Source organism: Labeo rohita, unplaced genomic scaffold, assembly GCF_022985175.1.
Source record: "Labeo rohita strain BAU-BD-2019 unplaced genomic scaffold, IGBB_LRoh.1.0 scaffold_261, whole genome shotgun sequence".
Lineage (NCBI taxonomy): Eukaryota > Metazoa > Chordata > Actinopteri > Cypriniformes > Cyprinidae > Labeo > Labeo rohita.
In genome coordinates, this window is record NW_026128891.1 from 21,653 (window position 1) to 93,741 (window position 72,089).

The 72,089-nt window shown below is 35.1% G+C and overlaps 2 protein-coding genes across 6 annotated transcripts in view; both read left to right on the forward strand.

Annotated features, from left to right (window-relative positions):
- The first annotated feature begins 47,639 nt into the window (after positions 1-47,639).
- LOC127159898 (uncharacterized) lies at positions 47,640-52,181 on the forward strand. Its single transcript, XM_051102601.1, has 10 exons — positions 47,640-47,717; positions 48,074-48,207; positions 48,799-48,927; positions 49,355-49,459; positions 49,599-49,703; positions 49,842-49,946; positions 50,638-50,739; positions 50,896-50,952; positions 51,598-51,698; positions 52,111-52,181. The coding sequence occupies exons 2-10, from the start codon at positions 48,149-48,151 to the stop codon at positions 52,113-52,115; spliced, it is 768 nt and encodes a 255-aa protein (XP_050958558.1). The 5' UTR covers positions 47,640-47,717; positions 48,074-48,148; the 3' UTR covers positions 52,116-52,181.
- Positions 52,182-55,117: 2,936 nt separating this feature from the next.
- Positions 55,118-72,089, forward strand: part of LOC127159897 (NLR family CARD domain-containing protein 3-like) — a 19,559-nt gene continuing 2,587 nt past the window's right edge. Inside the window, exons 1-18 of one of the 5 annotated variants that reach the window (XM_051102597.1) lie at positions 55,118-55,125; positions 58,139-58,334; positions 58,429-60,271; positions 60,908-61,078; positions 61,185-61,355; positions 61,459-61,629; positions 61,727-61,897; positions 62,100-62,273; positions 63,427-63,600; positions 63,740-63,913; positions 64,102-64,272; positions 64,464-64,637; positions 64,940-65,110; positions 68,922-69,095; positions 69,243-69,413; positions 69,525-69,698; positions 70,570-70,743; positions 70,897-71,067. In XM_051102597.1, coding sequence (XP_050958554.1) covers positions 58,247-58,334; positions 58,429-60,271; positions 60,908-61,078; positions 61,185-61,355; positions 61,459-61,629; positions 61,727-61,897; positions 62,100-62,273; positions 63,427-63,600; positions 63,740-63,913; positions 64,102-64,272; positions 64,464-64,637; positions 64,940-65,110; positions 68,922-69,095; positions 69,243-69,413; positions 69,525-69,698; positions 70,570-70,743; positions 70,897-71,067 — 4,517 coding nt within the window. In that variant the 5' untranslated portion in view covers positions 55,118-55,125; positions 58,139-58,246. The other 4 variants (XM_051102599.1, XR_007826586.1, XM_051102598.1 and 1 more) reach the window with 4 other exon arrangements.

Below are 72,089 nucleotides of genomic sequence, written 5' to 3' on the forward strand. Positions count from 1 at the left end.
TGACCTGGATACTGGATTATCTAACAAATCGACCACAGTATGTGAGGGTTCGGGATTGTGAGTCTGACATAGTTGTTTGTAGCACGGGAGCTCGGCAGGGGATGGTCTTGGCTCTGTTCCTCTTCACTGTCTACACTGCAGACTTTATGTTCAGCTCAGCAACCTGTCATCTGCAGAAGTTCTCAGATGACTCTGCCATCATCGGTTTGATCATGAATGATGATGACATGGAGTATCAAGAACGGATCCAGGACTTTGTGGATAAATGCAGGAAAAGAGCTGGTGGTGGATTTCCGCAGGCACAAACAGAAGAAGAAGGACTCCTATCCACTGTATCAAATAGTATCATCCCTGAGAAGCTCCTTCAGTGACAGGTTGTTACATCCTAAATGTCTGAAGAAGCGATACCAAAGGTCTTTTCTTCCTACTGCTGTGAGACTTTACAATCAGAGCTGCTTCCAGTGATTCATTTATTATAATATATATTGTCAGTTACTAAAATTTGCACTGTTGGCATTGGTATTTAAACTGAGTAATTAGGACTTAACTTAAATTGGTGTAATAGTAATTTATGAAATGGTGCAATAATGAAATTTAAGCTGTGTAACTTGTAATTTGTTTGTATTGGAATGGTATTTGTTTGTATATTTTTTGTTTATGGCCTTTATATTTGCACTTCTTTGCTGCTGTAACACGGAAATTTCCCCTTTGTGGGACGAATAAAGGTTTATCTTATCTTATCTTATCTTTACTATCTACTTACATTATGAGTTGCTACACACTCCCCTCAAACTGTTAGCTTGCTGAGTGAGAGATGGAGCGGAGGAGTGCTAAAATAAAACCCTGCTAATATTGTATGTGTTCAGCTTGAAGCAGTGCTGCACAGACCGATCTGTGTTTGACATCAAAGTACTACAAGAGCGATTTGAAAGCATATGGAGTCATCTGCTGTCTATAGTACTCAGTGCTTTGTTGTGATGTCCAGTTTGTGAGCAAATTGTTTTATTTAAAATTTATTTAAATTCTATTTAAAGTTTGTCTATGAATTTTTACGATCTAGTTACGTTATGAGTTGTTATACACTCCCCTCAAACTGTTAGTTTGCTGAGTGAGAGATGGAGAGGAGGACTGCTAAAACCCCGCTGCAAGAGCGATTGGAAAGCATATGGAGTCATCTTCTGTCTATAGTACTCGCAGTGCTTTGTCATACATCGATCAGTCAGGTTGAACACACCCATTCGGTTTCAGTTGGAAATACGTCACTATACTGAAATAAAGTCAGTGGAAACTTCCGGTTCATATGGAATTTAAACATTTCTGGCCTCGCCCCTTCATTTCAGTGTCAACAGCATTTTTTTTTTTTTTTTTTTTTTTTTTTTTGGAGTGTTTAAACTTGCTTTCAACTGAAGATAGTGATAATATTCTTTGGTAATTTAAATTTTTTTTGCTCACTTTCTGTATATCATTTATCCACTGTTTGAATAGCAGTGGGGATGAAAGCATTATAATTAGTTATTTGAAAAAGGTAGCATACTGAAAAAATGAAAACCATATTCATAGTTGGTGAAAAGCAGTAAAGTTTCAAACCATATCTTAAGTAAATAACAGAAGGGCCATGGCAGAGCAGTAGTGGCACAGACTTGATCTGTATTCTTCAATTTATAAAAAACACGTTGAGCGCACTTCAGTAGCATATTGACAAAAGACTGTGATACTGTAAATTTACTGTAAGATTAAACTTTTTTTTTTTTTCTTTTTTCCACCAGGTGTAAAAGAAGTAATTATGACTGCAGGGGATACTGTCACTCAATGTGATTTTTCTACCAACTCAGGTACCTTAGCAATCACATAGCAACATCATAGCAACCACCTAACAACACCTTAGGAACCACACCGGGTACCCTAGCAACACCTTAGCAACAACCACGGGTACCATTGCAACCACCTAGCAACACCTTAGCAACCACCCGGGGTACCTTAGCAACCGCATAGCAACACTCTAGCAATCACCCTGAGTATCATAGCAACCACATAGCAACTCCCTAGCAGCCATCAAGAATACCCTAGATCTGGGACTAATGAGTGACCAGTTATCACTCCTATTACACTCTTACAGTGCTCCGCGAAGCCAGTGAATAACCTTTTTTTTCTAAATGGTTCCATAAAGAACCTTAAACATCTGAAGATCCTTCCTGTTTCACTAATAGTTCTTTGTGGAACCAAAAATGTTTTTTCTATGGCATCGCTTGAAGAACTTGAAGAAGCTTATGAATGCAATGGCCAATCAGATGCCTTCAGATTAGTCTTTGCTGAAACACCAGTTTTGTTCAGTGTGTGCGCTCCCTGACTGAATTTTGCTCTTTGTGAATTCTCTCATCATACAACGAAGTGCAGATGTATGTATGATGTTAGGATATTAATTTCACAGTGTAGACAGCTTTTTTAGAGTGTTTAAACTCACACTAGACTGAATATAGTTATAATATTCTTTGATAATGTAAATTTTCTTTGCTCACTTTCTGTTTATTATTTATCCTTTGTTTGAATAGCAGGGGAATGAAAGCGTTATAATTAGTTATTTGAAAAAAGGTAGCGTACTGAAAAAATGAAAACCATGTTCATAGTTGGTGAAAAACAGTACAGTTTCAAACCATATCTTAAGTAAATAACAGTAGGGCCATGGCAGAGCAGTAGTGGCATAGACTTGATCTGGATTCTTCAATTTATATATATAAAAAAAAAAAAAAAAAACTGAGCGCACTTCAGTAGCATACTGAAAAAAGACTCTGATACTGTAAATTTACTGTAAGATTTAACCTTTTTTTTTTTTTCTTCTTCTTTTTTTTTCACCAGGTGTACAAGAAAAAAGTGTGACTGTGGAGGATAATGTCACTCTATGTGGTTTTTCTGAATTAAAGGGGGATTATGCAATACGTTGGAAGTTTAACAACTCTGTCATATTTAGAGTAGAGGAAGCCCTTAACATCAATGACATGCACCCAAGTGAGATATTCGGAAACAAGCTGGAACTGGACAAACAGACTGGATCTCTAAGCATAAAAGAAGTTGAATTTAAACATGCCGGAACTTATCATCTAGAGATCAGTGGGAACGACTATACAAAAACCAAACAATTCAGTGTTATTGTTAATGGTGAGTGACTCAAATCATACAGTGTGATAAGTGAATTAAAATCTGAATTAATTGTCTTAGAACAATTTAGATGATAAAGAAAGATCACGTTTTACCTTGAAAACCTATTGTTTGTCTGTAAACATATTGTTACAAAGTTACAAGCTACACAGAACGGTGTCTCATGAACCCTCAAAAAAAAAAAAAAAAAAATGTTTGAGTAGGATGAGAGAGAAACATTGAAAAGGATCAATAGCTAGAGAAGCTGATCATCCTCAGTTTGGCGCATTTTTAAATAAAAATAACCATATATGTATTAAAACAGTTGTTAATATCTTACATTTAATCCAGACATACAGTATTGATGATAAATGGTGAGTATCTTTGTTGCTTTAATGACAGCAGCTGTAGCCAAGTGAACTAAACCTAAAATTAATGTTCTCCAGCATGATTTGAGATGATCATAAAAAAGAGCTTCAGTGACTTTGTAAAAAGACATTGAAACTCAGTGGCACTCATGTACTATACATTTGATATAGGTTTACATTTAGATTTGTTTAGATTTACAGAATCTGAAATATTCATTATTCATTATGCATTTTACATATACAAATAAAACAGTTTATTTCCAGGCTTAAATCAGATTTTAAGTTTTCAGTGTGATCTCTGACAGCATTATAAGATTACTGTTTTAAACTATTTGTTCTCCTCATGTTTGTTGTTGATACAGAGGTGGAGTCAAAGTCAATGATAAAGGGAGCTTCTTTCTCTTTATCGTTTAATAACATACAACAGGGTGTTCAGTGGAAGGTTGGAAATGAATTCATCTCTACTGGTTGCTTAACCTGTTAACAGTCACCCCCACTAGTTAAGCTCAAACCCAAATACGACATAAACACATTAAAACAGTTGCAGCTTATGAACCCTCTGGACTACAGATATAACTGAGGGCTCTTTAGAAAGATGATAGTTGTGGGTTTGCAATTCAAATATGAAAATCGTTTATGTTAATATATACAAAAAGTGAGAGATGCTTAAATATGTTGAAAAAGTAATAATTAATTTATTTGAATATTTTTGTATTAAAAACAAATAAATGAAATCATGTCAGAGCAACTCAAAAAACAATGAAGTCAAAGCTATAAGTCATAACAAGTTATCATTTAAATTTGAGGATAGGGCTACTAAAATTAAGGTTTCTGTAAAACTTTTTTCCATAACAGATAAACAGCAAGCTGCCTCTACTGCCACATTTCTGTCTCTGCTGCCCATTGTCCCATAATCTGCCTATAATTTTGAAGTATACCCCCATTAATATAGCAGCCTCCTACCTTTGGTCTGTATACATTCACACCTGTGCATCACTTTTCCCCAAGCAATATATTTGATATATTCTGCCTGCAGACATTTACATCTTTGCCTCTGTATCAAACATCAATGTTCAAAAGAGAACAAATCCCTTCTATATGTGCTAATAATGATTGTTGCAAAAAGCATTAACTCTCTTGGCTGACAGCATGTGCATATAGGGCATGTAGCCTAGCATTAGAAGTGCACAACTCTCACTTCCATGTGTAGCCTTCTCAGCTTTTTATCAAATAACTGTCTTGCCTGATTTGTTTTGAATGACCATCCAGACAAGTCTGACATAATGACATTTGTCCAACCAACAGCGTGAGTTTGTGCTGGGACAGTTTAGCAAGAGGGGCAAGACAGTCCGTGTGTCCAAATATTACCGTATGTAGTATGTGAAAAAGAATACGGTAAATGAGTAAAATGTCCAAATTCACAATGTTGATCAAACATTAGCCAATATTGATCCAAAATGTCAGTATAACCTCCTAATACTGCTATGATTGTGAAGTGGACATCCAAAGGATATTTTTACAATCCCAAGAAACCATAGAAAATAATTTTTACATGGCGGGGAACAGTGACGCATATACCATCATAGGTCACATGATAATCCCAATATGGTGGGTGTAGTATGTCCAGATTGTATTCATACTACACACATTCACACTTTCTAGAAGATATGTTTTACCACTCAAGAAGCAAATTGTTTCTTAAAATGTAGCATCTACTTTGACAGGTGCTCTATTTTGGATGCTTCTAGTCTAGTCTAGTCTAGTCTAGTCTAGACTTCTTTATTATTTATAATTTTGTTTGGTGATGCTAGTGGTGCATAAATTACACAATGCAAGTTTAGTAGGAGTACAAATATTAAAATATACAAACTTAATACTAAGATAATATTAAGGTAAACAAACCTGTTCTAAATACGTGTATGCTTGAAGACCTGCACAAGTGCAATACAAACTATTTATTTAATCTCTGTAATCTCTTGGCTATATTTGTCTTCCATCAAAACTTTACATTGAGTGCGTGCAGTGGAGATTATAGTTTGTGGATATTTAGGCACCACAAAAGCTGGTGGCACTGTTAGAATGTTCTGAATTATTGTTTAATCAACACTGCAGAAAGAGTGCTGGGGCAGAGCTATTCTGTTTAAAGGATCTAGAAAATGTAATATTACTGTGTTTTATTACAGACACAACTTCAGACTGCATAATTTATAGCAAGAAGGGAAGAAATATAATTCTGTTTGAAAAATATTGTTTGAACAAAGCAGTATTCCTCTTAATTTCTCTTAAATTATAACGGTTTAGACTGAAAAACAAAAACAAATAACAGATATGTTCATGAATATTGCCATAAGAATTATGCCTGTGTGTGCATTATTAAATTCAAAATCTCTCATCGTCACTCAACAAAACCAGTTTGCAACTTACCGTTTCAGTGTCGCATGTACTGATGCGACCTATTGTTACCAATAAAACCGTGTCATCGCTGTGACATTGTGATCGTAAATTTCAATGCTTAAGCCTTTGAACTTTTGAATGACGTATCCTTCATCAATGTTAATTAAAACTATGATAGTGAAACCATGTTGTAATTGTAAACAAACAAACGCATGAACCAGCGATGGCCTCGTGCAAGTTAAAGGATTAAATGGCAATATTTGTGTGAATGACGAAACCGGAGAACTCCGCTTTGAAAAGATCAAAATCGAACAGGGTGGAATTTATGAAGTGTGGATCAACACCAGCAGTTTGATCTTACACAGGAAATTCATTATTAAAGTTGGTGAGTAGCTCAATCTTTCTATAATGTTATAAGATTTTGTAATTATAATGTATAGACTCTGTGATAACTCTAGTGAACCGTTTAAATGCTTAAAATAAACAAATACGTTTACGTTAATTTAAACAATATTAAAGTTAAAGATACAGGACACGGGGCATTTTATTAAATTTTATTTTATACACTGACTAATACAGTGGCGTGCACATACCTCTGCAGAAATCCCTTGGTAGAAACACTTTTTTTGGGTGCACCTCAAAAGGAAAGAAAGGGCACTGTTGCATTCCCCAAAAACGTATACAAGTTTTCTAACTGCATTCTAAGAAACGTGTTTTTTTTTTTTGTTTGTTTTTTTTTACAAATTTCCCTTCCAAGATTTCCCTACAAAGGGCCAAGCAGCATCTGGTCTTTGCCTTGCACCATGCTCATGCTTGTTGTAGCATGTGGGGGCCTGACACCCTAGGCAAGAATTAGGGGGGAAAAAAAAAAAACAACTTAATTCTATATTAGTACTCAATTCAGGTTTGTTTTACTTTAAATTATGCTTACAAGGATTATTTGAGTATGTATCAAAGTAGTAAAAAAAAATAAATACATATATTTATATATTTATTTTTTATTTTTCCCCAAAGTGTATTTTAATACATTTTTCATTGTTACTTAATACAGACTTCCGTCACCACAGCGGAAGGCCTGCTTCTCCATTAATTTAATCGGACAATGCAAAAAAAAAAAAAAAAAAAAAAAAAAAAAAGAAGTGAATGACTTTGGCTGCTCAGAGGTGATTTTTTTTTTTTTTTTTTTTTTCCCAACTTCAGGCACTCAGAGTGCTCCTACAAAAATGCAAAGCATGCAGTTTTCTAACGTATTTACTTTAAATTCTTAGGTAATATCAGTGGTATGCCATATTTCAGATGCGTCTGAAATTACAACAACATACAGGACTATATGTATTTAATTGTTTGATCAAAATTAATGCTAGGGACAATTTTGTAGTTGCTGGATATTGGTAGGGACATGTCCTTAGCATCCCTACTAAATTCTATGCCCTTGGTTCACCAAAATTTGGTTCACCCACTCACCCTGGTGGTGTTCTAATGGTGTATACCTAGCTTTCTTTTTTAGAATTTTTATGTTTTCACAATCAGCCTAAAGTTTACAGAACAGTGCATAAAAAAAAAAAAAATGAATGAGGTAGAAAATGAATATAAGCAGCTTCACAGTGGATTCCAAGTGACCAAGGCCATAGGGTGTTCCATTTAAACCTATTACACAGGTTCTGAGAACTCATGGATGTAATTAATGACATACACCTGAGTCAACGTGAAGGAGGGAAGTTAGTGTGGGAAAAGCATGAAAATTTGAACTGGAATGCAGCCCAGCTATTAGGCCTGTAGTATGAATGTGGTGAGATTGGAGGTTTGTTAATAGTTCTGACAACTTGTAGACAACTTGTAACTTAATAGTTCTGACAACTTCTGACAACTTGTATGAGCCATATTACTGACAATGGATTTTTCAAAAAGTCAACTGCCTGAGGCAGTGATTCATAGTAGTGTTTGTCAGTTAAACTTATTTGATTAAAATATATATTTGAAGTCCCACCTGAGATTTTAAGTTAATATTTCAATAATTTAACAACACATTTGCATGTCTACAGTTCTCTGATATCTGTTAATTGTCACATGACATGTAGGTAAACAAATACAATATTGCTCAGAGAAGACACTCACTTACATTCACACTAATGACTGTCTTTACTCTTCATTGACTCTTTATTTTTACAGAACCACCTTCTTCAGGTGCTGGATCAGGGTTATGTGGTGCTGGTGTAAGTCTGGTGGTTTGGATTGTAGCAGTTTTTTTGCTACAAGAAGTATAAGCAACCAAGGCGAAGGTGTAAGTATTTCATGCAAGGTTGTAATGAACAATGTTTCAGTTTTTAATGTTTAAAGAATAACAAAAGATTGTTAGACACTGAACTATTTGACAAGTATCTGAGAACCCATTTTTGGATAATATTTCCCCTAAATGACACATAAAAACAAGCAAAAAAACATTCCTGGGTGCTTGACGTGTCAGTCAGATGGCTCTTCCTGTGCAAATGGGTCTTGTCTGTAAAAATCTATGAAATATTTACAATAGAAGATATGTTGTGTGATATAATTAATTTATCTTGTTAATTCAGACATAATTATAGCAACTTCAGTACAAATATAAAGACATAGTCTGCTTTTTATCTGTTTTTTTTTTTTCCAGCTTCATCACAGATATCATCACAAATATTCTCTTTGATACATTGGCATTCATTCAGATATTAACCTTGTAACATTTTAGAATTTAATTCAGAGACACTCTTGGTTCTCTTACAATGTAAAAGAGGACAACTGACCAAAACCTTCATGTGCAGTCATCACATACAGACTCCTGACTCTGTGTTGATAACACTCAGCATGTCAATGTTAATTTGGCTCCATTGATTAATTCATTAAACTCTATTATACCATAATTTGAAAAAAAAAAAAAATGCTTTTCAATGCAAGATTGACATCCTTATTTCCATATTTTCTCACAGATTCTAATGCTGCGCAAACAACTGAGAGCATGTTATGAAACTGGCAACTATACCAACAGCAGTAGTTTATAGTCACCACAACAGTATACACATTAACAGTGTTTGAAGTCAACCAATGTGTGCTTTTGAGATGTGAAACTAATAAGTAAGAATTTCATTTGTTTTGCCATAATTAGAGAAACATACCCTCATTTATTAGGAGGTTGATGTAACAGTCTGCTGTTCACATATTTGATGTAACAGTTTGCTGTTCACAGTATTTGGCTTATTTTTTGTAATTAAGGATATTATACTCGCTTGATTATTGTTACACTTTTACAGAATTTAGTAGAAATGTTCTGATACTTAATGTGTTAATGCTTTTATTCTTTTTGTTTTTTTTGTTTTTTTTTTGCTTAAATGTTTTTAAATGATTGACTTAATGAAAACCTTTTAAGAATATAGACACCACATTTTTTTTTAAATGAATCAATTGTGAATGTGTAAAATTACTGTTGTAAAGTTGCATGAATAATGCAGTGTTAAATGTGGCACTCTGTGCTTACACAAGTTACAGATGAATTTTCTGTCTGAACATTTCATTCATTCAGCTTTTGCCTTTTTACAATGATCCTAACATAAAATGCATCACAGCTTTCGTTGTGCATATGTTTAATGAAAATAAAAGGTTGTTTTGCCCATAATTTTGTTGTACGTTTGTGTTGAAGTTAGATGCATATTCACGGATTTACACAAGTCAGTATATGACTCTGAGATGTATTGATTTGATTTTATCGATCATGCCAAGATAATTTAAATTCAGTGAAAAGCATGCTACACATTCCATGTTTGCATAAGTTTCTCATTACTTAATGAAAAGACCAAATTGAGGTCATATGTGAAGATCAGTATCAGTCAAAAGGAAACCAAAATAAAGGATTAATTTCAAATGTAAATTTTATGATTTGAAACACTAATACAGTATAAAAACAATTGCCAATACAAATGTCAGTAAATCATAAACAGAATCAGAGAAAGGTTGATCACTGTTCTCTGGTGAAATGTGTAAATCAATTCCATCATTTCAGATTTCTGTAAGAAACAAACAAATAGTCAAGCAGAAAAATAAACTTAATGTTTCAAATGCAAAAGCATCTGCAAATGAATAAAAGACAGATATCTGATGCAAATTCATCAAGATATTACTGGCTGTTTCTCTCACTGAATGATGGTCTTGTGTATAACGGAGGGTCTACGTGTCTTATGTTCATAGGACTTTTATTATGACATTAAGTATGCAAGAGCAACTAAGCAGACTGTGGAAACAAGTCAAGACATTTAGCACAGGAAGCATTAAATATGTATGATGGAATAACAGCTCACAACAACCATTTTGAACATATTTGGCAGTATGTGGTATTTAATGTGCATTGCAGTCGATAAACATGAACATTTACGAAATAAAAATAATTTTAGCAAAATAAAAGTAGGTAGGTTAAATGAATAAATAACACCAATAAATTAATATTGCAGCAGCGCATGTATACGTTTTTTTTTTTTTTTTTCAGTAGATGCTCAAGTATCAGTATCCTGATGTTTTAATAGTTTTATTTTAAAAACTATTTAACTATTTAATTTAGAAAACTAAACTTATATAATTTAAAAACAACGGTTTCATTTAGGAAAAAAATATCATGCAATATCCTATGTCAGACATTCTCATTTCTTGCTCTTTTGTCACTGCTTGTTTCACACAGAAGCAACATCCTGTAGAGCAGTTTGACAGCGTCTATTTCCGTAGAGAAGAGCCTGAATATGCTGGCCTTATTTGGAAGTTATATAGGCCCTGGAAATCAATTAAGTCTTGTTCCACATATCCCAGATCTGGTCTCAGCTCACCCTCAGTGGAGGTGCAGTGGGCAGGGTCTTCCTTGGCATCCTTACGCTCCACTGTAACTTCCTCTCTTGCGTGCATTGTAGCCGGCTCTCGCACCTGGTCGGACGTGACGGGCTCTGGCTCCGGGGCAATCCTCAGCTCTGTCGTTCCTTTAGGCTCTGGCTCTTCGGTCACGCTGGGCTCTGGCTTTCCGTCTGCGGTGGGCTCGGGCTCATGCTCCACAAATCGAGGTGATGGTTGGCTGGGCTCTGGGTCAAGAGTGGGGCTGGTGTCGTCATCCGCGAAGTCTACGGTCAACGAAGAGTTGCAGGACACCAGAACCCACTCAACCTAGGTGGCGATGCTCTCTCGAGGACCCTCCCCAGACAACTGCGCTCATGTGGTGGTGTTCAGTCCAGCAAAATAAAAAGAGCAGAGGCAGTTGTCTGGGTAGTGCATGTAGTTTGCCATAAACACGAAATCCTCAGTGTGGTTCTCAAGAAAGCGGTCTCCCTGCTCCAGCAGGAGAACGAGGACGGCTGGGTCATCCATGACAAAAAAGAAATACAAATAAAACACTGAATAAGATGAAAAAACAAAATGTGGGGTAAACACGCCGCTTAACTTCTTATAGGTCCGGTCTTCCGTCACGTAACGTGGAAGGAATGGGCGAACAAAGATGACGGTTCAAGATAAAGTCTTTATTATAATCCACAGATAGTTTTCAAACAGGTAAATCCACATGCTGGGTAGCATAGACATTGATATTAACATTCACATAGACAAGACCAGACAACAAACACAGAACTGAATGCAACTTATAAAGACAGGTGATAACGATGAACAATTAAGGCACAGGTGATACAAGGTTAACTAATGATGACTAAACGAGGACAGGAAACAGGAACGACCAAACATGGGCACACAAGGGAGAAACCAACATAAACAGTCCACAGGGGTGTGACAGTATGCATATGATTTACATGCTTATGCAGCCAAAACAGAGCCTCGATCCTGAAGAGTCAGAAATCTACTTCTTAAAAGACAACCATGAGGCACTTTCCACAAATTGCAGTTATTGCAAATTAGCTACAGTTACAAATGACAGAATACAGTCTAAAGTTGAGAATGTAAGACCCTGATACAATAAGGACATATAAATGATAATGAATCATAACAGTAATACATGAAGTTACTATGGTCAGTCACAGAGAGTTTGATCACTGTTCTGTAGTGAAACGTTTACAGGTATAGAAAAATATCAATGAACTTTACAAAAAGATATATAAATTTACTCTTACAAACATTTGTAAAACCAAATTGTAGATTTTTTTTTTTTTTTTTTTTTTGTAAAACTTCTAAAAAAGCTTCAATAGACATTTACAGCAGAAACACTAACATCCTTGAATGTTTTATGACCATGAAACAGAGCATGGGTGTTCCTGACAGGAAACTGATTTTGACACAGCCGATCGCACGCAGACAAAATGGCTGAGGATGTGGTAATACACGGTGTCAGTCAATAGCGGTGGGTGGGGCTACTGAAAATATGGCCTCATTTTGTGGACAGGCTCCAAAGTGCTTGTTTTTTGAGCCTGGTTTGATTTTATAAAGAAAAAAAAAAAAAAAAAAAAAAAAAGACTGGATGTATTTTTGATCATTCTAAGATTTCTGTGTACACACAATTCTAACACACATTTCTGTCCAAATACCTTCTATAAGACGATTTCGCATAATAGCTGCCCTTTATATTTGAGAAGCTGCTGATATGTGCTGCACTGAAATGTGTTAAAAATGTAGGTGGTACACTAAATCTGGAGACTCTCTTTGTGCCTAGATTTTAAGATGGAAAACTATAATAATTTCAAATGAATAATTTAAAACATGTTAAAATCACTACTGTGAGAAACAATTACATTGATAAGAAAATGCAATGTTATAATGTTACTTTATGTCATTGTGGCCAAAATATTTAGAATTTGTAAGACACATTTTAAATGACTGGTGTGTTTCTACTATCTCTGTTCTCTTTTCTCAAATTCCGATTAGCAGAACTGTCTTCAGCTTTTAGTCAAACAGGAAACTTCAGTGTTCTGCAAGAAGTCAACTGTAAGTTTTAGCAGAAACGCCCTGAGCTCACATGAAGTGTGAAGATCTAATCTGATCTGATCACTCTAGCCATGTTGGTACATTAGTACACAACTATATTAGCATATTTATTACAAGTATACATTAAAGAAAACTTGAACTTTACTTAAGTATACCTTAAAAAAAAATATGATGCAATATCCTATGTAAGACATGTTAGACATTCTTTTGCTCTTTTGTCACTGCTTGTTTCACACAGAAGCAACATCCTGTAGAGCAGTATGACAGCGTCTATTTCCGTAGAGAAGAGCCTGAATATGCTGACCTTATTTGGAAGTGATATAGGCCTACACTTCTAGCCACTAAAAGCATAAACAAGACCAGTGGAACTCATTTTGGTTAAAACTAGCAAGCCACATTTGGCTGGATTAAGCTGTTTTCTTTCAGGAGGGTATTAAATATAACTTATAAATGTGTTTGATAAAACTGATTTACATTGATTTACAATGTACGCATATGTTTTACGTCCTTATGTTTTATGTCCTCTCACATCATTTTGTATAGTGGCTATAGGCAAATACAAAATAATAATAATATTCAAATGATTTCACAAATATTTACATATTTACATAAAGGCCTCCTGTAGCGAATCGAGGCAGTTTTGTAAGAAAAAATATCCATATTTAAAACTTAATAATCACATTAATCTAGCTTGCACCTATTGGTCGTATACGGAAGCAGCTCCAGGTGGATGACATGACTTCGGCATTGTGCATGCGCTGCTCAGAAGTGATGAACGTGCCATGGAGAGATCAAAACAAAACAACGGTCATGAATTAGAAATACAAAATGAGGATTTGTAAAGAAAAATGTTGTAGGATTTTGATATAAGCCAAATGGATACTAGTTTTCCTTTGCTAAAGTAAAGAAACTTTCCTTCATTTGCTCCTGTAAACAAAAGCTGGTTTGTGCAAGACTGGAGCGCACGCACAACGCTGACATCATTTATGAGGCGCCACGTAAGATTTAAATCAAACTTCGCTTATCAATAGACTCTTTTGAGATACACAAATTCTGCACAGAATCTATCACCGGTGATCACCGCAAGATGCATGACGATTAGAAATGTGCCTGAGTTACGTCGCCTTGCTCTGATGTCATGCTGACATGTGTCAAAAAACTCTCCCGATCGCGAGGCGGCTGTGTCGGATTGAGGAGTTGGGCGCAATAGCTCTCCACCGACTGCGCTGACCAAAAGCATGATGGGAAATGCTTGGATGATGACACAGCTTAAAGCTCATTGGTTCAGACAACCGTAGTGTTGGGGGCAGACCAAGATGGCAGCCTGAACTGATGCATTTTTGAACGCTTGCACCAAGTTTCTTTACAGACGTTGCTAATAAACTGTATGTAGTTATTTCGCTTCTACATTTCGTTATTACGATCTGGTGTATTATTCAGAACTGTTTTTGAATAATACACCAGATCGTAAGCCATGGTTCGTAAGCGAAGACTTTCGGCTCAATTAGAAAAAGCTAAAAGTGCTAGCGCTAGCACATGCTCACTTGTTAGCAGTGGGCATGATTATGTCATTTCTATGAGTGAGGAAGAATCATTTACCCTGGCCGAAGAGGAGTTTCCAGCTTTGCCTGTTACTCCATGTAAGTCACCAGCTGCTAAGAAAAAGGCCAGTGATGATACAAGTGTTGATGTCTCTTCTTAGCTAGACTGCATAAAGCAGCTGATTAACTGCCGCTCGGACACGATTGAGCAAAAGATCTCCGACTTGAATGGGAAAGTGGATGCTGTGACATCTGAGCTGAAATCCGTGGCAGCAAAGGTGATGTACTTAGAGCAACGCGTGGATCAAGTTGAACAACTGATTAGCCAGATGTAAAGAAGAATGGATGATCTAGAAACCTACATGAGACGGCGCAACCTGAAGCTGATAGGTATTCCGGAGGTGGCTGATGAAAACATCTGTCTTGAAGTCGTCAGGATTTGTCAGGCTGTGCTTCCCAGCGAAAAGGAAAAATGTACAGAAGTCGTCGATGTTGTTCATTGCCTTGGGAAACCACAACCAGTAGGCCTAGAGCTACCATAATCCAGTTTTCAGTTTCACTTTTATTATGGATGCACTTATTGTTCGGACTTAATACGACTAAGAAAGGACTGTTTTATACTGTTTTTATTTATATGTTCATTTTGTGAAAACGAGCTTTAGTTAGGAGGTCCAACATTCTAGAAGCTCATAATTCATGTACATAAGGTCTGAAGAGACTTATGCAATCATACAGGAGAGAAGCCAGTCAGTTGAGTTTGTAGCAAAACTTTTTATGGTGCTTGAATGTTGTTGTCTTTTACTGCATGTGATAATTCATACTCAGAAAATAGAACACAAATTACATAGTTAAAACAATCCACCTCCAGGAGGTCAAAGAGCCAGTGGTGACATTCACTTTTGGAGGAAAAGTTTATGACTCTTTGTCTGTGAGCATGGTATTTTACGTATGTAATTTGATTAAGTGTTGATGCAAAAACTACTAAGGATTCTTAAAACATTAATATGTTGCATAGGTATCAACATATAATATACACCATCTTTTAGATCATCAAAATACGAATTCAAAGAGACATGGCATAGGTGAGTTATACTACTGTAGTGGACAGCACATTCCAGGGCCCAGTTTATGGCAGGAGCCCTCCCTGACCACAATACTGGACATAGGTTTGCTGCATTTTGATTGGATCTTGGTGAACTAACATAAACAAACTGTCCAACGCCATCAGATAAAGATGCCAGGACAACAGCCAGACACCTCTTAGAGCACAAGAAGACCACCTTTGGTACAAAGCCCGGGAAGGACAGAACTTCCTATTGGTCAAAATGCAGTTTGTGCCCTTCACCCACCTTGAGACTGATTCCTAATGGTTTGGCCTGTGACCGACCATAAAAATTCCTTAGGACCTCCAGATGCAGCAGCAGTGGGTGAAACTAAGAGAGATCATGGAGGTCCATCCAAATCCATTCATAACTATGTTATCAAACCTTAAAACTGATACACACTACAACACACACATCTTATACTTATTCAGAGAAATAAGTATTCCTTGTGACAGCAATGTGTAGTGCAACATCTTACACAAACTTAGCTGTTAATGGACAAATGAATGCATGCATGACAGTTCAATCTTTTCCCATCATGTTTGGACTTAATGTGTTCGTAACATTGCCAAATGCATTCTGGTTATGGTTTGAGAAGTGAGAAATGCACCAGTAAAACTTTAGTGACACTTTCCTAGCTTTGTGTTTGGACTATGAAAATAAATTCCACAGGAGGAAAGAAGGGTGGGCAACCACGTGTCCCCCACTCTGATGGAACCAGCCAATCACAGCATGGAAATGGAGAAGCGCCAAATTGCAATCTCCTCCTCATCGGAAAGGGATAAAGGTACCCTTCCAAAAGACACTCTTCCTTGTTCTGTTCTGAGTCTGGCAGTCTGTTCTGAGTCTTGTGAAAGAAGGGACATTAACAGAACACCTTTGTTCTGAGTCACCGGCACGTCCAGGGGACGTTAACAGAAACACCTTCGTTCTGAGTCTGCTACCCACGAGGGAAGGGACTGTAACAGAAACACCCCGTTCTGAGTCTGCGTCTTGTAAAAGAAAGGACACTAACAGAGCAACAAAGTTCTGAGTCTCCGGCATGTCTAAGAGACACAAACAGAGCACCAAAGTTCTGAGTCTGAGACCTGTGAAGGAATAGACACCAACAGAACAAACCTCCGTTCTGAGTCTGCGGCTGGTCGAGGAAACACACCAGTTCTGAGTCTGCCGTCCATTAAGGGAAGAGACTGCAACCAACCAACGTTCTGAGTCTCCGGCCTGCAAAGGTGAGACAACAACAGATACCAAGTCCAAGTCTCCAGCTTTTGAGGCAGCAACAGATACGACCACGTTGTGAGCCTCTAGCCTGAGAGGAAAGAGATAATCTACGTTCAGCGTCTTCGTCCAGCAAGACAACAATTGATGCAGCGTCCTGAGTCTCCATCCTAGAGACACAAAGCGGATTGACCAAGTTCTGAGTCTCTAGCCCAGAGAGGCAGAAGACACACAGACATTTGCAACAAGGTTAAGCTCCGGCGAGCAAACCTTCACTTCAGGTACTTTTGCTTGTGTGTTCCAAGCTAAGGACCTTCAGCACCTACTCCAGGGCCACATCTGCGTGTTCCAGATCTTAGGACCCTTGGTGCTCCAGGAGATCAGCATCCTACAGCGCTTCATCGTCAAGGCTGTCGAAACGGATTCCTGCTCCTTTCCCCACTGTACTGCCACCAGCGCAACCAGTGGAAGAAGTCGCCGCCACCGGACTGCTCACTCAACCACAGCGAACGTAAATATCACTTCCAAACCTCTTCCAGAGACCTTGGCATTGTTGTATATTATCAGTATATGATTTTCTAAGTTACATTAGGTATTATATAGCTGATTGCAGTTGATAACAAATTACACATATTTGTTTGATGCATAGTAAGGTTATTTACCTTATTTGTTTCAGAGTAGCAACAGTTTATCTTTCCAGATAACGTAGCTCTGATATAGCAACTCCCAACATAATCACTTGCTTTTTATGCATCTTATGCACTTTATTCCTTCTTCATTCATGGTATTCGTTTAGTAGTTGTTGATTACTCTTGTCTATCTTTTGTTAATAAAATTTATTTTATTACAACTTGTGTCTTCCTTGTGTTGATAATACAGAAGAGGTTCTACAAGTTAGAGATCCCACCAATCTTTCTTATGTGATGTACTCATAACCACACATTAATTGACACGTGATCCAAGAATCATAACGTCAGCTGTGACATGAGTACCCATCACTACCGTATTTCACCTCCCTAGGTTGGTGAAAGCTAAATTCACTGCCTTAACTGGCGTCCCTAGGTTGGCGAAAGCGAAATTTATTACACATCTGAGGGGTCAAAGGTCATGTGCATTCACCCAAGGTGTCTCTCCTTGCCCTAAACACACTGACACTTTTTCTGGATTCCCTGAATCTTTTCTCAATATTATGTATGGTAGTTGGTGAAAAACCTAAATTCTTTGTGATTTTCAATTAAGAAATGTGATTTTTGATTTGTTTGACACTTTTGTCATAAAATTTGGCACAAAGTGATGAGACATGATACAGCTTTGCTTGCAAGTACTGACATGCTCCTTTTATACCCAAACATGATATCTTCACCAACAAACTGCATATTTAAACTATAAACAAGTACATTTTTGCCTGAAAACCTCTTAAAACTACATGCCATGACACAAAACAGTAATATTTATAAAATGGTACAAACAGAGTGATACAATTTCAATTGGTGAAATGGCTGTTGGACTCTAATATCACACTCTTATCAGCCAATCAGATTCAAGGACCAGAAAGAACTGTTATATATATATATATATATATATGCTCTTAGCATTTCATTCATTGAGCTGGTGCGCCTTTATAAACCTCTGTTGTAACGAAAATAAAATTATATATTAAGAAAATAAAAAAATAACTTGTTTTGCCATTAATTGTGGTTTAATTGGTAATAGATTTCCCAGCTAACAAAAATATGTTCTATGAACGTTTTGCTAACATTTCCACATAGTCCCATGAATATTTCTGCAAGCACCTGAAAGTGCACACATTAGATTGTGTGTGGCACTATGCCAGTTTCTGAGGTGTGTAATTTCACAATGAATAAATATTTGTTACTTTAGTGGGCTAATGTGCCTTAACACATCCTCAAAAAACTTGTTTTACCATTACCCTGACCAAAAAAAAAAAAAAAGTGTGGCACCGAAGTACCATTGTTACTACCATGGTACAAAAACTCAGTAGAATCATTGTACTTTGTTTTTTTTTTTTTTTTTCAAAAGTGTTATTTATTATTATTATTATTATTATTATTATTATTATTATTCATTGGTGGCAAACTGCCTCAGGCTGGAATAAACTGTTTTGTCAACTGGGTAGCAAAAATCACAACAGCATATGGCACGCCCACCAGAGCAGAGGCAACCAATCAGAATACTGTTTCCTGTGGTCTGATGGGACAACACCCCAATACTATAACATAACTGTCAAAATCTTTTAAAATGGGTTTCAGTAGTTGCACTGGGGAACTTCAGACAGAGTCCTCTTTACCTTCTAAAGCAGATAAAGCGCCTGGAGCTCCCCCTATAGACTAAACATCCAAACATATATTAATGTTTTAATGCGTCATAAACTATCACCTGATGTTATTTTACAATGTTGTTTTAAATAAGGATGATAATCAAATCATTGTAAGTAAAATAAATGAAATGGTGTCTGTGGTGACGTTCAGACTGGACTGAAGGGTGTTAGTATATATTATATTATATTATATTATACTATATTATATTATATTATATTATATTATATTATATTATATGAAGAGTTCAGATGCAAAACCAGCTAAAAGCCATCTCGGTCAAAAATGAGGTAATGATACTGAGTGAATGCTCTCGACACATAGTATACGGCCATCAAATACTTTTACTTCAAACTCGTTAAATTCCAGCCTCAGCTCAATCAGAAGTACCAGTACTCACACAGAAAACTATACAAAGTAGCCAGAAAGAAATGCTCATTTTAAAGAAATACGTCAGATAGATTTAGAGGCTTTTGCATCTGAACTTTTCATATTATTATATTTGCATATTTGTAAAATACATTTATGTGTAAAGAAGGCGTTTGATATCTGTTTCTCTCCTAGTCAAGCTGGTTATGCCTTTCAGCAGGCTATTAAAGCTATTAAAGTTCCACACATTGTTTTTCTTAACAATTTTGAGCAATGAATTCATATCAAACTGCTTCAATGTACAGAGGTGTGTTATCTCTATATATTTTGTTTTTCATGAACATTAATGTCATCGCACAGCCCATGGACCTCACAAGACATCAATGGAGACAAACTATGTTGACAAAACTTTGATCCCCGCTAAAGAATCAGAAATCTACTGCTAAATCAACCCTGAATCATGCACTTTCCACAAATTACAGTTATTGCAAATCAGCTACAGTTACAAATTACATAATACAGTCTAAACTTGAGAATTTAAGACCCTTAAGGCCAGATAAAATAAGGACATATAAATGATAATAATAAAATCATAACAGTAATACATGTAAATACAGATACAGCAGTTACTATGGTCAGTCACAGAGAGTTTGATCACTGTTCTGTAAATTACCTCTGTCATTTCAGATTCCTGTAAGAAACACAAACACAAAAGGTCAAGGAGAAAAAGAAACTTAAACAAAACCTGCAGGAGCTCAAAAATATTAAATGAAATCTGTTGCAGTCTGAGAAGCTGTTAGTATGTAATGCGTAGTGAAATGTGTTACAAATATTGGTAGCACATCAGCAGTGGATCTGAAAACTCTCTTTGTGCATATTTCTCAGTTGGAAAGCAATAATATATACAACTGACAAATAGAGATGAATAATTAAAAATATGTTAAAATCACAATGCAATTTTATAGTGTTATCTCTTGTCACTGTAGCCAAAGTTACTTAGAATTTGAAAGACAAATTTTGACTGAAGTGTTTCTACTATCTCTTTTCCCTTTTCTCGCATTCAAATTAGCAGAACTGGCTTCAGCTTTTAGTCAAACAGGAAACATAAGTGTTCAGCAGGAAGTCAACAGTCTATTTTAGCAGAAACACGCTGAGCTCTCATGAACTGTTTTCACAGTTGTTTGTAGTCTGAGTAAAGTGTGAAGATCTAGTCTGATCTTTCTCTTTGGCCATTTTGGTACAGTAGTACACTACTAATACATGAATATCAGCACACTTACTACAAATATACTTTAACTTTACCTAAGTATACTTAATAAAATGAATTTGAAGCATACTTGTAAGTTTACTTTAAGGGTACATCAGAATGTGCTCTCATATCGTCTTCTGGAGTGGATATAGGCCAGGGTTGACGAACTCTGGTCCTGGAGAGCCGCAGCCCTGCAGAGTTCAGCTCCAACCCTAATAAAATCTCACCTGCCTGTAGCTTCCTAGTAACCCTTCAGACCTTGATTAGCTTGTTCAGGTGTGTTTGATTAGGGTTTAAGCAAAACTCTGCAGGGCTGCGGCTCTCCAGGACCGACGTTCGCCACCCGTGATATAGGCATATACAAAATGAACGAAATTATTTCACAAATATTTATTTTCTGTGTCATCATCGCCCCCTAGTGTCCTGATGCAAGAATGTTTGATTCATCAGTAACGGACTGATGTTGACTTCACAACTGCAGCCACGCCCACCAGAACAGACACGACCAATCAGAACACCATTTCCTGTGACCTGAGGGAAAAACACCCTAATACTGTAACAGAACTGCTCAAAATCTTTGAAAATAGGTTTCAGTAGGGCCTTCTTTCACAAAGTAAAACATCGGTTCAAACAAATCAGGACCAGAGTGTCTCGTTTTTTGACTTCAGACCTCACATTGTAAACTGGTCTTGCAGATAACGATCCTGGAGCGCCTCCTAGTGACTAAAGATGAAAACATGTTTTGTTTTATACAGTAATGTATGTTTTAATGTGTCATAAACTATAACGCAACGTTATTTTACATGAATTAGTAAAGTAAAGTTTATTGTCCAGCATCAGAGTGTCTGATTTCAGCATAAACGACATACAGGGAAAACAGACAGATCCCGAAAATAGTAGAAATTAGACAACTAATGCAAATACGCATTTTCTAATGGTCCGTCAAACGAAACCGAAAGTACTTTAAAATCTACTTACCACCGAGGAGCAAAGAGGAAAGCAAGATTAAAACACATTTATTCATGTTGCTTTTGAATTCAGGCTAATAAAGCTGATCAGGGTATTTTCATCAATACTTCAATTTATCCGTATAGTGCCGTATAGGGCGGCGCTTCGGGGGTTTTGTTCTGCCAATCCCAATCAGCAGTGGTGGCGATAGGGGACGGGGCTTGGCAAGCCTAAAAAGTTCAAATAAGGTTTAATGTTTTAATGTGCCTGTTATGTATAAACAATTATCTGATGGGGGGGAGGAGACAATTAGGACACGCTCAGGCGCACATTCTAATATTTAGGCCATCATAATCGATCATGGCTATTAAACAAGAAGCAAAAAATAAAATAAAATAAAATAAAATAAAATAAAATAAAATAAAAATAAATAAATAAATAAAACTTAAAACACATCTCAGAATAGAGTGTTTTTAGGACGGGTCATCAGAGGAACAAAAGGGGCGTTTGGCCAAGCTGAACCACGATTTCTAGGACAAGAAACAACATTCGTGTTTATTCTCATCATTTTCCATCATAGGTAAAATATTAGGCTAATATCTTAATTAAAACTGCCTGTACATAGCTTTACAACCTATTAACTTTAGTTTGTTAAAACATCGTGCCCTTTCCTGCTTACTAAGTCCTTATTTATATGACTTAGAAGCTTCCACTTTTTCCCCGTATAGTTTAGACAACATAAATTATCAGAACAAAGTATTCAGTAGTGCATTAACCGTGTAATCAATGCTCTTGTTTACATTGGAGTATTGCCAATATGGCCACGCATCCAGGTAACTGACCAAATCGTGATGTAAGTGCAAAACCCTCTATAGATTCGGTGGCTGAAGCCCCTGATTATTGTCAAAATAATATAGATTTCAATATAAATTCGGGACAGTGCTTAAAGGGTTTGCAAAAAAAGATGAAATTTGTTGTATTTGTGTTCAGGTCACTTGCTTATTTGTTAACAGAGTTGAGGATTTTACTATATGATTCTGAGAGAATTTGTATGATGCCAAAATCACCAGTTGACTGAAACTAAAAAGCATGCTGACACATTCCATGTTGAAGGAGTTTCTCATGTTTTAATAACCAGATCAAATATTTTGTTTTGATCAAATGTGGATATCAATATCAGTCTGAAGGAAACCTCAAAGTAGTTCACTTAAACAAATGTAAAGTTTATATAATTTGAAACAGTAATACATTATAAAGCACAGATACAGTTACTGTGGTCAATCTGGTGAGGAAACAGATTCACAGATCATTGTTCTGTGGTAAAACATGTGTAAACCACCTCTGTCATTTCAGATTCCTGTGAGAAACACAAAAGAAAAACAAACCTAATGTTACAGAGGCAAAACCTGCAGGGGCTCAAAATTAATCAGTGAAATTTGCTGCAGATTCACCATGAGGATTTACAAAGCATTGCACCTGAGAAACATTAGGAAACAAATGTGTAAATTGAAAATTACAGATTTTGAGTGTTTCTTGAACTGAATAAGGGGTGGGGGACTTTGATCCTGGAGGGCTGGTGTCCCTGCAGAGTTTAGCTCCAACCCTGAAAAAAATAAATTATATTTAAATATATATATATATATATATATACCAACCTGTATTCTAAAGACTATGATTAGCCAGGTGTGTTTGATTAGGGTTGGAGCTAAACTCTTAGCTCCAACCTTTTGTCTGTATTGTAATGGAGGACTCTCCTGAGTCTTTTATGCTTTTGGGACTTTTATTATGAAGTTTTAGAATGCAAATGGATTAAAAGTTTAACAACAGCAAACTTTAATAACAGTGGCAGTGTTATTGTAACAACAAGTGAACTGTGGAAACCATAAAACATGTTCAACATCAGATAATAACAATTACCACAGAAAGCATGATATAGCAGGTATTTAATGGTGCTTTACACTTACTGTCATTTGTCCAATCTGTTTGTGGAGTAATTGATGAGTCTCACATTCATGGGTCTGAACTGAAATGATGTTTAAAACATTATTAATATTCATCTTCTCTAGAATATTGTTGATTCTTTTTTGCAGATGTTTAAGCTTTAAGTACACCTACCTGCCTTTTTGCCTTTCCAGCACACACAATACATCCAAATTACAAACATATACAACAGAGAACCACCAGCAGCCAAGATCAGCACTATCACAAATTCACTGAGTAATGAAGAAGGTGAAGGAGACTGTGAAGTAGTATGTCCTGCAGCGACGGCGATAGAGAGAGAAAGTCAAGAGTTTAGTGATGTTGAGATGTTCAGTTCGGATTCTGATAAGATGTTACCTTTGCTGCACAGTGCCTGTTTGCCAATTCTGTACCCTGATATTTTTGACAAGAATATAAAGAATATATGAAGAGTTCAGATGCAAAAGCCCCTAAATCCATCTGTTGTATTTCTTTCTTTTTTTCTGGCTACTTTGTATAGGTTTCTATGTAAGTACTGGTACTTCTGATTGGGCTGAGGCTGGAATTTAGCGAGTTTGAAGTAAAAGTATTTGATAGATGTATACTATGTGTCAGGAGCATTCACTCAGTATCATTATCTCATTTTTGACCAAGATGGCTTTTAGCTGGTTTTGCATCTGAACTCTTACATCTTAAAACCTCCCACTAATTCATCATATGTCTGTATTTCATAAACTTCACTATGCCCAATTATAGACTCTCCCTCCTTCATTGAAACTATCACTTCATTTGTGCCAACAACAAACACACCTGGAGAACAAGATTAATAGCAGCTAATTTAAATCCTCTGAACAATTTTAATAGTACATTATGACTCAAGAAGCGAAGACAAAAAACATATTTGTAACTCACCGGGCAGAGAACACAAAGTCAAAGCGAACAAAATAATAAGTGTGTGTGACATTATCTCCAAAAGCTTCAGATAAAATCACCAAAAAAAAAATCTATAAATAATCTGAGGTTTATAAAGAAACTCTTCTGCCTGCGAGAATAAACTCGTGTGTGCTACAGTTCGTGAGCACAACTGTAAATGTGAACATGCTTCACACTCTAACTAGTCACATGATGCAGACTATGAAAACTAACATTTAAGAAATCTATGTAATAATTTGTATAACAAGTATAGCTCACACCAACATAGTTCATATATGCATATGGAATCTTTCAATGGTACATGTTTTGAGATTTTTCCAGTTGTTGCTAATGCCAATGAAGTTTTACCAGTTTCATTTTAGAAACAATATCTGTAGTAATGCTGGCATAATATAGTCACTGATGTTTGTGCGGCACCTAACCAAAGTTCATACATTTGTTGATGTGATCGTGCATAGCACTATTTCCTTTATTCTTGGCAGTTTCTGAGGTTTGTCATTTCATACTGGCTAAACATTTGTCACTTTAAGGGCCAATGTGTGACAACTTCCTACAGAAATATATATGCCTGTAATTTCAAGCGGACACAACCATGTCAAAAGAAATGACAGGAATGGAACCATGCATGGGGCACTGGTATATAGCCTAGTCCATCATGACATGCATGGCAATGCATGGTACAGTATTTTCTGCAGTTTTGAATGTTACACATTTTCTCTCTTTTTCTCTCCTTTTCTTCTCACTTCTCATTTCACAGAAGCAACATCCTCTAGAGCAGTCTGACAGTCTATTTCTGGTATGTTTCAAGTCAGAACTTGTCTGGCTTGTTAAAAAGCATCACTATTTTGACATAGTGGCCTACGAATGACTGATTAATCAGTAACAGACATATGTTGACCTTACAACAGCAGCCACAAACATCAGAGCAGAGACGAATTAGAACAACGTTATCTATGGATGCTGGTTGGAGTCTGGAGGACAAGAAGGAGTTCGTCTTTCTGTAGTAATAGCTACAGAAAGACAGTCTGTGAGTCTGACCTTAATCTCAGTCTCAGGTGTCTGTTCACTGACCTTCAGAGCCACATCAAACTTCCAGAACTGTGCTACTCACAGATCTACAGATTTTTTTCTGAAAATCACGTAACTTATGTTTTTTGCCAATAACTTATAGCTTAAATGTGTGTTGTTCCAGCAGAAACATCCCCAGAATAATTGTTTTTAAAAGTCATTCCCTCACCAAAAAAAAAAAAAAAAAGAATAAATAAAAATAAAAATAAAAATAAAAATGAAATAAAATAAAATAAAATTAAATTAAATAAAATTAAAAAAATACTGTAGTAGTATTCTAATGGTGTCCACTACAAATACCAATATAAACATTAAAACTGATCAACTTTTAACCATTAAAACCATTAAAATGGTTTTCTGTAGTGTGTTTTGGGACATTCCATTAGGATTTATTGGTTTAGAAGAAGGTGACCAATTACCAGTAGAGACCAACAGGGTCAATTACAGGTTCCATTAAAACCAATACAAGTCCCATTATAACCAGTAAAACCATTACAAATGTTGTGATGGTGTCTATTGTTTTTTGTTTGTTTGTTTGTTTGTTTCTCTTTGTTGTTTGTTTGTTTCAGAAGGGTTGTCAAAGAAGCATCATCGCCCCCTAGTGTCTTAATGTGAGAATGTCTGATTCATCAGTGAAGGACTGACGTTGACTTCACAACAGCAGCCACGATCAGAACATCGTTTCATGTTCAGAACGTTTGAAAAAGGTTTCAGTTGTTGTAGCCTTGTTTTACAAACTAAAATACATTGAACACAACAGGGTCAGAGTGTCTCGTTCTTCGGCCTAAAATTATACACTGGTCTTCTAGAACAGATGAGGCTCCTGGAGTGCCTCCTGGTGACTAAGAATTAAAACCTTTTCTTTTGCAACATTGTATTAATGAAGAAAAAAGCAGATTTCAAGCATCCTGGTTTACCCAAACAAATTTTATAATACAATATTGTATAATAATAATAATAATTAATATATATAATTAATATATATATATATATATATATATATATCCTTTTACTGAATTAAATATTTTTAGTGATGATGGTCAAATAAAAAATATATAGTATAATCACTGTAAAAATGTTTAAGATATTTATGTGTAGTTCTTTATATATTTAGGTGTAGTTTGTCCTATATAGAGAGCTGGTATTCATATTTCCATAGTAATCTGAAAAGTTTTGCATCTGAATGGGTGATCCAATGGAATGCAGCCCACACACAATTGGTAGACACCAAACCATTTGATCTATTCCAGCCTCCTTATTGGCTGATTGTAAGTTTGAATTCTGTTCTGTTTGTATTTAAACAACCTTTTCTGCTTTTTTTTTTATTCTTTTGTCCTCTGTTAAACCTTGTGCTCCACAGCTTTTCTAACTATTTTGCTTTTTTCAGTTCTCCATTCCATAAAGTGTTGCTGCTTTTAACAAGAGATTCCATGACCAAAGTTAGTATTGTAAGTTTATACTGTTTGCTGTTTTAAATCTTAAGTTGCTAAAACTCATTCACTCAAATGTATTAAAATAGGGTTCACAGAACTTTTTAAATTTGCCTTAAAACCAAAAAGAAATCTGTTTTTATTATATTTGCTGAACCTTTTTGAAGTGATGTGTTTTCAAAATGAAAGAACTTTTTTTAGAAACATTTTTATATGTTAATTTAAGTGTGTGTTTTCATCTGAAAGAAGCATTTTTAGAGCATTGCTTATCCACAATAGCTTGGATCTTCTTAAATGTTGGACATTTATAAAATGTATTTAAGATATTTATGATTTAGAATGTATGATAAACTGCTTTTAATCAAGATGTTTATTAGACGTTGTATATAGATGTTTTCCACATGAATTGCTCTGCTTTTTAGCAAATTCCTTAGAGATGTGTCTGTGTACTTGAAAATGTTTTGTTAAACCTGCAATAATTAACAACGTTATAAGTATGATATTGTTCAAGTGCAACCCAACAAGTGGCGTTAAGGTAACATTTAGGTAGGCCTAAATGTTACATCTGTGCTTTTGATGCTGAAATGGAAGTTGAACTCGATGCTTCTGCAATTCTCTATTATAGGCATGTGAATTTGGATTTATTCAGCCTGGTGCTTTTTTTTTTTTTTTTTTTTTTTTGGAAAAACACAATCACTTTTAGTAGGTAAAGATTTATTTATTTATTTATTTATTTATTTAAACTTAATTTTGCTGTGTTTAGTGATTATGACCCAGACTGTAGCCTAATTATGCATTTATACAGCAATTAAATCTTGTGATTATTATTTTTAAAGCACATTTATATATTTTTGTTATATTTGGCATTAAATGACAATATAGTAGTAGTGGGATGGTTTATAAAAGACCTGCTGAAAAAGTAAGTTACAGTTATTTTGACAATAATTTTCTTACTACCAAAACCCCTCTATTTGTCTTCCCTGAAGCCAGTACCCAACAAACACAGAATGTTCCCTTATGGTTCCCATTTGGTTATTTTTTTGGGAACCAAATGAGAACGTTCCCTGTAGGTTCTCTTTTTAATAACCTATAAAGAACCTTCCCAGAATGTTCCCTGCAGGTTATTTTTAGTTGTCATAACCATGTAAACCAATTAAAACTTTGCAGACGTTTCTGGTTATTCTAATGCTGACATGTATTAAAAAAATTAGTTTTTAGTTTTTTTAATAGTTGTATTAAATTATGATTTTCTTTTCAATTCGAATGCACATTTCTTTTAGAAATTGATGCATCCAGTCTTAATGTCCATCAAAATCTGCCACACACACACATGCTTTCACAAATACACATGCAAAAACACACTCATTGTTACGGTCAATGAAGACTAACTCATCCTCTTTGTCATTACATGGAAGAGGCAACTCTGCACTTTTCTTATTGCCCTTTCTGTGAAATATTGTTGTAATCATTTTCTGAACACACATATATTACAATAAACACTTCAAATAAATAAATAATTGCAATTCAAATTATTGATGTTACTATCTATAAAAAATCTCAATGGGGAAATACATTGCTTCAATTCCACTGTGGTACAGCGTTGCCATATGGCAACATACCTATTTTTCCATAGTGGTACAGTGTTGCCTTATGGAAACATTGATATTTTCTCATTTTACAGAAAAAACTTTTTTAGATAATATTAAAGAATTTTTTTTAGAAAAATGTAATTTACTATCCAAAAAAAAAAAAAAAAACATTGAGAAGAGACGTTCAGAAATTAGGTTTACAGAGCAACTTCTGGAACACTTCAACAGATGTCCTCCATGTTGGGGTGACAGTGGGGAAAAAAGTGTTTTGGAGGAACATTCAAATGTCACAAATGTCATGTGGCATAAAAAAAGACTACCTTAAGGCTACCTTTTGAATGTATTTACTACCTTACAGTTTTTTTTAATTGGTTTGGCGCAGTTTTCACAAGCAATTGGTACATTTTCAAAACTCTTCGTACTTATATCACAACAGATCATCAAAAGTGCACTTTTTCAAACATTTCAGCATATTTTCAATTGTGTTAGTACAATACACATAATCACAAAATATACTTTTCACTACACAAAATAAGTGTTTCATCTAAATAAATGTTTCGTTCACAGTAACTGCCTTTCATAATGTTATCACTATTAAATTTTTGATTTGCATCTCTTATCATTCAGTTTAATACATTTGTCTGTCATTTAATTCAACTGATCTTAATGTTTAATCAATTAATCATTCATTATGTCCATGGATTTTCAACTTGACTGATTGTTGTCTGGTCATTTGTAAGTTACAAATTGCTGCAAGAGCTTTCAATCAAGTAATACTAATTACTAATTGTTTCCCCTGATGATCACAATTAGTTACCATATAAGTAGAACTGTGTTTGAGACTTTGCACAGTTCAAATATGGAGCAGGACAGACACGTAGGGAGAGGAAACCTTCATCGAAGAGGTGGTGGTGCTCCTCGACAGAGAGGTGGTCTTCAGAGAAATGTAGGCAGAAGACAGCGCACCATCATCTCTAATGATCATTGTTGACCATGTGGTTAACAGAGGCTTTACCATGGCTGAGGCTGCCATGGTAAAGGTATATTTTGCTTATGTAAATGACTTGTTTTTTTTTTTTTATCCTTTTCGTATGTGTGTATGTGTATGTATGTATCTCATTTACATAAGCAAAATATACCTTTACCATATATAGATGTATAATATATATTTTTTTTTTGTCTGAACATAAGTGTAATATTTGCTGTGTACATTTTTACAGTTCAGTTACACTCATTCAGCACCAAGGACAATTTGAAACGCTTACCTTGTATTATTTGCTCCTGAATGAAATGATTGGTAAAAGTACTAAGTTGAAAAAAGATCTTACTGTTTTGTTTGGGTGATTAAAGCAAATGTTCTCAATATATATCACAATGATCTTGTGTTTTGAAACAATGATTAAGTGGAATGAAAATATGTGCAAATACTATGAAATCATGACATCAGATTTGAAAGAATGACTAGTGGTGTTACAAATGTGATCAGTTTAAAGTTTTGTACTAAGAGATTTAAAAATGCACACTTTACTTATGAAAATAGTACCAAACCAATAAAAAAAAAAAACTGTAATACATTCAAAAGGTGATGGACCAAACTTCAGTGAGGAAACACCATCACAAACCAAAAGGTATTCCATGTGATTTGCATCAGTTATTTAAATTTCTTCACTATTGTGTATGCATCTTTCCATAGTCATGAGTAGGACAATGCACTTCAAATGAGACTGAAGAATCTCCTTTAATAATATTTTCCCTCTGTTCTTGTCAGTGAAAGATTTCACATTCAGCTGTGTTTAAATTTGACCATTCAAAAGGTGATGGACCAAACTTTAGTGAGAAAACACCATAATTTTCCAAAAGGTATTTTAGGTATGTTGTTTTCTAATTGTTGACCATAAACTGTATGATGAAAAAAAAAAAAAAAAAAAAAAAAAAAATATAGTGTTTATGGACTTTGTTTCTGGGTGACACTTCAGGGTTTTGTTCTGCCAATCCCAAACAGGGGACAGGGCTTGGTGGGGCAAGCCTAAAAAGTTCAAATAAGGTTTAATGTGTTAATGTGCCTGTTATAAAACAATTATCTGATGGGGGGAGGAAATAATTAGGTCACAGTCTGGCACACATTCCAATATTTAGGCCATCATAAACAATCATGGCTCGCTATTAAACAAGAGGCAAAAAAAAAAAAAAAAGATATATCTCAGAATGGAGTGTTTTTAGGACAGGTCATCAATCTGCAATGGCAGCACTAAACGTGAACAATGCCACAGAACCAAGCAAAACATATTTTGCTGATTATGATTTTGCTGAAAATGGTCAATTATTGTCATGTTTGGACTGTACTAATTGGTCGGACCAGAAAAACATTTGGAGTACTTACTGTAGACTGCCAAACTCAAAACTCAAAACTCAAAACTCAAAAAAAAAAAAAAAAAAAAAAAAAAAAACAAAAACAAAGGCGTTTGGTTAAACTGAGGCAGGATTTCCAGGGCAAGAATCTTGACAACATTCGTGTTTGTTCTCATCATTTTCCATCAGGTAGGTAAACTATTAGGCTAATATCTTAATTAAAACTGCCTGTACATAGCTGTACAACCTATTAACTTTAGTTTGTTAAAATATTGTGCCCTTTCCTGCTTACTAAGTCCTTATTTATATGGCTTAGAAGCTTCCACTTTTTTCCATAGTTTAAACAACATAAATTAGCAGAACAAAGTATTCAGTAGTGCATTAACCATGCAATCAATGCTCTTGTTTACATTAGAGTATTGCCAATATGGCCACGCATCCAGGTAACTGACCAAAATGTGATGTAAGTGCAAACCCTCTATAGCTTCGGTGGGTGAAGCCCCTGATTATTGTCAAAATAATATAGATTTCAATATTAATTCAGCCTTGTGATAATAATAATAATAATAATAATAATAATAATAATAATAATAATAATAATAATAATAATAAAATGTTGATCGTCGCACCTTTGACTGTCGTTTTGAAACACAAGATAAAGTGCATCTTTTAAATTCACGTCTGGACGCCCTGTGCTCTTTTCCATGCAGTTCTCGTTTGGGTGGATGGGACAGTGCTTAAAGGGTTTGCAAATAAAGATGAAATTTGTTGTATTTGTTTTCAGGTCACATGCTTGTTTGTTAACAGAGTTGAAGATTTTACTATATGATTCTCAGCAGTGTTGGGGAGTAACTAGTTAATTTAATTACAAAATAAACGTAATTGTAATTAGTTACAGTTACTGAGAAAAAAATATGTAATTAAATTACAGTTACTTTTGAAAAATGCCAGTGATTACAAAGGGGGTTATATCTGAATTTTTTCACCCACCCACCCCCACTTACAGATTTAAATATACTTATTTTAAATTGCATTGACTGCTCTAAAATGAGACACCAGTGTTTCAGGAGTTTAGGACACAGAACAGGACACATGCTTATTCAATAACTGTTTTATTTCCTATTTGGGTTTATGCATAAACTTTATTTTTTAAGATTGTTTTTTCCAAGGCATTGTTAGATGCTAGTGTTTTCTGTCATAACTATGCAAACATTTGATTATGATGTTATTTATGTTATGACATATAATGCAACTGCGTTCACGGTGACCGGAGTTTGATTCCTGTCTTGGGGTCCTTTGCTGATCCCGCTCCCTTCTCTCCTCCCAGCTCTTTTCTGTCATCTCTCTACTGTCCTATCACAATAAAAGGCATAAAAAGCCCAAAAATATAAGTAAAAAAAAAAAGTCTGAATTTGTGGTGGCTGTGCTTTAAATTAAATTATTACACAGCTCAGACTCTTTCGGGGCAACTTAAGTCAGTCCTACATGCTTGATATTTTTTCTTGGCAGAAGTTTTGCGTTTGGTTACCTAATAAAATATTAAAGCTTAATTCAATATTATGTGTACAATTTCTTAATTCTTTCATCCTGGTATCATGGACTTGCTATATTGTTGCTGCCATTTTTTGTACATTGTAATGGATTATAAGATAACTAACAAACTAGTACTACTACTTAATTATTTATGTGGTGAAATGTTGTATAAGAAAACTGGAATGACTGCACTGTATCCCTAAAATGTCTAGTTTGAACTTGCTGTTTGCTAGCAACTGATTTCTTTATGAAAGCTTTGCATTCAAATATTTCAACTCAGATCAGTGTTTTGTGTCTAAGTATTTTGACATGAAACATCTAAATAATCTATCAAGCAGCTGTGTAATAAGTAAGATAATGTACATTCAGCCAGTTGTTATCGCAAAATAAAGATGTATGTTACTTATTATAATCTTAATTTAAGTGATAAAGGATTTTGAAAGTCTGACAGTAATCAGTGTTGAGTGCTACTGTAAAGTTAACTCTGCCTGGTTTAAATGTTTCAAAATGATTAACAGTTGAAAATATTAGAAATGTAGAAAAGTAATCAAAAAATAATTAAAAGTAATGTTACATTACTTTAATAAAGTAATTGAAAAGTTACACTACTTATTACATTTTAAATCAAGTAACTTGTAATCTGTAACCTATTACATTTCCAAAGTAACCTTCCCAACACTGATTCTGAGAGAATTTGTATGATGCCAAAATCACCAGTTGACTGAAACTAAAAGGCATGCTGACATATTCCATGTTGAAGGAGTTTCTTATGTTTTAATAACCAGATCAAATATTTTTTTTTGATCAAATGTGGATATCAATATCAGTCTGAAGGAAACCTCAAAGTAGTTCACTTAAACAAATGTAAAGTTTATATAATTTGAAACAGTAATACATTATAAAGCACAGATACAGTTACTGTGGTCAATCTGGTGAGGAAACAGATTCACAGATCATTTTTCTGTGGTAAAACATGTGTAAACCACCTCTGTCATTTCAGATTCCTGTAAGAAACACAAAATAAAAACAAACCTAATGTTACAGAGGCAAAACCTGCAGGGGCTCAAAATTAATCAATGAAATTTGCTGCAGATTCACCATGAGGATTTACAAAGCTGCAATCATGAGAATCAAATTAGGAAAATTACAAATTGAGTCAGTGTTTGAAAATCAGGGGTGGGGAACTTTGATCCTGGAGGGCTGGTGTCCTTGCAGAGTTTAGCTCCAACCCACCACTACCTGAAAAAATAAATAAATAAAATAAAATAAAATATAATAAAATAATATAAATATATATATATATATAAATATCAGATGCAAAACCAGCTAAAAGCCATCTCGGTCAAAAATGATATATCAGTCTGAAGGAAACCTCAAAGTAGTTCACTTAAACAAATGTAAAGTTTATATAATTTGAAACAAACTTTCTAAAATACCAGCCTCAGCCCAGTCAGAAGTACCGGCACTTACATAGAAACACATGTGAAATACATATGCATTTTTTAAAGAAACCAACCTGTACACACCAATCTGTATCCTAAAGACTATGATTAGCTTGTTCAGGTGTGTTTGATTAGGGTTGGAGCTAAACTGTGCAGGGACACCGGCCATCAGTCAACGTTCCCCATCCCTGCACTGAATGATGGTCTTTTGTCTGTATTGTAATGGAGGACTCTCTGTGTCTTTTATGCTTTTGGCACTTTTATTATGAAGTTTTAGAATGCAAATGGATTAAAAGTTTAATAACAGCAAACTTTATTAACAGTGGCAGTGTCATTGTAACAACAAGTGAACTGTGGAAACCATGAAACATGTTCAACATCAGATAATAACAATTACCACAGAAAGCATGATATAGCAGGTATTTAATTGTGATTAGCACTTACACTTACTTTGTGGAGTAATTGATGAGTCTCACATCCATGGGTCTGTACTGAAATGTTTAAAACACTATTAATATTCATCTTCTCTAGAATATTGTTGATTCTCAAAAAGACATGTTGTTTTTGCAGATGTTTAAGCTTTAAGTACACCTACCTGCCTTTTTGCGTTTCAAGCACACACAATACATCCAAATTACAAACATATACAACAAAGAACTACCAGCAGCCAAGATCAGCACTATCACAGATTCACTGAGTAATGGAGAAGGTAAAGGAGGTTGTGAAGTAGTATGTCCTGCAGCAACTGCGATAGAGAGAGAAAGTCAAGAGTTTAGTGATGTTGAGATGTTCAGTTCGGTTTCTGATAAGATATTACCTTTGCTGCACAGTGCCTGTTTGCCAATTCTGTTTATTTGTACCCTGATACTTTTGACAAGAATATAAAGAATATATGAAGAGTTCAGATGCAAAAGCCCCTAAATCCATCTGTTGTATTTCTTTAAAATAAGCATTTCTTTCTGGCTACTTTGTATAGGTTTCTATGCAAGTACTGGTACTTCTGATTGGGCTGAGGCTGGCATTTAGCAAGTTTGAAGTAAAAGTATTTGATGGACGTGTACTATGTGTCAGAAGCATTCACTCAGTATCATTATCTCATTTTTGACTGAGATGACTTTTAGCTGGTTTTGCATCTGAACTCTTCATATCTACCTATATGCATGTTTTAAAACCTCCACTCTAATTCATCATATGTCTGTATTTCATAAACTTCACTATGTTCTAATATAGACTCTCCCTCCTTCACTGAAACTATCACTTCATTTGTGCCAACAACAAACACACCTGGAGAACAAGATTAATAGCAGCTCATTTAAATCCTCTGAACAATTTTAATAGTACATTATGACTCAAGAAGCGAAGACAAAAAACATATTTGTAACTCACCGGGCAGAGAACACAAAGTCAAAGCGAACAAAATAAGTGTTTGTGACATTATCTCCAATAGCTTCAGATAAAATCACAAAAAATATCTGTAAATAATCTGAGGTTTACAAAGAAACTTGTCAGCCTGGGAGAATAAACTTGTGTGTGTGATACAGTTCATGAGTACGACCGAATGTGAACATGCTTCACACTCTAACTAGTCACATGATGCAGACTATGAAAACTAACATTTAAGAAATCTATGTGATAATTTGCTTATCATGACAAGTATAGCTTTACTGATGCAGCGCCTTGTTGGTAATGTCCCAGAGTTTTTTCATAGTTTTATTTTTGTTTGTTGATGTGATTGTGCGTAGCACTATTTCATTTATTCTTGATAGTTTCCAAGGTTTGTCATTTCACACTGGCTAAACATTTGTCACTTTAAGGGCCAGTGTGTGACAGCTTCCTACAGAAATATATATGACTGTAATTTCCAGCGGACACAACCATGTCATAATTATTTTTAAAGAATTTTTTTAATTACAATGATGGAACCATGCATGGGGCATTGATATATATAGCCTAGTCCATCATGACATGCATGGCAATGCATGGTACAATATTTTCTGCAGTTTTGAATGTTTGACATTTTTCTCTTTTCTCACTTCTTATTTCACAGAAGCTACACCCTGTAGAGCAGTTTGACAGTCTATTTCTGGTAAGTTTTACAGTTTTTTTTAACTGCTTATACACATTTTCAAAACTTTGCCTCTATTTTTCTTTACACACAAATCCAAGAACTGCACACATAAAATGCAAAATGCCTTACAAAATGAGGCACTGCATTCAAAATATCACAAACACATCTCAAAAGCAAACATTTGTCATACATTGCAAACACTTTTGCCTTAATATTATATTTTGGGACATATCATATACACACAGTTATTCAAAACCTAAAGCTCTTCTTTCATGAGTTCATATGTACATTTCTGTACAAGATTAAAAGTAACTGGCAAAATTCACAGTACTTGTCAAAATTCATGGGAAGCAAGATTGAAACCAAACTTTTTTTTTACTGTAAGCATTTGTTGTGAATACAGTATTAGACAGTACAAAAGAAAATAAATACACTATCTGTCAAGATTTTTAAATGTTTTTTTTTTTTTTTTAAGAATTCTCTGATGCTCACTAAGCCTGCATTTATTTGATTCAAAGTACAACAAAACAGTAAAATGTGTAATTATTTTTGCCATTTAAAATAACTTTTTTATATTTGAGTATATTTTAAATGTAATTTATTCCTGTGATTCAGCATTATTACTCCAGTCACATGATCCTTCAGAAATCATTCTAATATTTTGATGTGTTGGTCAAAATTATTATTATTATTATTATTATTATTATTATTATTATTATTATTATTATTATTATTATGTTGAAAACAGCTGAGTAGAATTTTGTCAGGTTCCTTGGATGAATAGAAAGTTCAGAAGAACAGAATTTATCTGAAATAGAACTTTTTTGTAACATCATAAATGTCTTTATCATCACTTTTGATCAGTTTAAAGCATCTTTGCTAAATGAAAGTATTAATTTCTATAAATTATTTCACTGGAAAAATAAATAAATAAATACTGACTCCAAGTTTTTGAATGGTATAGTGTATAATGTTACAAAAGCTTTTTATTTCAGATAAATGCTGATCTTTTTATTTTCGATTTGTCAAAGAATCCTAACCTAAAAAAAAAAAAGTACTCATCTGTTTTAAATATCTATAATAGTACAGTTTTTCACAGTTGCTAAAACACTAAACCCCATTCTCTAAACCAAATTCTGAATAGCCTAAACCAATTTGTCAAATAAATCACTCTTTATACAAAACCTTAAACAATTTTAGTTTGCAGATCTCATTCACTCTTTTTGCAAAACTCTAAACACATTCTCACTCACTGAGACACAGTTTGCTCTGTGATAAACTTGTGATGCAAAACCCTAAACACAAGAAAGCCAAAGTTAAGCAAAACTCCAACATGGGTGTCATCGTTAACACACAGTAACTCAAAATTCTTCACACTTGTTTCAGAATATTTAAATATACAAAATATAAGCTAGTTGAAAGTGCACAGAAGGCAAGGGTGCATCTGCCAATCTGAGAGGTATAAAAGAGTGTGAATATGTGTTCGGAAAAAAAAATGTATATATATATATATATATATATATATGTGTGTGTGTGTGTGTGTGTGTGGGTGTGTGGTGTTTTAGAAAGCACAGGCATTCAATATTGTTCACTCAAGTCTGCAAAGTTTGAGCTCAACTAGCAAACAAGTAACCAAATGGAAACACTTGGAGTCCAAATTTATCACACACCAATCAGAATATTCGATGGAGATAAAAGGGCCAAAATCATCTTACAGTTTGGTGCATTTCTCAGATTAAAAATGAAATTCTCAAAACTACTTGTTCAACCTCCACATCATCTAGTCACATCATAAAATAGTGCACATCATAAAATGTTTCCAATTTTTTTTAACAAGTTCCATTTGCTTTGGTACGTTCATGCAACTGATTATGCAACTGATTTGTCTGCGGTTCAGTTCCTATAGTCATGTTGCCCAAAATTTATTACATGTATATAGAATTGTTACCTGTGGCAGCATTATCAACTCATCATTATCTTTAGGTCACGTCCCTAAACCATTCAAGCTGGCGGTTATTAAGCCTCTTATTAAGAAACCACAACTAGACCCTAGTGAACTGGCAAATTACAGACCCATTTCTAATCTTCCATTTATGTCTAAATTTTTAGAGAAAGTTGTATCTGCTCAACTGTGCTCATTCTTGCAAAAAAATTATGTCTATGAAGAATTTCAGTCAGGTTTCAGGCCCCATCACAGCACAGAAACTGCACTTGTTAAAATCAGTAATGACTTGCTTCTTGATTCAGACCAAGGCTGCATCTCACTGCTAGTTTTACTTGATCTTAGTGCTGCGTTCGTCACTATAGATCATGACATACTAACAGATCAACTACAAAATTATGCAGGTATCCAAGGGCAGGCTTTAAGATGGTTTAGATCCTACCTGTCTGATTGCTACCACTTTGTTTATTTAAATGGAGAGTCATCTCAGTTATCACCAGTAAAGTATGGAGTGCGACAAGGATCTGTCCTAGGTCCTCTACTATTTTCAATATACATGCTGCCCCTTGGTAATATTATTAGATAAGACAGAGATATTATTTATTGGACCAAAAAAACAATACACAGAATCTTTTGACTTACAATCTACAACTAGACGGATGTACTGTTACTTTCTCTATAGTCTGGGTGTTATATTAGACAGTAAAATCATATTTCTCATGTTACAAAAACAGCATTCTTCCATCTTAGAAACATTGCCAAGCTACGAAACATGTTAACTGTTTCTGATGTAGAAAAGCTAGTTCATGCATTTATGACCTCTAGACTGGACTATTGTAATGCACTACTAGGTGGTTGTCCTGCATCTTCAAAAAAAAACAAGCTACAGATAGTCCAAAATGCAGCTGCTAGAGTCCTTAATATGAGGTAATATGATCAAGAAAATGGGGTAATATGGGGTAATATGATCAAGAAAATATGATCATATTACCCCAATTTTAAAGTCTCTGCACTGGCTACCTAGTAAGTTCCGCATCAGCTATAAAATAGTACTTTTTACCTATAAGGCACTTAACGGTTTAGCTCCTGCATACCTAACTAGTCTTCTACCACGCTACAATCCATCACGCTCCCTAAGGTCACAAAACTCTGAACTGTTGGTAGTACCTAGGATAGCAAAGTCCACTAAAGGAGGTAGAGCTTTTTCACATTTGGCTCCCAAATTCTGGAACAGCCTTCCTGATAACGTTCAGGGTTCAGACACACTCTCTCTGTTTAAATCTTGATTAAAGACTCATCTTTTTAGCCAAGCATTCAAATAATGCATCTCATAAACTTTTCCTGCAGTTATATCTGATCAAATGTTCATTATTAATCTTTTAGCTCTGGTTTAACAAATCTTTCTTTTCTTAGTTTGAACAGCAGCTACGCTAATTATGTTCCTATTTGTTCTCTGTTTCTGCCATGGGATTGACATCTTGTGGTAACTAGCAATTCACAAGCTCCTGTCTGGATCCAGAACACTTAAGAAGAGATGATGCCAATCCCACAGAGGATTTCATATACCAACCCTGAAACAACATACAGCACTACCGAATTCTGCTACTGATATAGTGTTCTTTGTCTGTTTGATTACGTCATTTATTGATCTTTACCACACATCTCTGCCATATGTACATCAAGATACTACTACATATATTGTAAAAAAAATGTTAATTTAATCTACTAATGTAAAGACTACAGATCAACCAATGATGAAGCAGTTCTCTGAAATTTCTTTTTCTTTTCTATTTCATAATAACTTTGTAATGTATTTTCATTTTTTTTAATTTAATAATCAGATGAATACTCAAGATGGCGCCGCACATGGCAGCCGTGGTGTTTCGCTCTCCAGTTGTTTTGGTGTTTTTGTTAGTTTTTCCTGTTTTTTGTTTGTCAAACATGATCAGTTTTACCAGGGATGAACTGCTGAACATTCAGCAGAACACACCACAAAATTTTCTACCGGTTTTCGACTATTCGGACGTTTTGTTGAACATTGTAGTTGGCGGAGCAGCAGCGCTGATCAAACGCTTTAGGAAGCGCAGATGGGGGAAGCGAGCCGGCACGCTTGTTAAACGTAGACAGCGCGGATTTCGAACGGCACTGCCTTGCAAACATCTGGCGAATCTCCGCTCTCTACCCAACGAAACGGACAAACTTCTTCTGCTCTCCCGGACAAATAAGGATTTTTCAAACTCCGCTGCTCTGTGTTTCACGGAAACTTGGCTGAATGATGCGATACCAGACAGCGCGCTTCATCTGCCGGGCTATCAGCTGTTTAGAGCGGATCGCGACGCAGAATCAACGGGGAAATCGTGTGGCGGCGGTCCCTGGAGATCCCTGGAGCTGTGTGAAGTCCCATCCTGCTTCAAACGCTCCACCATGATGGTGGTCCCAAAGTCCCAAAGAAACCCAAAATTACTGGACTTAACGACTATAGACCTGTTGCTTTAACGTCTGTGGTCATGAAGTCGTTTGAAAAACTGGTTTTGGCATATTTAAAGAACATCACTGGACCCTTACTGGACCCCCTGCTGTTTGCTTACCCAGCAAACAGGTCTGTGGATGATGCAGTAAACATGGATCTGCACTTCATTCTGCAACATCTAGACAAAACAGGGAATTATGTGAGGATCTTGTTCGTGGACTTCAGTTCAGCCTTCAACACCATCATTCCAACACTTCTCCAGTCCAAACTAGCCCAGCTCTCTGTCCCCAGCGCTATCTGTCAATGGATTTCCAGCTTTCTGACAGATAGGCAACAGCTAGTGAGACTGGATAAATTCCCATCCCACAGCCGCACCACCAGCACAGGTGCTCCTCAGGGTTGCATCCTCTCTCCACTGCTCTTCTCCCTGTACACCAATGACTGCACATCTAAAGACCCCTCTGTCAAGCTCCTGAAGTTTGCGGACAACACCACACTCATCGGCCTCATCAATGACGGAGATGAGTCTGCTTACAGACAGGAGGTTAAAGAGCTAGCTGTCTGGTGCAGTCACAACAACCTGGAGCTCAACACGCTCAAAACAGTAGTGATGACAGTGGACTTCAGGTGGAACCCCCCTGCTCTCCCCGCACTTACTATCATGGACAGCACTGTAACGTCAGTGAAAACATTCAGGTTCCTGGGCACTACAATCTCTCAGAACCTGAAGTGGGACAATCACATTGACCTGATTGTTAAAAAGTCCCAGCAGAGGTTGTACTTCCTTCGCCAGCTGAGGAAGTTCAATCTGCCGAAGGAAGCTGCTGAAACCCCAGCCCACTTCCTCTTTGAACTGTTGCCATCTGGTCGGCGCTACAAAGCACAGACTACCAAAACAGCCAGACATAGAAAAAACTTCTTCCCTCAAGCCATCTACCTCATGAACAGTTAAATGTTGCCCCCACTGTGCAATAAAATGTGCAATATCGCTATCCATACCTATATTTACAGTTTTTTTTCAGCTGCTTACACACAAAATCTTTACTTGTCACACAGTTTCTAAAACCTGACACTCAAACACCAGAACCACACACCAAATCTGCAAAACCATACACTAATTCTTGGCCTTTGACTCAGTTTTCAATTTCATAAAACACTTTTGCAAAACAAAACACACAATTCTTTATGAAACGCACAAGAATCTAACAGGAAGTATCTTGATTTTCTATTTCAAACACAACCAATCAAAATGCCACACTAATTTGTCAGTGCCTCACACTAACACCTCACTTGTGCAAACACTTATTGCTTTACTTAACACCAACCAATCATGGTTTTAGAATAGACCTTGGAATAATCACAGTTTTCAAAATTATTAATTATGCAATGCATACTGTGAAATATTTAAACTATTCAAAATTCTTTGATTCAGGATTCTTTGATTAATAGAAAAAAATTCTATATAAACTTCTGAACTTTCTATTCATCAAAGAAACCTGAAAAAAAAAAATCTACTCAGCTGTTTTCAACAAAATAATAACAACAGCAATAATAATAATAATAATAATAATAATAATAATAATAATAATAATAATATTGTTTTTGTGTTTCTGAGCAGCAAAGCAGAATATTAGAATGCTTTCTGAAGGATCATGTGACACTGCAGTAATGATGCTAAAAATTCAGCTTTGAAATCACAGGAATATATTACATTTTAAAATATATTCAAATAGAAAAAAAAAGTTATTTTAAATAGTAAAAATAATTCAAAATTTTACTATTTTTGCTGTATTTTGGATCTTGCTTTTTTATATTTACCATATTTTTCAACATCTCTCTACCAATTACTTTCAATCTTGTACAGAAATATACATAGAAGCTCATGAAAGAAGAGCTTTAGGTTTTGAATAAATGTGTGTATATGTTATATGCAAAAATATAATATTATGGCAAAGGTGTTTCCAACGTAAGACAAATGTTTGCTTTTGAGACGTGTTTGTGATATTTTGAATGCAGTGCTTCATTTTGCAAGAGATGTGAGGCATTTTACATTTTGTGTGTGCAGTTCTTAGATTTGTGTGTAAAGTTTTGGAAAAAAAGAGGCAAAGTTTTGAAAATGTGTGTAAGCAGTTGAAAAAAACTGTATTATAGATACGTTATTGCTTTAACATATCTTCCATACATTCAATTCGCTTGTATAATTTGTATATAGAACATCTGTACTTACATTATATTGTCTATTGTGTATTGTCTTTCACATATTTATTCTAATCACTCGTTTATTTGTCTATTGTTTGTGTCTTTTTATATATTTATTCTAATCACTTGTTTATTTGTTATCTGTGTCTTGTCACTTGTGATACTGTCTGTGCACTGGAAGCTTCTGTCACCAAGACAAATTCCTTGTGTGTGTAAGCACTCTTGGCAATAAAGCTCTTTCTGATTTTGATTCTGATTCTGATGTATTTATTTATTTTTATCTTGATATTTTTTTTGTTTGTTTTCTTTTTTGTTGTTTTTTCTTTTTTTTTTTTTTTGTCAGACCACTAGTAAAAGTGTAACTGTGAATCTAATCCGGTCTTTTTCAATCAATATCCTGCATACAGTAATGTGTAATTTCGCAGAGGAAGAATAGGAGGTGAAAGAGGAAGAGAGGAGAAGAAGGAGGAGGATGACGACAACAACATGGAAGAGAAATAGTAAGGGCAAGGGCATGGGCAAGAAAACAAGCAGTCTCATGTATTTTAGTTGATGCGTGCCAGGGTTGGATCAGGCATGCAAGAGGATTTTACCCCCACTGCCTGTCCAGGGCCAATTTAGTCTGTGATGTTTAAGAGGTTCTTTGGCCTGTCCCAGACCAAAGACAGGATGCTGGGGCAGAATAATTATTTTTGTTGTTGTTTGCTGTTTTGTGCTGTACGCTACAGTACAATAAATTAAGGATTAAAACACTTGTAAATGTTAATACATACATTGTTGTGTTCATCATGTGATTTTTTTCTTATTACCAGTTATTATCAGTTTACATAGTATTGTTTTGAACTGATCTCTGTGTAAAACTGTGTTGTAGTGTGTGTTTTTGAGGGTTTGTTTGTCACGTCTGAGAGCAAAGTTTGTTTGTTTGTTTTTTTCAGCAAGATTGAGTTGTTTTGAGTGGAGAGCTTCATTTAGACCTGAATATAGTAAGTTCTGGGAATTGAGTTAGAAGTTATGGATTTGTGTTTAGAGTTTCGCAAAAAAGAGGCGTAATTTCAAGAAATGTGTTTAAGCAATTGAGAAAAACTGTAATGTGAGAATATCTGATTCATCAGTGAAGGACTGACATTGACTTCACAACAGCAGCCATGATCAGAACATCGTTTCATGTTCAGAACTTTTGAAAAAGGTTTCAATTGTTGTAGCCTTGTTTTACAAACTAAAATACATTGAACACAACAAGGTCAGAGTGTCTCGTTCTTCGGCCTAAAATTATACGCTGGTCTTCTAGAACAGATGACTCTCCTGGTGACTAAGAATTAAAACCTTTTCTTTTGCAACATTGCATTACAGTTTTTCGCGATTGCTAAAACACTATAGCCAGTCTTTTGAACTAAAATTTCAAAACCATAATGCCATTTTTCAAAAAGCACACCCATTTCCCTGAACTATAAACACTATTCACCTGCTTTAACACGTGAGTCAGATTTGGTGAACTGTTACTGCAAAACTCTACACACAAATCCCTACATTTCTCAGTGCTTACATCATGTGGTAATTTAGAAAGGACTAGCATTTAATATTGTTCACTCAAGTCTGCAAAGTTTGAGCTCAATTAGAACACAATTACTCAAGTGGAAACACTAAGAGTCAAAATTTATCACACACCAATCAGAACCTTTGATGGAGATAAAAGGACTAAGGTCAGCTTACAGTTTGGTGCATTTCTCAGATCAGAAATGAAATTCTCAAAACTACTTGTTCAGCCTCCACATCATCTAGTCACTTGTGCATCATAAAATGTTTCTATTTTTTTTGAACAAGTTGTGTTGGTACGTTCATGCAACTGATTATGCAACTGATTTGTCTGCGGTTTTCTTACATTATCAGTTCCTACTGTCATGTTGCTCAAAATGTATTACATGTATACAGTTCTCTGTGGTATAGTCTTACCCCTCAAAACATCAAGTCATTAGCTCATCATATGTCTTTACAGTAAATGCTAATTTTTTGATCTAGCTGTCATAAACTGTCAAGCATATTCTACACATTTCTATTAGACTTTTTGTAAATTTGCCATGAATTGTTCAAGTGAATATTGACTTTCAGCTCAAAGGTACATCTCAACATCTCACGAACCTTCAATTGGAGAGCATATAGACAGAGGACAATACAAGAGTTACAAATTCTGACAGTGCACTTTCTCTTTTATATTTTTGCCTTTGCCCATATTTCTTTTTACTTTTCTATTTCACAACGACTTTGTAATCTATTTTCATTTATTTAGTTATTTTTTATCTTGATATTTTATATTTTATCTTGACCTCTTAAAAGTGTAACTGTGAATCCTATCCAGTCTTTTTCAATTAATATCCTGCATACAGTAATGTGTAATTTTGAAGAGGAAGAGTAGGAGGTGAAAGAGGAAGAGGAGGAGAAGAAGAAGGATGACGACAACAACAACGTGGAAGAGAAATAGGAAGGGCAAGGGCAAGGGTTAGATCAGGCATGCTAGAGGATTTTACCCCTGCTGCCTGTCCAAGGCCAATTCAGCCTGTGATGTTGAGGAGGTTCTTTGGCCTGTCCCAGACCAAAGACAGGATGCTGAGGCAGAATAATTATTTTTGTTGTTGTTTGCTGTTTTGTGCTGTTCTCTACAGTACAATAAATTATGGGTTAAAACACTTGCAAATGTTTGTACATACGTTGTTGTGTTATGTGTTTTTTTCTTCCTTATTACCAGTTATTATCACTTTTTGTAGTATTGTTTTGAATTGATCTCATCAGTGTGTAAAACTGTGTTGTAGTGTGTGTGTTTTTGAGGGTTTGTGTGTCATGTCTGAGAACAAAGTTTGTTTTTGTTTGTTTTGTTTTTTTTCAGCGAGACTGAGTTGTTTTGGGTGGAGAGCTTCATTTTGACCTGAATATAGTTTGGGGAATTGAGTTAGAAGTTCCGGATTTGTGTTTAGAGTTTTCCCAAAAAAGGAGCATAATTTCAAGAAATGTGCTTAAGGAATTGAGAAAAACTGCAATGAAGAAAAAAAAAAAAAAAAAACAGATTTCAAGCATCCTGGTTTACCCAAACAAATTTTATAATACAATATTGTATAATAATTAATAATAATAAAAAATAAAAATAAAAAAAATTTTGAGAATCACTGAACTCTTAATCCCTTTTTATTTCTGCTTCTACTTAATGAAATAGCCTAATTTAGTGATGGTGGTCAAATTAAAAAATATGAGTATAATCACTGTAAAAATGTTTAAGATATTTACGTGTAGTTCTTTATATAATTAGTTGTAGTTTGTCCTATATAGAGCACTGTTATTCATATTTCCATAGTAATCTGAAAAGTTTTGCATCTGAATGGGTGATCCAATAGAATGCAGCCCACACACAACTGGTAGACACCAAACCATCTGATCTATTCCAACCTCCTTATTGGCTGATTGTAAGTTTGAATTCTGTTCTGTTTGTATTAAAAGCTTTTTTTTTTTCTTATTTTATTCTTTTGTCCTCTGTTAAACCTTGTGTTCCACAGATTTTCTAACTATTTTGCTTTTTTTCAGATCCCCATTCCACAAAGTGTTGCTGTTGTGCTTTTAACAAGAACTTTCATGACCAAAGCTAATATTGTAAGTTTATACTGTTTGCTCTGTATTAAATCTTAAGTTGCTAAACTCGTTCTAAGTTTTAACTCAAATGTATTAAAATATGGTTCACAGTGCTTGTACCATAAGTATTTTTAGTGCATTGCTTATCCATGCTTAGCTTGGATCCTCTTAAATGTTAGACATTTATAAAATGTATGATTTAGAATGTATGATAAACTGCTATTGTATATAGATGTTTTCCACATGAATTGCTCTGCTCTTTAGCAAATATCTTATGGATGTTTCCATGTCAAATACTTCAAAATATTTTAAACCTGCAATAGTTAACAGCCTTATAAGTATGATATCGTTCAAGTGCAACCCAACAAGTTGCGTTAAGGTAACATTTAGGTAGGCCTAAATGTTATGTCTGTGCTTTGATGCTGAAATGGAAGTTGAATTTCTGCAATTCCACAGATTTCTTCAGCCTGGTGGTGTTTGTTTTGTTACAAAACAAAACTTAAAAAACAATCACTTTTAGTAGGTAACGACCTACTAAAATACTAAATAAACAACTTGAAAACCACCGGGTTTTTCCACTTTGATAAAGTACTTAAACGATCACTTTCAAATCTGTGCTAACCCTGTCTTATACTGCCATCTAGTGGTTAAATATGAAATGCAGCTGGTTTTACGACTTGTTCTTCTACCGGTCCTTTAACGCCATTTTGATAATAAATAAATAAATAAATAAATAAATAAATACAGAATCACGTTTTTGCAAAGCTATTGTATTCTTCGCAAAGCACGTAGCTATAGCCTAAACGTCAATAGGCTAGACTCATTTTAGGTTTATATAAACGAAACCGAAAGTGTTGAAACGGACAATCAATCACAGTCCAGAAAAAATGGGTGGAAAATATGATAATAATAATAACAATAATACGCTACATGATAAGTTTAGGTTAATAAAGATGATGGCGTGAATTTAGATTGGTTAATTTAAATTTCTCCGTTGGAACTGAGCAATTTGGGAGCGCCCATTCCGGTAAATCACAAACAGATGTTCCTGTATATTAAAACAAAAACATTACTGTTTGCTGAGGATATACTCCATCAGATTTATATTGTCACCTCTCATAGGCAGACTGAGTAAGCTGACGGAATTCGATATGAACTTAATATCTAACACAATCTAAATCAAGATTCAAATGTGCTGGATTTTAAAGCAAAATTAAAACGTCAGTACGGTCTGTTAACGCTTAACCTTGAACAAGTCTACAAGCAGGAAAGACCGTAAATGCAGATACCGAGTTTTATTGGCATGAATCGCACCATGTGACAAGGGTCGGAGAGGAAAGGGGAGAAAAAGAAAGCATTCAGCACAGCGTTCTGGGCGCAGAAGAACGTCGTATCTACTGCATGCAAATAAAAAAAAGGATTATTTTTAAAATAAAGTATTACAGGGTATTTTTATTAATTTATTTTTATTGAAATCCCCCTTTTTAATTTCGTGATGATGCGAAACGAAAGCATTCTACCGGGAAACCTTAACAGTTAGGCGGGTAAGTACCCAAGCACGTGGCGAATGACGCTTTAATGCATTTAAACTTGAGTGAAACGAGAATGTAATAAATCAGCTGTGATTAAATCGAATATTTTAGTTCAATTAGCTCAGTAGCTTACATTTATATTCAGTTATTGTGGGAGCAGTTGAAATTAATATAATAAATCGTGAGCATGATCAAATGCGGTAGGTCTATAAATACGATCTGAAATGCCCCTTAACCTTTGGCTGCACTAAATGGAATGTAATGTTAATTAAGGTTAATATTAGTTTAAGAGCCTGTGTTATTTTAATACAGATTGTTTGTTGCCAGTTCAACATCCATTATTATTCACCCCCTACTGTCATATCCAGGTTGTGCTGAGCAACTGAATGTCTTCAACAAAAAGATACCAGTACTGTTTTTTTTAATGGCAGTTTAGCTGCAGTATGTCAGGGGAGCAAGGAAAGGACTTTCCGTCTGAGATGAGTGTCTCAGAGGAACAGAGGTAAGTCCGTTTTTAAAGAATCATTTTAGTTTCAGTATTACAGCTCTGTTACTGTAAAGCCAAGTGTTTATCATAAAAGTTCAGTAAGACAGATGAAAAATGGCATATTATGTGTTTATAAGAATCTACAAATTCCAAAGTCCAATGAAGGTGTTGTTTGCATCTGAATTACAACTTTCATTTCTCTGCCAAAAAAAAAAAAAAAGACCGGGGGTGTGGGAGGGGTTGGGGATTTGTAATGTCACAGCAATGCTGAAAGTGTTGTCTGAGGTATTTAAACATTGGGGGTTGCCAGGTCTCACACTTTTTTCGTTCCTGTTTGTGTTGCTGTAACATGTCTTTATTGAAATGTTTGTTGATTTGGATAAAAGTGTCTGCCAAATGCCAGTTAAATTTCTAGGACAGTTTAATGGTGGTAATGTAAAAAAAAAAAAAAAAAAAAAAAAAAAAAAAGGTTTCAAGAAGAGACATCTCCTTATCCAATCAACAAAACCTAAAGCGAAAGGACTATTAAGTACTTGTCATACTGTCATGGCAAGATTCCAAGTACCTCTTGTCATAAATTATACATATATATTTTTTTCTCATTAGGGAAAACACCCAAGTTCCTCTTGTCATTAGGGAAAGATCAGATTCTGAGATTTCCAGCTCTGAGTCTGTAAAGAGTGATCAGTCGAAAGGTGATGTACCACTTTTCAATGAGGAAGTTCCAACCAAAAGGTATTTCATGTATTTTCTATTGTCAGCAACACACAGACTGTGTTAGAAAATATTTCAGTGACTATTATCATGACAATTCAGAGTTTGTTTTTTAAAGCAATTACTTTATAACATAGTGATATCACCACCTTCTGACAGAAGAAAAAGGATAATGCACAGTTATAGTTTATTAAATTGTACTCACTGTAATTACCATCTGAATTAAACCTCTTCAAATGAAAATGAGGAAAATTCTTTGTGTTGTTAGTGAAAAATCAGGCCTACATGTATCCTTCAGTGAGGAAACATCATCAAAAACCAAAAGCTATTCCATGTGATTTGCATTATTTAAATTTCTTCACTATTTCATCTTCACATAGTCATGAGAAAAACAATGCACTTCAAATCAGAATCTCCTTTAATAATATTTTCTCACTGTTCTTGTCAGTGAAAGATCAGGTTCACCTGTATTAAGCTCTGTGTCTGTGAAGACTGACCATTCAAAAGGTGATGGACCAAACTTTAGTGAGGAAACACCATCACAAACCAAAAGGTATTCCTGTGATTTGCATCAGTTATTTAAATTTCTTCACTATTGTGTATGCACCTTCCCATAGTCATGAGTAGGACAATGCACTTCAAAAGAGACTGAAGAATCTCCTTTAATAATATTTTCCCTCTGTTCTTGTCAGTGAAAGATCAGGTTCACCTGTATTAAGCTCTGTGTCTATGAAGAGTGACCATTCAAAAGGTGATGGACCAAACTTCAGTGAGGAAACACCATCACAAACCAAAAGGTATTCCTGTGATTTGCATCAGTTATTTAAATTTCTTCACTATTGTGTATGCATCTTCCCATAGTCATGAGTAGGACAATGCACTTCAAAGAGACTGAAGAATCTCCTTTAATAATATTTTCCCTCTGTCCTTGTCAGTGAAAGATCAGGTTCACCTGTATTCAGCTCTGTGTCTATGAAGACTGACCATTCAAAAGGTGATGGACCAAACTTCAGTGAGAAAACACCATCATCTTCCAAAAGGTATTTTATGCTGGTTTCTAATTGTTGCCCATAAACTGTATGATGTATTAGAAAAATAAATAAATGTGTGTGTGTGTGTGTGCACCTGGTATTCATCACGTTATGGGGACCAAATTTTGACCTTGTGGGGACATTTGTGAGGTCCCCATGAGGAAACAGGCTTATAAATCATGCAGAATGAGTTTTTTTGAGAAAGTAAAAGTGTGCACAGTCTCCTGTGAGGGCTAGGTTTAGGTGTAGGGTGATAGAAAATACGGTTTGCACAGTATAAAAACCATTACGCCTATGGAATGTCCCCATAAAACATGTAAATCCAACATGTGTGTGTGTGTGTGTGTGTGTGTGTGTATTGTTTGCAGTCAACAATGAGTCATAAATACATAAAATTGTCTGAGATCATTCATTTTTGAAGCATCAGAAGAAACAAATGCTGATAAGATGAGTCACTGCTGATAGCTGTGGTGTTTCTATACTTAAATTTAAGATAAAACTAACTGCAGATAATGAGAAAAGCCACTCACCTTGAGTGTCTTTGAGTGGGGTTCAATAGCTAATTGGCAAATTTCTTCTCCTACAGTTGAGTGAAGAATAACAATGAATGGTTATAGTATAGCATGTGGGGAGAGGGAGAGCTCTGAGAACTTAATTGAACCTAATTAGAACATCAAATCCCTTCAAATAATTTTTTTAGTGAAAAATCAGGCTCTGATGTGGTCAGCTCTGTGTCTGTGAAGAGTGACCATTCAAAAGGTGATGGACCAAACTTCAGTGAGAGGAAAGCATCTAATAAAAGGTATTTAATGTTTCTTATTGTTGGTCACACACAGACTAGTATTAGAAGGTATTTCAGTAAGTATTTATCATAAACTGAATTGAAACAGTGAATTGCTTCTAATTATTAACTAAGACTGTAATAATTTTCTTTCATTTTTGCTCTTTGTTTTGTTAGTAAAAGATCAGGCTCACGTGTATCATTTAGTGATGAAACACCATCACAAACCAAAAGGTATTCAGTGTGCTTTGTTACATTCTTTAAATTTTGTATATGGTTTTTAAATTAGTGTTGGATGTTTTTGTGTGTATTTATATGCTGTATGTTCTGTATTGTGTGGTGAAGTCTGAAACAATTTTCCTATAAAGACAAAGTAAACTGAAACCATACATTTTTTAGTGTTGCATGTGATAGAACTTGAATGAATAATACAACAAATGTGCAGCCATGCTGCATTTAATTAGTTTTCACAACTTCTCTTTAAATGAGATTGAAGTAACCCCTCTAATGATTTGTGTGTGTGTGTGTGTGTGTGTGTTTACTTGTTCTTGCAACATTGTGGGGACCAAATGTCCCCACAAGAATAGTAAAACCTGAAATTTTGACATGGTTGGGATCAGCCTGCAGTCCCCACAATGTTAAAAAAAAAAAAAAAAAAAAAAAAAAAAGATTAAAAATAGTAAATGATATTTATCTGAAAATGTAACAATGCAAACATGTTTTCTGTAAGGGGTAGGTTTAGGGTTAGGGCTGGGTTAGGGGATATACAATATTGTTTGGTCAGTATAAAAACTATAACCTAACCCTAACCCTAAGTCTATGGAAAGTCCCCACATTGCACAAAAACAAACATGTGTGCGTGTGTGTGTCTGTCATTAGTGTAAGATCAGGCTCTCATGTGTCCAGCTCTGTGTCTGTGAAGAGTGACCATTCAAAAGGTGACGGACCAAACTTCAGTGGGAAACTCCATGTAACAAAAGGTATTTCATGTGTTTCAAAATGTGTTTACAGTGATCCAGTGTTTAATTATTATTAAACAATAATAATTTCATAATTGTATTAAATACTAATAAACAGGCCAAGACCTCAACCCCAACCTCATAATTAAAGTGAGTGATACAGCAATGTGGAATCTTTTCATTGCTGCTTGACTCCAAATAAAATGCATATAAATCTCATGAGACTTTTTCCAATTCAGAATGTGAGTGAGGTTTTGGGGGGTAAGTGTAATGGAGGTCAGCTAGTAAAAGCCTCACTAAACCTCACTCCTCTGGCCTGAAGAGGCGAACTAGCAACTAACAGTTTAATGACTGTGATGAAGCAGACTCAGTGATTGCATATATTCTGTATATCTCCTGTTCTGTTTTTATTTCCCTTTCTTTGTGTCATTAGTGTAAGATCAGGCTCACATGTGTCCAGCTCTGTGTCTGTCAAGAGTGACCATTCAAAAGGAGATGGACCAAACTTTAGTGAGAAAAAATCATCACCTTCCAAAAGGTATTTCATGTGTTTTACATTACAGTGATGTTAACTAATCTCCTCACTATGATGTATGTGATGAAACTTGACTAAATACAAGAATTTAGAGAATGCAGTGTCTGCTTTACTCTTTCTTGAACTCAACCTGGAGCTTCATTCCAGTAATAGTTACACAGGCCACCACAAGGAGGCATTAATTCACCATGGAAAATAGATCTTGCAACCAAACATGAATGTGTCCTTCCATTTATCTAAATACCATTTGCAGCATTAAACCTTTTCAAGTTAGACTGAAGAATCTCCTGTAATTTTATTTATTTATTTATTTTGTCGTTCTACTCTTTGTATCATTAGAGCAAATTCAGGCTCACATGTGTCCAGTTCTGTGTCTGTGAAGAGTGACCATTCAAAAGGTGATGGACCAAACTTCGGTGAAAAAACACCATGTAACAAAAGGTATTTTGTCTCTTTCTCAAACCATTTTACAGTGATCCATTGTTTAATTATTACTAAATTAAGCCAATCTATCATCATGCGTAACATACTGTAAAGGGTTAAATTGACATGTTCGATTTATTTCTGTAAGATTTGCTGATTACTATACTACAATATCATCAAAACATCTAACAAAAGGTATTTCGTGTCATTTGCATTATAGCAATGTTAACTAATTTCCTCACTGTGGTGTATATAATAGACAGTGTTAGGGAAAGTTACTTTTAAAAGTAATGCATTACAATATTGAGCTACTCCCTTAAAAAGTAACTAATGACGTTACTTAGTAAATTTTTTTGGAAAGTAATGCGTTACTTTACTTTTGCGTTACTTTTTAAATCTGGGCAGGGCTTGTTTGTTTGTTTTTAATACAAAAAGTTCTGTTTTTGGGCAAAAGCCTTTTCACACCAAAAGCATCAGACTTTGAGAAAAGTACATTTAAGTCTTTACAGTAGACCACAGAAGAAAAAAAACTCTTCAGCAATAAAAAAAGAAAAAAAAAACACAAATGTTATTTATTAGATTATTTTGAGTAACTTTATTAGATTATCTTGAGTAACTTTTGCTTATTAGTACGGTTGAATTGTATCATTGAAGGTCGGCAGCAATTACATTGGTTAATAAAATGGGATTAAATGCATAAAGGATATTTGTATTATTTAACCTAATTAATTAGTGCACTTTTTTGTCATTTTCTGAGTGGAATTTCACTGTTATTATTCATTTTGAGGAATACTGAATCTGTTTTTTTTTGTGTGTGTGTGTGTGAGTGAGAGGAATTAATGCATGTTCACATTTATTCTAGAACTAACTTCTTACTACCGATTTCTCTCAACATGGGGACAGGAGAGCTTTTAATCAATAAATGGGGGGAAAAGTAACTGGCATTACTTATTTGAAAAAAGTAACTCAGATATTTTCTTGTCAACTAAAAATTAATGCATTACTTTACTAGTTACTTGGAAAAAGTAATAATATTACGCAACTCATGTTACTTGTAATGTATTAATGTAATAATGTATTGCAAAAGTTTAATCTTTAAAGGAACACTCCACTTAAAAAAAAAAAAAAAAAAAGGCTAATTTTTCAACTCCCCCTAGAGTTAAACAATTGAATTTTACAGTTTTTGAATCCATTCAGCCGATCACCGGGTCTGGCGGTAGCACTTTTAGCATAGCTTATCATAGATCATTGAATCTGATTAGACCGATAGCATCTCGCTCAAAAATGACCATATATAATGACAATATTTTTCTATTTAAAACTTGACTTTTGTAGTTACATTGTGTAATAAGACAGAGGGAAATTGAAAAGTTATTTTCTAGGTTGATATGGCTAGGAACTATACTCTCATTCTGGCGTAATAATCAAGGAACTTTGCTGCTGTACCATGGGTGTGTCACAGCCGTTGTGTGTGGGAATGATGAGTTGGGACGAGGAGCTCAGGAACATAGAGTTTATTATATTATCCATAAAACGGAACAGGAACAAACAGGAACAGCAGGGAATCCATATGCAACACAACTACAAAGATGTTAAACAACATGGAGTGACCTACAATAACCGACAACCAAACAGGGAACTCAACCAAACTTAAATACACGGGCTAATCAGACAAGGACAGGTGTGATCGATTAAACAATGACATAATAATTGAAAATGGAACAGGAAAGACCCCAAATAAGGGCATACAAAGGGAAAACCCAAAGAAACAATCCACAGGGGTATGATACGGTGCAATGGGGCATAATGATATTATGCAGCACCTGAAAGTGACCGGCACTAAGCTTGTGTAGATGCAGAGTTGCAGCTGGCAGAGTTGACGTCTGCATAATATCATTGCGCCTGCTGCATCCATGGCTCATACTAGGGCTCATACGTTCACCATGGAAATGCAGAACAGTTAGTTTCAATGTAAGACCACTTTAAATATGACTGAATTACCTACTATGTTATTATTTTTTTTTTATTTCTCATTAGTGAAAGATCTGACTCACATGTATCCAGCTTGGTGTCTATGAAGAGTGACCATTCAAAGGGTGACGGACCAAACTTTAATGAGAAAACACCATCATCTTCCAAAAGGTATTCCTTGTTTTTTTTGTTTGTTTGTTTGTTTGTTTTGTTTGTTTGTTTTTGTTGTTGTTTTTGTTGTTGTTATTTTAGCATAAAAGTGTATTTCCCATCAACCACTTTTCTGCACTAATAAAGTAGTTAGCAGTAAGGAGCTGATTTGGCAGTGGTTTGAGCAAATGATATTGACTGCTGTGAACCTGTTATTTTTATATGATTTTCTTCTGTTTGTGTGTAATTTAGTATCAAAGGACTGAAGACCACAATAAATATTGGTGCAGAAATTACACGGTGGGAAGCTCTAAAAGCACAGAAGGGATTGAAGAGTGATGTGGAACTAGCGTGCTTTCTTCTCAACAGGTGGGAATACAATATACCACAGTTTACCTTTTCCAATTTAGTATATTACAAAAAATTGGATCTACTTTGCCAAAACTGGTAATAATAAGCCAAAATATGTAACATAGTTTTGAAATGTAATGTGGTTTTTGAAACAAATTTATTGCGTGCAGTGATCCATACATCAATGAAAATATGATTCACAATACCATTTAAGTTAAATTCAGCACCTTTCAATAAGATTATGCATTTGAGTCGCAGGTTCATGAGGAATTCATATGCATTAATAATAATGAATTCATATGTAGTAATAAGTCTACACTCAAAAAAATATTTCAGCCCTTAACATAATTCAATTACGTACATCATTTCCATGCATTTAGATTACATAGTTTTAATTTAAACAAATCAAGTAAACTTAATGTGATTCAAATGCATCAGTCTTACGTAAATGAAACAGGTAAAGTTGACGTAATATTTCCCAGTGTTAAACAAACCCTGCTCAGTGTTCATGTGTTTCCACACTACAGAGTGTTCAAGTAGCATTGACACAGTGTTGGAGTTAAGGAGATCATTATGTCATGATTGACCAATAATGATAAACACCTGTTGTTTACAAGCAGAATCACAGAAGGAAAGAGAAACACAAGAATCAGACACAGCCAAAGATAAAATGAACTTAAATAAATTTAATAGACATTAAATCTCTGATTAAACAACTCCACAAACATTACAGTTTGATTTGATTTCTGTCATATATCTACAAATATTATTTGAGAACATCTAAACAGAGGTTTAGATGTTTTATTTATTATTTTATTTTTTTTAAGTTTCAGTTGACCTCACCATCATGGCGATCAGGGTTTACTTTAGTTGGACTCTTGACTTTTGTTTTTGTTTTTTTTGGCTGCTGTAATTGTGTGTATAAAGCACATCTATTACAGCAAAATAAATAAGTCAAAAAAAAAAAAAAATTCCAAAGTCTGATTTGGTATTTTTGGTAAAAAAATTTTTGGTTGTGAAATCATTATCATCCAGTGGCCTGATGCACTGATCTCATGCAGTTAGTCTATTATTTTCATAATGCCTACAACAGGTGTATGAACTATTATGGATTATCTTATACATTAAACTTTGAAATCTACGCTATCCTTTTGACACACACAGACATCAAGAATCAGCATTTGAATCTCAACAATGGTGACATTCAACAGCTGCATGCTGGGTAACAGCAGATTATAAAACTCCCCAATGACTCCCAGCATGCAGCTGTTGAATGTCACCATTGTTGAGATTAATATGCTGATTCTTGATGTCTGTGTGTGTTTAAGTAACACTGGAGATCTTGAAGTAATAATAGTAACAGTTCATGCGACTACTGTAGATATCATGAAACCAAAAGGTAAACCACAGAACAATATCAACAAATCAGGCCACAAGATGATGATTTATTAAATGTCCTCGGTTAATTATTATTGAAGGTGGACATCAATAATAATTAACCAAGAACATTTAATAAAACTCTTTTTTCATGTTGCTTGTTGCTATAACAAATGTGCTCTATAAACACAATTACAACAACCAAAGAGAAAAAAAAACACTAAACTAAAAAAGTCAAGGGTCAAGAGCCCAACTAAAGTAAACCTTGTTCACCATGATGGTGAGGTCAAATGAAAAGTTTTTTTAATAAAAAAAAAGGAAGATCTAAACAGAGGTTTAGATGTTCTCAAATAATATTAGTGGATATATTACAGAAATCAAGTCAATCTGTAATGTTGTTTGTGGAGTTGTTTAATCAGAGATTTGATGTCTTTATTTATTTAAGTTCATTTTATCTTTGGTTGTGGCTGATTCTTGTGTTTCTCTTTCCTTCTGTGATTCTGCTTGTAAACAGCAGGTGTTGATCATTATTGGTCAATCATGACATAATGATCTCCTTAACTCCAACACTGTGTCAATGCTACTTGAACACTCTGTAGTGTGGAAACACATGAACACTGAGCAGGGTTTGTTTAACACTGGGAAATATTACGTCAACTTTACCTGTTTCATTTACATAAGACTGATGCATTTGAATCACATTAAGTTTACTTGATTTGTTTAAATTAAAACTATGTAATCTAAATGCATGGAAAAGATGTACGTAATTGAATTACGTTAAGGGCTGAAATATTTTTTTGAGTGTATTACTACAACCAAGAGGATAGTGCCTCCATATAACTCTGCACCTAATAACTGAGCCAATACTATGTATTAATGAAATCCACCTTTACTGTGCTATCAGGGTTCAGTTTGATAAATCAGACTCAAACTACAAGAATCACCGCAGCCGCAAGAATTTCAGAGAAAATTTGCTGTGGATCTTTAAGGCAAGTGAAAAATCATAATTGCTTTAATTAATAATTAATCTACATATCAATAGGTTATTGAACTAAATGTATTTAATTTGTATGTTTTAAAATACTTTTTAAACTTTACTTAATCTAAATTATTTTTTTCATGTTGACTGATCTCTTTTATTTTTGAAATCTCAACTCAAAAATAAAAGTGCTCATGTTTCAGCCATGTGACAAATTAATTACAGTAAATTCAAAAGCACATTATTAACCGACAACAAGAAATTATGTTAATTATTATATTTGATTCATGTCAGGTTCTTGGTATCTCTGTTTGTATCCACAACCACTTTACCGCTGATGGTCTATACCAGGGGTGGCGAACTTTGGTCCTGGAGAGCCACAGCCCTGCAGAGTTCAGCTCCAACCCTAATTAAAACTCGCCTGCCTGTAGCTTTCTTGTAAGCCTTCAGACCTTGATTAGCTTGTTCAGGTGCGTTTGATTAGGGTTGAAGCAAAACTATGCTGGGCTGCGGCTCTTCAGGACCGATGTTCGCCACCCCTGGTCTATACTGTTAATGCTGGGAAACTTCATGTGTGCATTGCTTGGCTATAGTTTGTAGTACACATAAATTGTTTATTTCAAACATGTTTTAAATGTATAGGTAGGACTTATTTTTGTCTTGCTTTGTTTTCAGGAACTTGAGAACAAAATAATTGTGTTTCTTAAAAATGAGCTGGACAAGTTTAAGAAAATATTGAAAAGAGAGAACACACAGTACTTTGTGCAGGACTTTATAGAGGAAATGCGTGATATCAAAGAAGCAGCACTTGATATGACACTCTTCTTCATGAGAGATATGAAGCAAATTGAGGCTGCAGATGCTCTACAAGGTAAGAGTTTCATGGGCATAACAATCTCTCATTGTCACTTATAAAATGGTGTATGTTTTGATGCATATCTTTTTTGTTTTTGTTTGTATCTTAGATGAGCTGATCCTCATTCATCAGCGACCACTAAAATCAAACCTGAAAAAGAAGCACCAATCTGTATCTGAAGGAATAGCAAAGCATGGTGACTCCAAGCTTCTGAATAACATCTACACAGATCTTTATATGACTCTGGGTGTTAGTAAACAAGTCAATACCCAACATGAAGTAAGACAAGTTCAGGCTGCTGACAGGAGACATGAATCAGAAGAGATTCCAGTTGAATGCAAAAATTTGTTTGAAGCACCTGAAAAAGACAAGGAGATCAGAACTGTACTGACAAAAGGGGTTGCTGGCATTGGAAAATCCATCTCTGTGCAAAAGTTTATTGTGGATTGGGCTGATGGAAAAGAAAATAAAGATATTACTTTCATATTTCCTCTTGCATTTCGAGAGATGAACTTAAAGGAGAATGAAAAACAAAGCTTGTCAGGTCTTATGAGTCAGTTTTTCCCAGAGATAAAAGGACTCAACCTTGCAAGAAATGATAAATTTAAATTCCTGTTCATCCTTGATGGTTTGGACGAATGCCGTCTTCCTTTGGACTTCGAGGGTAATGAGATTTGCCGTGATGTATTGATACCAGTCTCTCTGGACGTTCTGCTAACAAACCTCATTAAGGGAAATCTGCTTCCTTCTGCTCTCATCTGGATCACCACCAGACCAGCAGCTGCCATTAAAATTCCTCCTGAATGTATTGACCGTGTGACAGAAGTACAAGGATTCAATGATGCACAAAAAAAGGAGGAGTACTTCAGAAAAAGATTCACAGATGCGGATCTGGCAAATGAAATTATTGATAATGTTAAACAATCAAAGAGTCTTTTTATCATGTGCTACATCCCAGTCTTCTGCTGGATTTCAGCCACTGTTCTTCAGAACATTTTGGAGGAGAAAAGAAATAATGATATGAAAAACAATAAGGCTGATGACGTCTCCAAAACACAGCGGAGATCAAATACTGAAGACACTCCCAAGACTCTGACACAAATGTACACACACTTTCTCCGCTTTCAGATCCTGCAGAGTCGTCGTAAGTATGATGGAAAATACACACCAGATGTTTCCTGGGATAAACACGCCATGCTTTCACTGGGAAAACTGGCATTTCATCAGTTGCAGAGAAACAACCTGCTCTTTTATGATAAAGATCTGGAATCCTGTGGTATTGATGCCGATAAAGCATCAGTGTATTCAGGCATGTGTACCCAGATTTTTAAGGAAGAAAAAGGAGTTATTCTTGGTACCACTTTCTGCTTTGTTCACTTGAGCATTCAAGAGTTTATTGCAGCCCTTTATGCACATCTATTTCTAGACCACGAAAAAAAAAGTGTGTTTGTTAATCATGAGTCTACGGAACAGGAAAACAAAAATGAAACCATGATTGATTTGCTTAAGACTGCAGTGGACAAGGCACTCAAGAGTGACACTGGACACCTGGACCTTTTCCTTCGCTTCCTTCTCGGTCTGTCACTCCAGACCAATCGTCCACTCTTACGAGGTCTGTTAACAGAGCAAGATGACAATGGTGAGAACTACAAGGAGATAGTTCAGTACATCAAGCAAAAATTAGAAGATAATCTGTCTCCAGAGAGATCCATCAATCTGTTCTACTGTCTGAATGAACTGAACGACCAAACTCTGGTAAAAGAGATTCAAACTCAACTTAGAGAAGGAAGTCTCTCATCTGCTGACCTTTCACCTGCCCAGTGGTCTGCTGTGGCCTTTGTTTTGTTGACATCAGAGGAAGAGATGAAGGAGTTTGAGCTGCAGAAATTCAAACAATCAGACGAGTGCCTCTTTAGGCTATTGGAAGTTGTGAAAATTTCCAAAATAGCTGTGTAAGTCATTTAAAGCAGAGGTCTTCAACCCACCTTCTGAGGACCAGTGCCCTGCAAAGTTTCTTTCAAATCTCCTTCAGCTTGATTTTCAAGTGATCCTGAACAGCTTGATTTCCTTAGTCAGGTGTGTTAATTAGGGCTGGAGTTAAGCTCTGGAGGACTGTGGGCCTCCAGGTGACAGGTTGATGACCAATTAATTAAAAGAAAAGAGAAAAGATTCAAAAGAAAAAAAGATTAATCAAAAACCTCAATGAGTAATTATTAATCATATGCCAGATATAAGTATATGAATGTTATTTATCCATATTAATTTACAAATTTGTAGTGGTTAATTATAACCATTATTAAGATAATTAAAAAACACATAATTAAATTAAATTCTACTAATTATAGTGACATGCAGCATGTTTATATCACTGTTGTAATGCATTTAGCTTTAAGCGGTCTTAACATTTAGCTTTTTACAATGTCCCGCCATTTTAGAGTTATTTTATTCAACTTGTTTTTATTCAGCCCACCATGCTAGAGTATATTTATCACTTATCTAAAGTGAATAAATTATTATCATTATTTTTTAAAATAATTAGCAAATTCATTGTTTTTATTTTACTTGGTGTTCTAAATGATTTCTTGTAGGTTAAACGATTGTAACTTAACAGACAAAAGCTGTTCAAGTCTGGCTAAAGCTCTTGAATCAGATAACAGTCTGGAAGAGATGAATATGAACAATAATAATCTACAAGATTCAGGAGTGAAGTCGCTCTGCAGTGGACTGAAGAGTGTAAAATGTAAATTGGAGATACTGAGGTAAGTTGTATGACAAGACAAAAGGTTTGATTTAGATATCCTTTGATTTAGAATGTGTTGATGTGCCATCATGTGTCTTTGTTAATGATGTTTATTTTTATTTCAGTCTCAGTAAGTGCAATCTAACAGACGGAAGCTGTTCAGATCTGGCTTCAATTCTCAGTTCAGACTTCAGCAATCTAAAGTATCTTGACCTGAGCAACAATAATCTGCAGGATTCAGGAGTGACACTAATCTCTGATGGACTGAAAAAGAACTGTAAACTACAGAAGCTCAAGTGAGTTGACATATAAAGACTCTAACTATACTGTGTCCAACATTGGGCATCTTGTTTGTATCGATATTCACTGATCCATTTTTGATTTAAATCTTCTCTGTAGACTTTCTCACTGTAGTGTCGCTGAAGAAGGTTATAAAGCTCTGGCTTCTGCTCTGAGCACAAACCCTTCACATCTGATAGAACTGGATCTCACAGGAAATGATCCTGGACAATCAGGAGTAGAGCATCTCCTTGATGTACTACAGAAACCAGACTGTAAACTAACAATAAGGTGACTGTAAATTCAAGATTTTTTTTTTATTATTATTATAAGAATCAAATGCTACATCAAGCTCAGTTGAGATTTTGATTCAATTTCCCTTTTGCAGGTTTTTGAGTCCTGAAGCAGAGGATGTCTGTCAGAAACTAACTGATGTTCTAGGTAAAAACCTTTTACTCGTAAGAGAGCTGAATCTGAAGGAATGTCAACTGGGATACTCAGGATTGAAGAAACTTGTTCCTGTACTGGAGGATAAACACTGTAAACTCAACACGATGATGTAAGTTGTATTGTTAAGATGACAAGTTTAAGTGCCTTTAAACCTGTTTTATCATGTGGAAAGAGTGCTGAATGAATTACTGTATGATGCTTTTGTACTATCATCAAATGTCACTTAAAGTAGTATGTGTAATAAAAGAAAAAGTGAAAGTGGTATCGAACATCTTTACTTACATAACACTGAAACTTTTCTCTTTATATAGTCTGAATGACACCGATATAACAGAAGGAGATTGTTGTGCTTTAGCTGCAGCTTTAAATTTAAATCCTTCAAATCTGAAAGAGCTGGATCTAAGTCAGAGTCTTCTCAAAGACTCAGGAATGAAGATCATTTCATCTGTGTTTGCAAATGTAGAGTGCAGACTGGTAAAGCTGAAGTAAGTAAAGGCACAATACTGAATTAAAAAGTATATACATTTATTCAAATCTCTCATTCATGTATAAAAGCAGTAGAGACTTTGATCTTTAGCCTCCTTGGCCCCGCTGAGCAGGGCAGCACTGGTGCTGTGACCCAGATAGGAGTGAGGTGTAGGGAGGTGAGTGTAAAGAAGTCCAGCTGGTAGAGGGCTGTGAAAGTAAACCCCACCCCCCCGACCTCAAGAGGCACACTAGTGACATGACACTGGATACTTAGGTCTTTAGCCACCTTGTTAGTCTGCCTGCCTCCCCATTCAGAGCAAGGCAGTTAGGATCAAGTGGGGTTGCATCATAGGCGTCGCTAGGCCATTTTTAGGGGGGCTATAGCCCTGAGTAACTGACTACTCAGCCCACCCTAAAATTTTGCAATTAGCTTCATAAACTGTACACAAATTTGTAATTGCCTCAGTCCCCTTTAAATTTAATGTGAAAATTGCGGCAAACTTTGATTGGCTCCTCCCTGTCTTTCAATGCGTTTCTTCAATCCACAGACCACGGTGGCGCAGAGCGAGAAACAGAGGTGTGTGTTTATTGATAGCGTTATAATATCTGCATGTGTGCAGTTTAAATACAGTTTACAAAATATCACAGGGGCACAATCGATTCCCCATCTACTCATCACACCACAGCTGTTTCCTCGAGCGAAAATGAAGCACATATAAATGCATGCTTTATAAAATGATCAATGTTGCCATTTTTATTTGAAAATTTAATTTTCAATATAATACATACTCCAGTGCATGTGGCAAAAAAGGTTTGCATACTTGAGCTAAGGAAAGAGAGTTGTAGAAATGCAAACAGAAAATTTTAGCAAAACAGGTGTCTGTGTGAAATCAAGACCTGTAGGCTTATTCAGTAGTCAAATGTTTTACCTAACTAAACAGTATAGTGGAATACTGCAATAAGTGTAATATACCACTCCTATTAGTCAAACATTTATTTATTTATTTTTTTTTTTTTTTGTATATATATTTATTATTTTATTATTATATCCTCATTGGGGGCTGAGCCCCCCTAAAATGAAAATCCTAGAATTGCCCCTGGGTTGCATATGCGTAGCTAAGATTTAGACATTATCACATTGTTCTCTTTGTTTTCACTTTGTTTCTACAGGTTTAATCACATTTGTGTTACTGAAGAAGGTTGTGCTGCTCTGGTGTCAGCTTTTAATTCAAACCCTTCAAACATCAGAGAGCTGGATCTGAGTGAGAATAAAATAAGAGACTCTGGAGTAACACACATCTCCACTCTACTGGAAAATTCACAGTGTTCACTGCAAATACTCAGGTTGGAATTTAGTCAATGTAAACATCAATCAGTTAATTGGCATATAAAAATCCTTAAAATATGGCTATAAATGTCCTAATGCTGTTAATGTAATATTGTTTTTATTAAATAAGTAATTGATTACAGTTTTATTATTTAGACTTTCAGATTGCAGTATCACAGAAGAAGGTTATAAAGCTCTGGCTTCAGCTCTAAAATCAAACCCATCACACCTGATAGAGCTGGATCTCAGAGGAAATGATCCTGGACAATCAGGAGTGAAGGAGCTCAGTAATTTACTACAGGAGCCAAACTGTAAACTAAAGACACTGAGGTGAGATGTAATTAAATAATTCTAAATAAATAAATAAGTAAATGCAGGTGAATTATTTATAGAAATATTATTTAAATAATGTCTTTTCAAAATAAATTAAAGAAAAATATTTTGACACTTTTTTCCCAACTTGAATCAGATGCTTGTAATTCATTTTCATCAAAGTAAATTCATCTTCTATTCTGCAGGTTTTTGGGTCCTGCTGCAGATGAAGCATGTCAGTATGTGAATAGAGTTGTGGGTAAAAATCCGTTACTCCTGAGAGAACTGAACCTGAGTGGACGTAAACTAGGAGACTCAAATGTGAAGCAGCTTACTGCTCTACTGCAGGATAAACACTGTAAACTCAACACACTGATGTGAGTATTTACTTGACTATATATTCTGCAGTGCAGCTAATCATTTTCAGAGTCTAATCAAATACTGTTATAGCTGTTCTTTAAGGTTTTCAAGGACTATTAGATAAACCATCATATCTTTTTGTTACTTTAATTGTTGTGGCTAAAACAATCAGAATAATGTTTCCTGTCTTTGTTTTCTTTCTCTGCAGGATGAATAATAACAGTATTACAGCAGAAGGTTGTGATGCACTGATCTCAGCATTTAATTCAAACCCTTCAAATCTGATAGAATTGGATTTGAGTGAAAATAAACTAGAAAACTTTGGAATAATGAAGATTTGTCCTCTGTTAAAAAATACACAGTGCAGATTGGAGAAACTCAAGTGTGTATTTTTATCAGCATTTTGTAAATATTAATACACATTTGTTAATGTTCCTTTTACCAAAATAAATGAAAATTAAAACTATAGTGACTTATATTTCAGTTTTATTTCTTTCATTTCATTTTCACTATTTGAACAGTTTGACTTCACACCTCACTTATTTTAAATATTGTATAAATCGTATAACTGAATAAATTATGTAAATATGGTTTAGTTTATGTTGCAAGTTTGTCAGAATGCATTTTAAGTCCACTACTAATATTTGTCAAACAAACAATAAACATCTTATTTTTGTTCAACAGACTTTCAGACTGCAGTATCACTGAAGAAGGTTATAAAGCTCTGGCTTTAGCTCTGAGATCAAACCCTTCACACCTGATAGAGCTGGATCTCACAGGAAATGATCCTGGACAATCAGGAGTGAAGCAGCTCCTTGATGTAACACAAACACCAGACTGTAAACTAATACTGAGGTGAGTGTTTTAAAATGATAAAGATCAGTATTTTGAATGGACATTTATATAGTGGTCATTCCAGTCCTTGATTCTGATGGGTTGAGCCACATTCAAAGCTGTTACGAATTACTCTACAAACATACACCTTTGTTTATGGGTGGCTCTCAATCAGCTCCCTTGTTCAGTAGTCAGGGCACTGATCCAGGAGTCAACCATTTTAAAGGTTGTCTCAATCATGAAATCCTTCCAGTGCAATCCTTCCGCTCCCTGAAAAATCCTAAAATGCAATTTCAACATAAACACACATCGCTAGACAGGTAATAAATACATCTATTTAACATTTATAATTATTATTTGAATAAAATATTGTAAGAACATGTAGCAGAACAATGGGTTAAAATAAAAAAATTTAATATCAAAATGAGATTGGTCCTGTCTGTTATTTATTAATTCCAGCAATTATGTTCTACAATGTTGTCCTTTTACGTTGTATGTAGTCATGTCATCGGAATTCCAGTGATCGCAGTCCCAATGTGCAGTTAGCAAGAGAACTTACTAGTGCCCAGATTTGTGTACACGTTATACTAATTCACGAGTTCGGGAGCTAGGGAGCAGATTAATATGCACCCTATGTCTGCGTCTTGCTCGGCAAGCACTTTGTTGCAACCACATCTGTTTCTGAGGAACTACATTGTTTGGCGGAAGAATATTTTTTTTTATATTATTATGATTACACATCATTTGCTCTGTTTTATTTTGTGAAACATTACAACATATATAAAATAACTGTTTTATAAAATGCAATATGCCCCGCGAAGCCGTGGTTTACAGTGAATTTATAACAGCTCCGCTCCGCGTCATGCCTAACAATGTCCCTTAGGTATTCACTGTGAACCAGTGCAGGGCAGACACACCAGTCATGTGAAAGATTTCAGTGTTTCATCTGAAACTCTGCATATTGTTGTGAGTTTGGGTTTATTGTAACATTTATCTTGGAATGCAACATGTGACATTTTATCAGATTGGTAAATCATTTATAAACCTAAGAAACAAAATGAAAGATTAAACCCTCATTCTGAGCTCACCTTTTGATACTTTTTAATGTCCACATATTCAAAAAAATGACAGTGCCGATAACATTTGCAAAGAAAAAGCCAAATAATAAAGTTTAAGCAGACATCTGAGTTAAATGTTGTTTAATCAATATTAAACAAGGATTAGATTGTGCAGTAAAGTGTAAAACAGTCATCATTGTCGAAACGCGCGCAGGGCATTGCGCTGCAATGAGTATGTCGGAAGCATGATTCAATTGCTTGGTTGCTGAAACCCACTTAAGTTTTAAACTTTGTCACTGTGCACAAGTTCGTGGTGTTTAATGCGGGAGTTATAGAATCGAGGATGCCGATTCTTAGTTCGGAGAGAACTAGTTTTGTCTTTATGCGGGTCATGTAAAGTGTGTTTAAAGAGAGGATTGTTCTATTAGAGAGCAGCATGTGAGCAATCTTTTCGCTGAACTTGAGAAAGTGCGTGGTTAATATGCCAATGTAGCGTGTTACAGGTGGGCAACTGTTTATTTTTTTCTGAGCGCTCCAGTTAAAGATTTTGTTTTTTTGTTGCAATGTAAATATTGGGATTTCACTATTGTGTGTTTATTCTTCCGGCCCAGTAGTCCAACGGGTGAAATGTACCTACTATAAAGTGCATATGTTGAAGTCTACTATAATGTGCATATGTTGAAGTCTACTATAATGTGCATATGTGGAAGCCTACTATAATGTGCATATGCTAAGGACTAATATAAGTGCATGTGATGAAGTCGACTAAAATGTGCTAGTGTAGAGACTTTTCATAATGTGAATGGACTAAAATCTTATTTCTCTTTGGAGTTTTGTGGACTGGACTATGTGTTGATGTATTTTGAAATATTTCACTCGTTGTTGTTTTGTGTAGGGTATTAAAAGGTAATGTCCCTGGGCCTGGAAGTACTGTTTTTTTTTTGTTAGTTGTTTGTTTGTTTATCTATTGGAATGTTACTGACTGAGTTAAATAGAATGAGTTACAAGCTATTGTCTGGTTGTTCTTGACTAAATTAGCAAATTTATCTGATAGTGCATTGTGACATTGTAAGATGAATTAATTATTATGGTGTTTTTTTTACCCCTGGCACCCGAACCCTATATTGTAAGGCCAAATTCCGTTACAGTTTTATTTTTCTTGTATGCATTTTAAGTACTTTTAAAAGATATTTTTCACTTAGATCTTTTATTACAAAAAAAAAAAAAAAAAAAAAAAATTACAATTATCGGATTACTCGATTAATCGTCATAATAATTAACCGATTAATTGGGGGGTTTAAGTATGAATATGTTAGCTTTAATGTTATCTCAAATCTAGTGTGCTCCAAAGCAATTAAAAAAAAAAAATAAATAATAATAATAATAATAACATTTAGAAGATAAAAGCGTTCAAAACTTACAGTTTCTCATTTCTGCCAATATAGATCAATGATTTTAAAGACATCAACCTGCACTTCAGCTTCTCATCAAACTTTCTGAACTATCGAATAACCCTATAGAATCTGAAGCACCCCCCCAACACTATAAATAGATGCTAAAACTGTGGCTGAAATCAGTCACTTGTTCACAGAATATTTTCTGTACAGTGAATGGCATGTAGTTATGGAGCCTCTAAAGGGACATGGTGGTGGAAAAAAAATTTGGGTGTGAGGAAAAAATTCTCTCGCAAAGATATTTGCATTCTGTTGCAAAACGTTTGCTTTCTCTCACAAAGATATTTGTGTTCTCTCACAAAAAAAAAAAAAAAAAAAAAAAAAAAGGAAAAAAGAAAATGTGTTCCTCCAAATTGAATGCAAATTCTGTTCATATTCTGGGCTTATCTGCTTTCCTGTGTGTAGTAGCCTATACTCTTTCACACACGCACTTGAACGGGGGCCAATAATAGAGCACATTTATCTAGGTTAATGCTGGAGTGTTGGATCTGTATTAAAATAAGTTTTGATGTTTTAGAATGATCTAACCAAACAATGCTGCTCCAATTCATTGTTGATGATATGTTGCCGCTGATCAAGATTAATATGGTGCTGTCACAAAAAAAGACCCATTTATGCATGTAATAATTATGATACAAAGCAGGATAAGTGAAATATGCAGAATGTATAATATTGTACAAATATTGTACAAATATTATACAAATATACAATGTTACTAATATAGATTGCAATTAAGACTGCAGTTTCTGCATGTTTTGCATCTCCATAACAAAATGACTTAATTTTAACATGCAGTGATATGATAATAACCAATCAAGGTGTGTAAGGAAGAAAAAATATTAGACAAAAAATAAGAAGGAATGATGCCACAGCACATCACGCTCAGCTGTTAACAGCCAGCAGTTGCATCGAACACGCAGAAAGAGAAAGGGGTTAAACTCACAAAAGATGTAAATAAAAGAAAATTGGCAGTCAAAATTATTTGACCTTTAAAGAGTTTTGGCAATTTGTCCTACAATCTGACCGCAACATATGTTTTGACCCACACAGCAAATGATAATCTTAGGATAAATCTCCTAAGTTCTCCTAAATTCTAAAAGTTTGTGTTGATACCAATGCAGTGTTATAAGAATTAGAATTAGTAAACTAGACTTAATGATACTTAATGTTGTTGCCACGGAGTAGGCAGTGGTAAAAGTATTATCCTGATTGAGTGCCTTCTGTATGTATATTAGCTGGGCTCTTTAAAGAGGAACAGGGCTATAAAAGGCATGCAATTTTAAGATTATGTGATATAAAATGATAATCTGCTTTGTTTAGATTTTTGAAAAGTGCTGCCGCACAGGAAGCATGTGAGCATCTCACTAAAGTTCTAGGTAAAAGTCCATTACTACTGTCAGAACTGGATCTGGGTGAAGATAAATTAGGAGATCTGGCTGGAGAGAAGCTCTCTGCTCTTTTGATGGACTCTCATAGCAAAGTAGAGACAATGAAGTGAGTAAACATGATTTATACATTATAACTTCTGTTTATTCATTATAAAGGTCTATCAGTCACATGTGTGATCAGATATGAAGGCCTGTTGAGCTGATGTGTGTGGAATATGTGCTTAATAATAAATACTGCTGTTTTTGACTTTAGGCTGAATAATTGTGAGCTGACAGAGAAAAGCTGTTCAGTTCTAGCTACTGTTCTCTCCTCCAAAACCATCCTAAAAGAGCTAAACCTGAACAACAGCCGTCTGCTGGACTCAGGAGTCAAAGAGATCTGTGAGGGACTGAAGAATCCTGTGTGTGAGCTGAAGATACTAAAGTGAGCAAATTACACCATCAGCTACACTGAACACTACAGTAATATTACAATTTGATGATGTGGAAAAAGTTCCATTATGTGTCTTCACTGATTTATTATTTTACTTTCCAGGCTCAGTAGTTGTTATCTAACAGAGGACATCTGTTCAGCTCTGGCTTCAGTTCTCAGTTCAGACTCCTGCAGTCTAAGGGATCTTGACCTCAGCAATAACCAGAATATGCAATGTTCAGGAATGAAGCTGCTCTCTGATGGACTGAAAGAGAACCGTATACTGAAGAAACTCATGTAAGTTGATACTAACATGTTATTGGTATTTGGGCAACCCAGGCTCATTGGATATACATACCTCTAAATACACTTCTGCAACACCCTAATTACGTACCTTACTGCATGTTTTGTGGCAGTTTCAAAGTGAAATGTTCAGATAGTGGCGCTAAAACACACGTTCAATACATGACCTTGGCACATTTGTATTATGTTGGTACAGGCATGTATTGCTGCATTTTTATTACGCTGCTTGATACATATTGCAGCTGTTCATAATTTAAATATCCAGGGCATGTTGCTAAGGTTAATGCTTATGAGAATCTTATTGGACGTATCCCCTACTCCAAACCCAACCCTAAACCTAACTGAAGGTGTTAACAAACTGATTTAAAAAATGTATTTTGTGATGTAGCCGTGTTATTTTAACTTCTTCATTCAGATTTGAGCTGTTTTGTTGAACCATTGTTTCACGATGTTCAAACAGGAGCTCTTCATCACCCAAGTGCAATGCTGTATCATGTGAGCTACTGAGCAAACTGTCTACATTATAAAACTCATGCATATGAAGCTGTATATGTGGCGACAGTGTTCAAAAGTATCAATTTTCAAAGCATGTAGGATGTTAAAACCACAATATAAAACTCTGCAGTAGTATCTGTCTGAAAATTAGGCTTTATTAATCAAAACTCAGTGTAAATCATATGTTTGAAAAGGAATAAAAGTTTAACAAAAGATTCTAACGTTCATTTCAACTGCAGTGATTCGTACATATAGGTATGTTTTTTTTTTTTTCAGGTTTGCAGAAATGTATATAGAGGCTTGTATTTGTAGTTGTATTTGGGCCATTTTTCTATATATACAATCATCTTGTTTTAACTCTCTTCTGTAGACTTTCTAACTGCAATATTACAGAAGACGGTTATAAAGCTCTGGCTTTAGCTCTGAGATTAAACCCTTCACACCTGATAGAGCTGGATCTCAGAGGAAATGATCCTGGACAATCAGGAGTGAAGGAGCTCACTGATTTACTACAAGATCCAAACTGTCAATTGAAGACCCTGAGGTGAGACATTATGAATTATAAAAATTACATTAGATCAAGGTAAATTCAAGATAAACCATTCCACACTGTTTTTCATCAGAACCAGATGGTATTTTTCATTACACCAACTTTGTTAACTAAATAAAATTTTCTGCATTATTTTCTTCTTTCCAGGTTTTTGAGTCCTGCTGCAGATGAAGCCTGTCAGTATGTGACTGAAATTGTGGGTAAAAACCCGTTACTCCTCAAAGAGATGAAACTTAGTGGGCATAAACTAGACTTAAAAAAAGTAAAGCAACTTGCTGCTCTACTGCAGGATAAACACTGTAAACTGAATACTATTCAGTGAGTATTTTGCATGGTTTTTATATTTGTACCTTGCATTGAAATATCTTTAAAATATCACATTTGTTTTCTATTGAATTTTCATTAACTGGATAAGATTAACACTTGTACTGCATGAACTAATCTACTTGTATTCATTCAATTGACATTTTATCAATAGTAGATTACAAATGACACTAATACGAGGAGAAGTTGCTAAGACTTGTTCGTTAAATGGGCTTTAGTGCATTTCCTGTGGTTGTTTTCTATCTCTATAGGCTGAACATTAATGGTATTACAGAAGAAGGTTGTGCTGCTCTGACTTCAGCATTTAATTCAAATCCTTCAAACACGGCAACTACCTTTCATTAGAGGATCAGTAGAGTGTTTGCTTAATATCTGCTAACTCTTTATTTTGATACTCCCACAACAGATATTCTACGGGTACTTTTGGAAGTGCATGTCAACAATGCACTAACTAACAGTCTACTAATGTTCTAATGAGAGTTAGCTGACATGTAGTTGCAAAGTCTAAAATCCCAGGTAAACATACTTAATTTGTTGCACTCCACCTTGTGTAACCCCTCCACCCGGGTCCTACTCGAACACTGCTCAAAACGGGTCTCGAACCCTGGTCTCCGGCATGGGAGGCGTATGCACTAACACTATTACAAATGATTGTAACTTAACAGACAAAAGCTGTTCAGCTCTGGCTACAGTTCTTGGATCACATAACAGTCTGAAAGAGCTTAATATGAATAATAATAATCTGCAGGATTCAGGAGTGATTCATCTTTGCACCGGACTAAAGAATATAAAGTGTAAATTGGAGATACTGAGGCAAGTTGTGTGAAAATAGACAAAATGGAGTTTTTCTTTTCTTTGCTTAACCCTTTGACGTGTACCATCACACCGGTGTAATCATTGGTGGCTGGTCCCTGAAGCGTAAGATCACACCCGTGTGATTAGAATGTTCAGAGCATCACGTGATCAGCTGCTGAATTCAAATCTGCGTTCCCACTTTGGCTGGCGCTAAACCAGAT

Coding starts and splice junctions, on each gene's coding strand:
- LOC127159898 (XM_051102601.1), top strand. CDS start 48,149: ATGTCAGGGGAGCAAGGAAAGGACTTTCCGTCTGAGATGAGTGTCTCA. Junction 48,928..49,354: donor GAGGAAGTTCCAACCAAAAG/GTATTTCATGTA, acceptor TGTTCTTGTCAG/TGAAAGATCAGGTTCACCTG. Junction 49,460..49,598: donor ACACCATCACAAACCAAAAG/GTATTCCTGTGA, acceptor TGTTCTTGTCAG/TGAAAGATCAGGTTCACCTG.